We start from the raw sequence: 72,089 nt of genomic DNA, 5'->3' as shown, positions 1-72,089 counted from the left end.
GAAACGAAAGTAGCTAACAACCCTACCTCTTTAACAGCTTTGCCTTTGTGTCTTGCAAGAATTTCATAACAATAAAAAACGATAGCAAGAATAATCCACTAACTGGATTTAATATCTGGGATTAACGTCCTGTCACTTGTGTTCGCCGCTTGCTTACAGTTTGAGAAAGTTATTTGAACATAATATATTATTTGGGGTCTTGATTGATGAGCATACACAAGTCACAGCACAGGTTACACAAGTTGCTTGAATTTTGTTTAGCAGAGGAGGTTTTCAATATCAGTGAGTTTGAGTAACGCTTGGGCTATTACATGTTTATATGTACTATTAGATTGGAGAGTTATCTACTACTTTTTCTGTGAAACCTGACCTACAGAATTCCCATACAAAATTTCATACCTTTCACACGGCGAACTTTGGGATATGGCTTTTAGTAGTCTCCGTCTATGAGTTTAAATAATGAATGTAAATTATTAAATTGCGGATGCGGATTAAAAAACTTAATGATTGCAGGTGTTCTTGATATTTAGCTCTTGAAAATGCATGTGTTCCCTTTATTTTGGGTATATACGTTATTCGATGGAGGAAACTGTATAAATTGCTTTAAACTGGATATATAATTTTAACCATTATCTCAAACAGCATTTTAAAACAAAAGGCAATCTATTAATAAGATAAAGAATAATGTGCTGCGCTGATAACTGAAGTGAATGGCTTGGTTTGTAATATTTTTTTTCTTGATTTTGTCATCTTTTTTGCGGTTTACCGAAGTTTACTTTAAGGACCACCCAGAACAGAATTATGTAGGGGGAAATTCTGGAGGACTTTGTTTCTCAAATAGTGACATGATTGTTGAAGCTTTTGATGTTCTCTCCTTTGTTTTATCTTTTGTCATCCTTATCCTGAACTAAACTTTTATGGTGATGGTAGGTAGTGGAGGCACTGGAGTATTCTAGTTGCCCTGACTTGTTAGTTGTTACTGACTTTTGGCATTTTTGATGTTCTGTGTTGTGTATGAAGTGTGCTAGACAAGGCTTTGCGTTGAGGTTGACTGTTGTTCTTAAAACAATTCCTGATGAAGTTAATAACGGATATACTAGAAGTTAATTCATCAATGAAGGGACAGGTAATATGATGGCATGGGTTTCTGTCTTTGAACAATAATTTGATCAGGTTGATTTTGTCTGAGATGTGAGAAAGTTTTTTGAGATTTTTTATCTGCGGGTTTCTAGGAAGCAAAGGACTGTCTATTGGGTCGACTCTTTGCTTATGGTGCTATTGCAAGATCAGGACGTGTAGCTGAAGAATGGATCTCTAATAACGATACACCTTATGTTAAAGAATTTACTAGCTTGGTTATCGCTCTTGCTTCTAAGAAACGGTACTTGAGAGAACCAGCTGTCTCTCTGATTATGGATTTAGCTGAAAAGGTACACGTTTCTGTTTTCAGCATTTGTGCACGAAAATGGATTTCATCTGACTGCCTCTTCTTGTGTTCTATTTGTAACGTGTGAGAATTTCATACATCCAACTCTTTGTGTTCTATCCTGTAAAATAGATTATCAATGTTTTAGAGCCTCTATTTACTGATGAGAAAGCACTACTGTTGGATTGTCCATGATTCGTATTGATGTTCCCTTTTAACCTAGCTGACTGCATTTCTATCTGTTTATATGACTTAAAAACATATTTTACCATCAATTTTTCCCACCCGAGCGTACGAAACAAAGGCATAGCCTCTACAGTTTTATCACTTAAAAAAGTGAACAGCATTGAGTTGGAGATTAAGTCTCCCAGTAGAGTCAGCGGTTCTGCCTGGCCTACATCTTTGGCTGATGTTCTGTAAGCTCTTTGCTTAATGCTTATCCAAATTCCAGCATACTCAAACAGTATAACAATTGAGACTAGTTGAGCAATTTGAAAAACACTTGAGATATTGTTTGTGTTTGTTTGATGGGCTAGATTCCTGCTAATATTCCTGCTAATTTTACTCTTTTTTTCTTGTTACCTCTGGTAGCTTCTTAATAATATCTCTCTTTCAAAAAATAAAAATAAAAAAAATAAATGAGTTTCTTAAAGAATCCACGGTAGGTGGTACTTGGTAACAAAGTCCAAGTGAAAAAAGGAATTCTTGGATTCCATTTTATGTGGGAAACTAATCAAAACATCAGTTTCAATGACATTGTAATAACTGATCAAGTTTTACCTTGTAGCTTCAGAATGTGCAGTTCTTATTGTATTAGCATTAATCAATGACAGAAAAGATGTAGTCAGGTAAAGTAACTAGCTAGTATTAGCATGAAGCTAAAGCTCATTAATTTCCAATCTAAAAATGGATCACTAATTAATATGATCTCCCTCTATTATTTGTGAACTAACTCAACTTCTTTAAAGCTAAAGCTTTCTCTTTCGGGATTATTCTCTTGTCCTGCATTACTCCATTCTATAAATGAATTTCTTTTCTCTTTTTCTTCTTCTTTTTTTTATGATGATTTTAAGAGTTGTTTTCAACTAAGCACTACCACAGAGGGCTAATTTCCAATCTAAAAATGGATCACTAATTAATATGATTCCCCTCAATTATTTACGAACCAACTACTTCAAATCCATTAATGTACATTAGTTTTCCCTTTCGGGATTATTCTCTCGTCCTGCATTACTCCATTCTACAAATGATTGTTTTTTTTTTTGTTGTTGATGATTTTAAGAGTTGTTCTCCACCAAGACAGTGCCAAGGTTCCACTCTCTTTCTACAAAACTTATATTCCTCAGTGAAACCCATGTTTCTCTCTCTCTAAGATATTTGTTTCATTTTTGTTGGTGAGTTTCAAGAGCAAATTTCTGTTGTTCTCTCTATTTTCCTTGCTTACAAAGGTAAATAAATCGTTCATTCTTAACAGATCAATTCAAATTTCTGTAATTTTTGATGCTTATTTGGTGAGATATTGTTTCATTTTGATGAGTAGTAACACTTTTTTTTCTATTTTCTTCTCTGCGTTTTTCTTCTTCGTCAGAAAATGGTACAAATTGTAGAAATTGAAGATCACACCACCGTTACTGTTAATGATGAAGCTTGTCCTGCTCCTCCACTTGGGACTCCTACTCGAGCTCAACCACGTCACATAAACAAACCTAGAAGGTACCCTTTTAGCAAATATTATAACATATTAACATGTCATCTTTAAATCTGTTCAATTTTTTTTTATTTTTTAAGCAAAATCTGTTCATGTTGTATTCCTTTTATATATCTATATCTTCGTCTCAGTCTGTATTTTTCCATGACAGCATGCATATGAATAGCAATATCACTGAAGGCCGTAGCCGTTAGATCTCAAGTTTGATCATGAGAAAAAAAATGTCTTTGTAATTTGATTTCACGCTTTTTTTATATAGCTAACCGTTGAATATATAACAAGTGTTTAGAAGGATCTAAATTGAGAAATTATATAATAGAGTTTTCAAACAACAGACTCTTCTTTATTCTTCGTTCCAAATTAGGGCTATCGAAAATGGGTTTTACAAAAGTTCTTCATGAAATTTCGATTAATGTTGCGAAGTCTCTAATTCATCTCTCTAGGCATGTGCGTGAATTGCATTTTAGATCTCCCTGTAATCTGATTGATTTTTGGAGTTCCAAAATTGAAGGTAATATGATCCTTACTGATTTGTACATACGTTTTTGGTTTAATGTTTGATATATCATAATTGCCTTAGAATTTAGGGCTTTTAATACTAACAACAGTATCATTTGATTCAAGTAAATTTCTGCTTTCAATTCATCAAACAAGAACAAAATTTGACCATGTGGTGGTATTTACTTAACGAGTATAGGATGATATCAGGTAGATCCCATAAGAATGTCATGATATAATACCCATTATCTTTGATATTTGTTTGTGAGAATTCGTGTATACTTGGGCATCATCTTATTTTTTTCGCTATTTTTGTTGAATTATAGGATGTAGAAAACATGTTTTTGCTTTTTGTTTGGTAGAACGTAGCAGGCATGTAATTTCATTCATTGTTGCAGACGCCCAGCCTTATCATCTGTATTACTATATTACTATATGTTGGTTCAACTCCAATAGATGAAGAATCAGTATGGTCTGTTTTGATATCTTTGCTTGATAACAAGGAGATAAAAAACATTTGGATTTGGATATTTAATGAGTGGGTTCCAATTTTTTGGTTGATATGTGAAGTTTGATATGCTATTTGGTGGGTTCTCAATGCAAAGTATTCTTAATTAGTCATGGCTGCATAGATTTGTTGCATGTTGTGTCATACTTTTAGAGTATGGATCATCACATCAGTTTCACAGGTGAATAATACTGACTATTTCAGTCTATAAGGTAGCCGACTAGTTTGGAACACTTATCTAATCCTTATTCTGGAACACCCAGCATTTGTGGCATTCTCTTGTGTGATATAATACAGAGTAGTATTTGTGTTGTGAATATACTTGATCTATTTCCATTTTATCAACGCATTTTGAGTCTCCCTAGCTATATCTCTATTTCTCTCCTTTAGTTAATGTTACGGTAGTTTGATTTGCATGGGATACAGCAGCTGGTATCATTGGATATAATTCTAGAGTTGTTCACTTTAATTGTTCACTTTATTCGATAATTCTATGTCTGTTGGTACTTGTTTGTGAAGCTCCCAAGGTTATAAAGATTTGATGTAATTGATACATGATAAAAAAAAAAGTTGATAATCACTGTGGCAATGAAATTTGTGTTTTTCAGGATTGAACCAGCAAAACAAAAAGTGGATACTGAGGAACAAGTCAATATTTACAGTACCGAGGATTGGAAAGACTCTTTGGATGACATTGGCAAAGGTGGCCTGGGTTTAGGGACCGTGGCATTGATTGGATTGACTGTGACCAGTACTCTACAAAGGAGCATCGATACTAGAGATGAATGCAATACAGGCCCGGATGCAATGCTAGATATATTGAAAATGGGAGGTATGGGTTTCTGTTTCGTAACCATTTCACTTAGTGTTTCAATAGCAACAAAAATGATCGCAAGGAAATACAAGAGTAAGAACCAGGAGCTATTCAAGAGAAGAGTTTTTAGATCTGGGGTGATGATATCTGCTCTTGCCGTTGTGCTAGGATTATCATGTTTGGGTTTTTATTTCCGTGACTTTTTTGAGGTTCGCTTAGGACGTCGTGGTGCATTCATGACCAATATGTTCTTGGCATGGGGAGGTTTAGGGGGTCTTATGATTCTAGGGGCAGCTTCTTTTGCCTTCCTTACTTGTTAGGTTTCATGTAATCCATATCTTATACTTAAACCCTTGAATCACTATTATTCTGGCAGGACAGATTGTTACTTCACTATTATGTAATTGGAGATTTTCTTACTCTTGGTTGATTTTAGTACTGTTTTATGGTTGTTAATGCATATATATATTTTTAATAATGAGAAACTCTGGAATCCACACTCCATAGTTTCTCATATATATATTTTTAATAATGAGAAGCTCTTTGTTTTTTCATCAGTTCTGGGTTGAAGCTTTTTTTTATCTGTCTTGTCAGTCCAGTTAGTTTCCGTGGTCTTCTAATCTTGACAACAGAAACTTTATGATTTCTGAGTTATTGATGTATCATTGACTCATGGCTATAATTAAAGTAACTCTGATCGTAACAATCTGCCACGGAAATCCACACACCATAGAAATTCACTATTCACAGACAACTATACAAGTAAAAGCTTGACGTTTTTTACTCTTACCGGTACTCATTCTTGTACCTTCTTCTTCATCCACCCGATGTTGATTTTGTTCAGAAATTCTAGGGCTTTGACTGAGGCTGGAAACTTCACGGCCCCGGCCCATTAACACAATACTTGTATGCTTGTCTTGTGGCAACTTGAGAACGATTTTTTTTTCTCTGGGACCATGCCTTTTTAGAGGGGAGCATGATTTGATAGGCCACCTTCCCTATGATTATAAGGGATGACGTAAAAGGTGGAGATGACTAAGTTAATTAAATAAATTTTTTTAATTTTTTTTCTTTTATTTTTTAAATATCTTTATTTTTAAATTTTTTTTGTACTTTTTTGTGTGTGATTCGGTTAGGGGGAAAATGATAAATCCAGTCGAACTTGAAGTTCAGCTAAGAGAAAATATATAAAAGTTTTTTTAGAGAGGAGTTCGGTTAAGTAAAAAATTCTAAAACTTTTGCGAACGCAACGAACTTCCAGTTCGGTTTGCAAAGATTTTTATGAATATAACCGAATCTTGTTCAGTGTATTTTCAGATAGGAGTTCGGTTAAGTAAAAAATTCCTAAAAAAAATTGCAATCGGACCGAACTCAAAGTTTAGTTGGGTACAAAGTTTCTAAAACTTTTGCGAACGTACCGAACTATGAGTTCAGTTTGTAAGGAAATTTTTCGTTCTAACCGACGTGTTCTTGGTGTTCTATGTTTCAAGGAATTCAGTTAGAAAACTAAGGTTTTTTTAAACTACTCCTAACCGAACAATACTCTGTAACTAACATTTCAAACCTAAATTGATGATTTCTAACCGATTTTTTTCAATCAAAAACAAACTAAAAGCAATGGGTTTGTGGGAAAATACCTCCAAATTCGCATATCGCTAAAGGGTTTGCGAGAAAAATACTTGCGAATTTGTACTTCGAACCAAAGCTAATTAAAAAAAGTAAAAAAAATAATTTCTTTTTTATTTTTTTATAAAAAAATATTTTCAAAAAAAATTTGTTTTGAAAAAAATTTTAAATTAAAATAATATAAGGGTTTTTGGTCATTAACTAAAATATGTGGATAAGGGGTGGCTTCACTTTACTTCTAAATGTCCTCCTAAAATTGAAACCATGGTCCCCTCAAAAAAATCATGGTCCCCAAAAAATGGTTCCAACTTAAATCCGTGTGGGCTGGGATCATAACTTCATCCACATAAATTATGAAATTTGTTATAGGGGCTGTGAATTCCATTAGAGGGGCTGCTATAATAGGACAAAAAAGGTCATTAGCTAGTAATTTCAAAAACCCTATATCTAGATATTTTTTATAATGTTGAAACTGCCTTCATTTTGTTAGTATTGGTAATTTAATTAAAATTATCTAATGATGATCAATTAGTTTCTATTCTATATTTATGAAAAAATAAATCAAATTAATTAGTTTATGTTTTCTAAAAACGATTGGTTATTTTCTAAAAACGATTGTTCGTGAACTTAAACTTATATAAACTAAGGAATGCAAGTTTGCAAACCCTGGCTATAAAGTTCATGAATCGATTCGAGTGAATCAAATCGCTTTTGTTTCAATTGTGTCTATTATAAAGATCTAAGCAATTGAACAACTCTCTAACTAGTTCGTTTGAGTCATGTGAACTAGTTATGGTAAAGAAGAATATGGTTGATATGAAAGTGCTCATATGGCTAACCATTTGGTTAACTACTGTTGAACCAACTAAATGTACATGTTTGGGTACGGTTACACAAACCTAAAACGTGCATTTCATTTGTGTGTAACAAGCTAAGTTTCGATTTAACGGTCGAAAGATATTAGCTTGAATCTAATCAGGTTTCCTGTAGATGGTGGATTTTCGACAAAGGCTAAAATCGTAAACCCATAATTATACGAACTTCTGATCCAGCAATCAGACGCGAGTATCGAGACATGGGTCTCTCATCGAATCTCTGACTGAGAATACTGTCTCCCGGAGTACATTCAGATATGTAGTCTCTCGGCTAGGCAACGACATATCTCATGAATACTAAACACTTCAGTAATTACTTCTATAAAGAATCACGAGATTGGACGGCTCCTAGACAGCTTGCCTGCTAGTATAGAGTAATAACGTATTCAGGATACAAACAACAGTTTTCCCTGACGATATAAAGGATATGACGCTTCAACTAGCTCATGTCGCTCAGATTAATTAATGCTCCTAGACGATCGTACTAGTATATAGCCATCAATTAATTATCCCTAAATTCTTGGATTCATCCACGAATTTCTGAAAATATTCAAATATTTTCGTAATATTTCGTTACTTCAATCTGTGGTTCTTCCCAGCAGAATTCCATGGGTTAGTAATAAATATTCAACATACGGGCGTTTGAGTTACCTTCAAGTAAGCCCCGACTCAAAAGGTGCAAGTGTACTCGACGATGATGCACTAACCATCACCTGAAAGCACGAACGAGTATTTCAAAATACGACGAAACGATGAACCTATGCAAAATAGGAAAGAAAATAATAAATAACAAAATATTGACCAAGGTGCTGGGGGACTGGCCCACTGGCCGGCCGTGCCGTGGCCAGTCCCATGCCAGTTTTATATTTTATCATATTTTTGTTATTTTCGTTGATCTTATGAAAATCTTTTCATTTGAACAAATATCCTTCGTTTTGAGGAAACTCCTCAGTTTCATGGGGTTTCCTTCGCACCAAGGACATAATATAAAATTGGGAAAAATGTCACGGGGCCGTGTTTATTGGCCAACCGGCCATGCCTTGATCTCGGCCGGCCCCACACCTCATGGTTCCTTATTATTTTATTAATATTTCCCTAATCTCATGAAAACTCCTTAATCTCATGGTATTTTCATAAAACCATGAAAAATATAATATAAAATTAGGGAAACTCGTGGGACCGGGCCCCAGCCGGCCGGCCATGCCCTAGCCGGTCCCACTCGTCCCTTTATTTTATTATTATTCTTTTAGGTTTCCTTGATCCCATGAAATTCCTTGATTTCATGGTATTTCTCTCAAATTATGAAAATTCCTTCAAATCATGGAAATAATACACAAAAATTACATAAAATTAGGGAAACGCACGGGACCGGGCCCTAGCCGGCCGACCATGCTCAAAGCCGGTCCCACACACCCTTATTTTATTATTTTAATATTATTTGTTTCCTTGATCCCATGGAAACTCCTTCACTTCAAGGAAACTCCTTAATTTCAACAAACTCCTTGATTTCATGATATTTCCATAAAATCATAAAAAATAATATAAAATTAGAAAAAGGCACCATGGGACCGTGGTCACTGGCCGGCCGACCATACCTTGGCCTCAGCGGTCCCACGCCTCATCATTCCTTCATTTTATAATTATTTTCCTTCATTTCATGAAGTTTCCCCAGTTTCAGCAAAACCCTGATTTTGTCATATTTTCTCAAATGGTTGCTCAAATGCACGCCAGGAAATATCAAAATTCTCAGGACTGAGACACTAACGTTTTGACGATGTGAGCATGTTATCTTGAACGACCAAGGTTGGCTCTTTGGCTCACAAGGAGCCGGTCCCACGTATTTTCATGATTTGACCTAATTTGCGCAATTGCACGTATTAGGTCCAAAACTCCTTCAAATAATTTTGGAATTTTCATAGAGTGATCGTCATTCGATCCCCTGACCATTTAGGGCCAGTTTCATGACCCCTTGGTCGGTCCCTCACCTCTTCATAATTAATTAGGTTTTATCACCTAAGGCTCAGACGAGTATTATATGAGAAATGATTGAACCAGCATTTGATCATTATTTCACCAACTCTTCAAGAGATCTTGGTATTTGCTCACTCAAGCATATGGGCGCTACATGGTCGACCCATGATCCCATGTAGCCGGTCCCTTCTTCATTCCATGGTTGAATTTTTAATAAACTATCAATTGGTCATCAATTGATCAAATCAGGGTTTCTGAGTCCAAGGATCATAATTCCAGATTCGAACGCTAATAATTTTACGACGATCTCATGATCATCATTTTATTATACTCGGTTCAACTACCAGTATTCTGATTAATGTTTTATTTTGGTTACGCTACCAATAATTCATCAGACGAGCAACACTTGCTCAGATGAGCAATATTTGCTCAAACCAAGGAATATTGGTTCAATCCTCAATATTCAAAAATTCATCGAATGAGCAATACTTGCTCATCTCAACTACCAACGTGAAAATTATACCTCTGTCTCAACAGACACATTCAATTCATGAGTCTCAGAACGTTTTGCAAAATCATGTTCAACTCAGCAAATACATGGACTCATCGTCCCATAAAGTCATGAAGCCAACAACTGACTAAATTAATCACGAGACGTCAATCGTGTCACATGGGGGGATATCAACTAGGGTTTTGGTCTGGCGGTATACGACACATGTGTTCATACACACGATGAGAATGTGAGCAAGTCGTGCAATCAGTTAAAGGAGTTAACAAAGTTGTGGATGGAAAATCGACCAAGTCTCCGCACGATGAGCAACTGGTTTCAAACACGATTTCCATGTCCCCACTCTTTGATTTCATCAACTGTCACACTTCATGGGATCATGGTGTTTACAATTCCAGCAATATAAATAAGTCTCTAAATTATGATTGAAAAAGGAATGAGAATCTCACGTCAAACAGACAACAAGAGATTAAGAACTCATCACCTGAGCAATTACTCTCAACATAGATTCAATCATTCAGAACTTATCTTATTCGGAATACACAACACACCTACAATCTTTGATTACCATCGATTCCACACATTTCTCAGCTTCCCTCCTACAGATCGACCCATCCTCTCTTGTGACCGAATTTACTCTGGAACGACCATTGTCTTGGTTTAGGACGGGGTACTACAGATTGATCTCTCAAATTCAAAGCACTCCCTTCTTGCAGTGCATCTGTGTGAGGTTGAACGTTTCGCTCGGTTCAAGGAGTCTCCTCCGCACAGTCTTCTCCTCAATTCCGTAAAAACCAGCAAATCGTTTTGCCCCATCTACATTTCCATCTAACTGTGAATATTGAATGCTTTGTGACTAACCTAACATTGATTGGAAACCCTGATTTGAAAGACTATATGAGGGAGAACTCTAGCAACTGGGAAACCTAGTCCCCACACCTCCTGTGTGATACTAGTTGTATAAGCTAGAGTCGATTTTCCTTTAACCTTAGGTTTCTACCGAGACCATGTAGGTTCACGACTTGAAGACTTCATTGGGATTGTGAAGCCATACCGATGCTACTTTCTTGTAGTTGTGTGATATGATCTTGTTGTTTCTATCTTATTGAGTACAATCATAAAGATTTGCTTGAGATTGATATATCCGATAGGCAAGATATAAAAGTAGTTACAAACATATTCGTCTCGTCGTTTGTGATTCCAAGATATCTTCTTCCGCCGCTTCGATTAAGATTATGTGAGGTGATTGATAATACTAGGCCGTGCTTCGGGAATATATGTCCGGGTTATCAATTGGTTCCTGTTCACCTTGATTTATCAAAAGACGAAACAAAACTCGTAGGTATTCCTATGGGAGACAGATTTATCTATTACCGTAGTCTTTTCCGTGTGATACAAATTTGTTTATTAAATTCTTCGATTTTGGGTCGTAGCAACTCTTAGTTGTGCGTGAGATCAACTAAGGGAATCAAGTGCGTAGTATCCTTCTAGGATCAGAGACGTAAGGAGCGCAACTATACCTTGGATCAGTGTGAGATTGATTGGGGTTCAACTATAGTCTAGACCGAAGTTAGTTTGTAGTAGGCTAGTGTCTGTAGCGGCTTAAAACAGTGTGTGTTCAATCTGGACTAGGTCCCGGGGTTTTTCTGCATTTGCGGTTTCATCGTTAATAAAATTCTGGTGTCTGTGTTATTTCTTTTCCGCATTATATTTTGTTATATAATTGAATATCACAGGTTGTGTGTTAGATCAATCAATTAGAATATCCGACCTTTGGTTGTTGATTTACATTGATTGACACTTGAATATTGGTCTTTGGTACCATCCAAGTTATCTCTCTTATATTAGACTCGCAGATTTATATTTGCTTGAATAAGAATTAAATCGAGGGATCGAGATTTTATAACTCTTTGGTATACTTTTATTAAGACTGAGTCTAGTTGATTCTCTTAAAAGTGTATTGGAGTTATTCCATACAGATTGCTAATCGAAATATTGAGTGTGGTTGTTGTACCCCCCGCTTTTTCACATAGAGACATTTCATGACAAAAAAAAAGCACATATCAACTTTTTAGATGCAATCATATAGCCGAAGCTAAATGCTTTCATCAAGGAGTTTATAAAGATACAAGATAACCTCTATAATATTCCATAGCCGCACTCCCCACAAAGATTTGGCAATTAAGCACAAGTTCAATTAAGAACTCTCCCCCATAAAATGTCATTCCCGAAAAAATAACAAGAGAGACCTTACTTTCACAAGAAAAGAAGGATTTCTATGGACATAACAAATCACATACGAATATGAACTTGAATCCAAAAATACTCAATTAAATTAACCACAAGAAAATCTATGGTTAACTTAATCGAAAATGCTCAACATGAGAGAACTTACGGAGCCTCACAATATATACATAAAAATATGGATCATGGAAGATCAATACTGCGGAATAGACAAGGATTAATTATATTTTCCATCACTACTTGCACAATGACATACAATGGACATAATCCTCGTAAACAAAAGTTCATCCTATTTTCCATCAATATTTGCATAATGACATACAATAGGCTTAAAACTTTTGTAATGTCAAAAGTTCATTCATTCTTTTATCAATACATGCATATCGACATATGAAAGACTTAACTTTTGACAAGGTATGAGACAATCATAGTTCACAGACACAAACATACATATCCCATTATAAATTGCAATATATAAAACCATAAAGATTAATACTGCAAAAATCATCTTCCAAACAATTTTAGAATTTAAACAAATAAACCTAAAAAAAACATGAAGATGAAAACGTTGGACATAGCTATGTGTATTCACAATAATGACTATTCCAAACTCTAGTTATTCTTCTAAACAAAACAAGAAATAAAATTCTCATCAGAAGATTTACTAGACATAATAAAATCAACAAGATAAAAATTTACTTATCATCTTCATCATCGGAAACAATCCAAGATGCTCGAATCATGTTCAAGTCTTCCTTGATCCCGGGAAACTTAGTTGTAACCAACGACAATTGTTCTTGCACGCACTTCACCCTTGAATTGCCTTACACACACCCTTGTGAATTTTTTGAAGAAGACTCAAGGTGAACCGTCAAGGGAATCATCTCTTTCTCTTTTGCACACATTCTTCCTTATACATTTGAAAGTACAGGGACGAGCAGGTTTGGGAGCTCCAAGAGAATTGCCAATTGGATCAAAATCACGTTCACGGAAAATTTGACTAATCAAGCAAAGGAAACCTAACTTCTTGTTTGGTGAAGTCATCGAAGTCATTTGAAAAATGATGAAACCACAAATATCGAGACTCGGAACACCCAATTCAAGGAAATAGACCAGTTCCGCAAATTCGCGACTCCACCGAGAATTCTCAATTGTGGAGGGACAAAGATTAGAGATACCAAGTTTTCCGAAATCCATCAAGGCCACACTATTAGTAGGAAACTTCCCTTGATTCCAAGCAACCTTCTTACCACAAAGACCAAGAGAGATGTCTTCATACGATGGTCGTTCATCACTTTGCCTAGGTAGACGAATATTACCCAATGGGATTTTGGTAATCTTCGAAATCAACTCTCATTAACAAGAAACCTTTCTCTATTTATCATGGTTTTGGATTCCATTTTTCGAGATCAACATCATGAATGTTGGCATAGAAAATTCTTGTGAGAGTATCAAATCCTTGACCAAGACCATCAAAGATGTTTCCAAGATTGAATTTTTCAAGCAAACTAAATCCTCTTTATGTCCACTATATGCATCCAATTTCTTTTCTAAAATAAAACCCTTTAAAAAACATCAACACAAGAATCATTGACAAACCTAATCCTAAGAGAATTTTGGTCTAAAGGAAGATTCATGCTAGAAGAACCCAAGGTTTTTGAAATTCTTTTTGAAACCTTGAAATTCATCATGAGATCTAGAAATTGGAAAGAAACAAGAGGAAATCACTTACTTGGAATGAACCTTGAACACCCCTTTGTCTTATTTTCCTCCAAAGAATTTAATAGAGTAAATTCATGAACCCTAGAAAGTTCACGTACGCGAACTGATGGGATGAAGAAGAAGGTACGCGTACTTCTTCTTTATATGCCCCACTAATGGGCTTGGACCCATTTATGAACGACCCACAAAAGGAATGTGGGATTTTCTTTGATGTTTGCACATCAAGGTTGTTAGAGCATTGCTCGGTCGAACTCGCATGCGTTGCTGTCTCAAGCATGTTTTTCAATATTAGTGATCAAAACTATAAGTCTTGATTTCTAGTCTACCATAGCTAAGTCTCGGACTAGGATAGAAAGTATAGTTGAGCTCAAGAACTCCATGGCGATCATCATACATGATGAAGGACTACTCAAGGAACTGGTGGATCTTCATCGACTAAAAGGTATGTGGAGACTTGAACTTATCTATCACTCAAAAGTATATCTACTCTATCTCCTATTTTGAGACAAAAGTCGTTTTGCTATATAAACTTTGATTATACACATTTGCTATTTCGAGCCGAGTTTATCTCGCCTATCTATTTCTCGAAATATGTGTTGGTAAGATTTTGGTTTGGACAAGTTCATCTTTACCTAGTGACGAAAGTCATGAAACGTTTCAATCACTTTGAAAATTGCTTACTTTGACGAAATGTCCTCTAAGAATGTTTCAATGATTGAAATGAAAGTTTAGATCATATAACCAATGATGGATATAAGCATTGTGTGGCAAAATATATATGTATAAGTCCTTTTTCCTTGAACCGAAGTTTGCGAACTTTGTTGATCAAGAGAACCGGAACAAGAGCCGTGAACTCAGTCCGCGAACTCAGTCCGCGAACTCAGTCCGCGAATCCAGTCCGCGAACTGGCGAAAGTTCTCGACCGAGAAATTCTGCTGGAGTTTGAGAATTCCTTCCGGGAACTTAAGTTCGCGAACTAAGTCTGCGAACTTAAGCTGGTTATATCTAAAGACGATTGTTTGTGAACTTATTTATATTAATTAAGGAATACTAAATGCAAATCGTGGCTATATAGTTCATCAACCGATTCGAGTGAATCAAATCGTTATTGTTTCAATTGTGTCTTGTGTAGTTACATGAGATTTCCTTGCAATTGAACAACTCTTTAACTAGTTCATTTGAGTCATTTGAACTAGTTATGGTGAAGAAGAACATGGTTGATATGAAAGTGCTCATACGGCTAACCATTTGGTTAACTATTGTTGAACCAACAAATGTTCATGTTTGGGTACGGTTACATAAACCCAAAATAGTACATTTCATTTGTGTGTAACAAGCTAAGTTTTCGATCCAACGGCTGAAAGATATTAGCTTGAATCTAATCAGGTTTTCATCCAACGGTGAATATTGAATGCTTTGTTACCAAACTAACATTGATTGCAAACCCTGATTTGAAAGACTATATAAGGGAGAACTCTAGCAACTGGAAAACCTAATCCTCACACCTTACATGTGATACTAGTTGTATTAGATAGAGTCGATTCTCTTTTAACCTTAGGTTTCTTCTTGTAAACTAGGTTAACGACTATTGATGGTGGATTTTAGTTCAGGGCTAAAATTATAAAACCAAATTTATGCGCTGACATCCTGCAAAGGATAAAGCCGCTGATAAGTAATGAATACTTCTTCACTTTACTAATTCACCTAGAATGGAGAATGTGGCAACAATCCAAGTAAGTGATCTCGACCACTCAAATTAGGTATAGTCGCGCATTTTTCTATTGCAAACTGATCTCGACCACTCAAATTTACCGGAAAAATAAAGTGGCTTAGATCGCATATCCATGGGACAGTGAGTTACGGACGTGTACACCGGCATGCTGTCTACACGCATGACCAATCGGTCTTTCCAAAAACGCGTCCCATGCTTGGATTCGACCAAGCTAAAGGTTGGTGTTTGAACACCTCCTAAACCCTAATCCAACGGTCGCAGATGTGGGTCGCAAGTCAACTCGTCCGTCCAACTTCGCCAGCTTGGACGGACAGCCTAAGACAGTAGTTAGGCGACCAGTGAGGCATCACCACGATCACCGTCCACCACTCTTCCATATGGGGTGATCAGCCAAATCAGGGCTTGCCTGTATAGCCTCCAAACGATCACTTGAAGATGGATGTACGTGATGCTATTTTAAGACGCTTAAATTCGTGACTTACTCCGTTAAGCCTTAAAACAGCGATGCTTCATACATGTTGAATATATTCGATGCATTACCTGCATAAAATACACACGTATTTCATAAATATCGACTTCCTAAATAACTTAGTTATTTAATCTAGCATCACATGCTACTTTATGTGGGTCCCACATCCACACATTCGAGACATCAAGCATGTCACAAACTGGGGGATACATACTGGGGTATTGGTCTGGCGGTTTACAGCGTGCAGCGTGCAACGCGCCATCACAAGAACGTGTCAGGAAGACATGGACGGTTAGTGATGATAGGAGAAGTGGGAAAGACTGGTCGTGTAACACTAACACACAACTCCACTACTCCATCACTCCACTTCCTCCACTTCCCATGAGAGACGTGGGTTAGGCTCAATGACTTGTATAAATAGGTTCTCCTCCATATTTCCAAAGAACAAGACGAAATAGAAATCAAGTGCGGATACAACGTATTCCAACACCAGAACTGATAGCTTACATTCTGCAAGCCAGTTCAGCTTTCTGATACAAGTCATACATAGCCAACACCTTCACAATCTCAACACCTTGTTCGCTTCCCTCCCTAAGATCAACCCCATCTCCTTCACTTTGTGACCGAAGCAAGTCTGGAACGAAAATTTCTTGGTTTAGGCCAGAGTTGTATAGATTGATTTCTCGAATCACAAGCACTCCCGTGCAATGCATTTGTTTAGGGTTTAGATTCATTTCTCATCCACGCACCCCAAATTACCAAAACCGGCAGAATAGTTTTCACCCATAAACAATTGGCGACCACAGTGGGAGATTAATCTCTTGGTTGCAAAATCAATTTTCAATTTCATTTTAATTTGTTCATATTGCAAAATGGTGGATCTTAGGTCTGAATCAGCAACCAATCCCGACGGAGCCAGCGCCGACACCGCTCTCGGCGTTGATATCCCGATTGGTGGTGTTACCTGTCAATGCAATCAATGTATCTCGTGGAATTACGTCCTCTACCACCAGCACCAGCAGAGCAAGAGGAGATATTCTATTGGGTGTGACGCCTCCTATCACCAGAGCCAGAGCAGCTACAAATCCCAGCGTCTCATCGAGTATAACGCCTCCGTCCGTCACCAAGGCAACTACCACTCCTGCCTCAGGACGAGGAGCCGGAGGAGCCACAGGAGGAAAACCCCCTATTACTATGGTGGATTTGATGGAGAGACAAGAAGTCCTTGTTAAGGCACAGACGGACATGGATGCAACTCAGAAAGAGGTACTCACTTTTCTCAAGATATTAACTAATCGGCTGCCACAAGAGCCAAGACAACCCCTGGAGCCAACAAGAGACGCATTCAACACACCCGGAGCAGGTACTTCAGCGGCGCGGGTCTACATGGACCTGATCAAATAAGCGATAAACGACATCTCCTCATCAAGATGACATCAGATATGAGCGGTCCTGTCATGGAGACTCCAACAATGGGGACTGATCCTCACAACGATCCTCCTCAAGTCAATAGTTTCACTAAGAACCGGAGGCCTGTGGATCAGGAAGCGGCTTCTCTAGTAGAAAGTTTGTGTGAACTTTTACATCTCTCGAAGAATCAGCGGGCGGAGACGTTTGCTGCAATCAACCAGATAGCCCTGGACGTGCACCTAACTCCTCCACGTCCAGAAGTCTCAAACGTACCAGAAACATCTGTGAATAATGTTACATTTACAGAGGACGACATGATGCCGGAAGAAGGTCACAACCGGGACCTACATGTTACTGCACGCATCAAGGATTCAGAGTTCAAGAGATCCCTCATCGACACAGGAGCGTCTTCGAATGTGATTACCCTCAAGACTCACAGGATAACCAAGGTCCACCCATGCAAGATCGTACGGTAGCCTACCACAATGACAGACTTTGAAGGAAACTAGACTAGCACATACGGGTATGTCAATCCGAATTTATCAGTATGACCCGTTCAGTCAAAAGTGAAATTCGAAGTCATAGAGAAGGAGCCGGACTACCATATGATACTAGGGAGACCATGGCTTCATGAAAATAGGATCTTCCCTTTAACATATCACCAGTGCCTGAAGACTATGCTGAATGAAGAAGTCGTTCGTATTCCTGCATCATTGTCTCCATACGCACCAATATGCGGAGTGGAACTGTTCGAACCGAGGGAAGCTCCGCAGGAAGAATCAAACAAAGTCCATTGCATCCCACTCCCTACATGGACGTCAATCCAGGAGGAGGACCGACTCGCATCATTGAGGGCTAAGCCCCACGACGCATCTTTGCTGACGAAACATTCTTCTTCATCCGGTGAAGCCGAAACCCATGTTCACACCAAGAGAGAACGAACTTTTGTGGCGAGTCGTGACCAAAAAAGGAAAACGGTATATCGACGCTGCTATTATCAATTAGCAGGGGAGACTGTTACCCAGTCTCTCCATCCAATGGAATGCTACAAAAACCACAAGAAGAAGTGCTAGATGCTCCACAACAGCTGCAAGATGGCACCAACTCCACAACTGATGAGATTGAAATCGTTGAGGAATCTTCTAGGCATATCTTCATCAGATCAACCTTGTGTCGGATGAATGCACGAAGCTCGTGGAACTTCTCAAAGAGTACCAGGGCATATTCGCTTGGAGTCGCAGTTCAGACACGAGGAAAATGGACATATAAGGTGCTGCATGGACTTGAACAGATGCTACCCCAAAAACGATTCTCGTCTACCTAACATCGACATGTTAGTAGATGCAACCAGCGGACACGGCATGTTCTCCTCCATGGATTGATGTAGCGGCTACAACCAGATAAGGATGTACGAGCATGACGCAAGTAAGATAGATTTTCGAACTCCTCTCGGAATTTTTATTATACTGTACTGCTAATTGGTTTAAAGAATGCCGGTGCAAGTATCAACGCTCTATGACGGAAATCTTCCACTGGAGCCGATACCTCAAGCGAGCAGCTTCAAAAAGATAACGATTCCCATGCGTCATGTCGAGCAAGATCCGGGCGAGTCACTCTATCAAACGATGGTGCATGTCTATCGTGCTATGTTGGAGAATCTACGCTTTTGGTCATCCTCTGGAGCTGTTGAACGCTCATCTGCAACAACAATCTGCCTTGCTACCAGTTTCGCTGAAGCAGTAAGAGGAAAACCATCGAGATACAACATCATGCACGCCAACTCCAACTCCAGTACCGCATACACGACTGCCACAATGATGAAACAACGTCCAAGATGACGGCAGAAACATTAAGAGACGCTTTCAGAATTTCGTCTCCCGTAGAAGAAGTAGTTGCGTTACCAAAGGAGTGTGACTGGGGACTTCTTAACGCGTTGTCCATCTTAAAAATGGATGCAAGCACGCTATCATTATGATTCCAAGATGTTCAAATACGAGTATACACTCAAGAGAACAGACGTATTGTCAAAGATCAGTGATATTCCTGGATGTCTATGAAACGCAACGTAGTAAAGACGGCCTCATGAAACCAGCGTGACAACATCTATCAAGTCGATGGATCAGTGGATACTCGTGGGCAGGAGACTGTCTCCTTCTTTTTCATTCCAGAGGCAACATCAAGAAGTTATCGGTTCCATCATGCTTCTCGCTCTAATAACGAGACACCGCCAAGTTCGTGCCCGTAGCTGTCACACCTCTTCCTGTCAGTCTCTTCTGATCACAGACGCAGCTAAGAACCGTTGTTCGTTTGTTAATACCAGTGCCCGAGCTTCACCATGGCAACAACCACTACGAACAGAGATAAAACCATGTAAACCACACTTGGGGACTAAGGCTCAGCATGAAGTTCCTTCACCGTCAGTCTAGAACTTCTTCAACACGAGATAGATGGTCAATCAAGAAGCATGGAATTCGCAAGGGTAAATTAAACTGAAGAGGAAGCCACTTCAACGCTCCCTCCAGCAAAAGCTGCTTCAATGGTCTATTCAAGAGCCGCCTCAACGCTATCTCCGGGACCCACGTTCGTTTCAGAATCCTGCTTCAATGCTCTCTCCAGGAGCCACCTCCACATTCGCTTTAGAAGCTGCTTCAACGCTCTCCAGGACCTGCTCGCTCCAGAAGCTGTTTCAACGTTCTCTGCAGGACCCACATTCATATTTGAGCACACATGGTTCATTTTTGAGCAAAGCAAGCACGCGGTGGGTCCCACGTTCGATCCACCTCCACATTCTCTTCAGAAGCTGCTTCAAGGCTCTCCAGAACTTGCTCGCTCCAGAAGTTGCTTCAACGTTCTCTGCAGGACCCACATTCACATTTGAGCACACATGGTTCATTTTTGAGCAAAGCAAGCACGCGGTGGGTCCCACGTTCGAGCAGGCAGCAAGGCCGGTGTTTGGTCAAGCTAGTTGGGTCGGTGTTTAGTCGAAGTAGCAAGGATGACACTCGAGCAAGCACATCAACCGTAAGGGCAAAGCAGACACATGATATGGTTGACGTTTGACATGTACACGGTGGACCCGTGTTTGATCGAAGCATGCACATCTGCCCATGTTCGAAGCAAGCATGCTTACATCGGGTCCCACGTTCGACCAAAGAAGGCACGCAGTGGACCCATGTTTAACCGAAGAAGGCATAAAAAGCCCACTTTCGATCAAGCAGGCACATGATGAGTCCCACGATATAACAAAGAAGGCGCAACAGTCCGTCGAGCAGGCACATCAGCCCCACGTTCGAGCAGAGCAATCAAGGAGCAGGCTCTCGACCGAAGCAGGCATAGCAAGGTCGATCGAAGCAGGAAAGACCGACATCATGCTAGGGGAACGCTCGCCTGGACGCCTCTTGAACGTGACATGCTCCAAGGACATGACGAACCGTCTCTCCTGGTAACATCTAACTTTGTCTCATAAGTTTCATTTGTATATGTCACCATCTCATGCCTACCCCACAATGATGCAAGCATTATGTGCTAGGCAGGGGACTTAATGTTGATGTTGGATTTTAGTTCAGCGCTAAAATTGTAAAACCAAATTTATGCGCTGACATCCTGCATAAAGGATAAAGCCACTGATAAGTAATGAATACTTCTTCACTTTACTAATTTACCTAGAATGGAGCATGTGGCAAAAATCCCAGTATTCTATGAATTAAATACACAAAAGTCATCCAGGTTGGAACATGTAGCAACAATCCCATATACCCTGTGAATTTACAACGTTATTAATTAATGCATGACTAGCCTTGTATTTCATGTGTTGTTCCCGCAGAACTCTCATTATTAGTGCGGCATGACGACTGAGTGTTGCTCTCAGCAGAGTAACACGAATCTCCAAGTGTTAATAGTGAGGCGTGCACGAAATACCTATACAAGCCACATCTCTCGGTGTGTTATACTAGCCCGATCGAGCATCTGGACTGTCCATCTCGGTCTCAGAAATAATCACGACCACGCAAGTTGGCCGCATTATTTAACCAACCTAGACGATCCTCAGCAGGAGCAGGCTACCACCTTAATGACCACCAGTGGGCCCGCTTATGCCCTGGTTGGTCGAATACCTACCATGCCTCCCAAACTACCACCGAACACCAGACTGAAGTTGGATGTCCAGACTGGTATGGAGAGGCTTGGAGGAGCCGTACGAACAAAGGCCGCCTACGGCAGTCTCAAATTCATCACGTCCGTCCAACTTCACCGGCATAGTTGGACGGCGTAGATCATCCCATGGACGGTGGGACAAGCGTTGTCCTGCACACCGGCGGGCCCTCCTTCACGCCTGCATAATCGATCCTCCCATGACCTAGCCACATAATCACGTACAGTTTTCCTAAGTTCGGCCGGCGTGAGGTTCAAAGGGTCGCAGGAAATTCCACTAAAGGTCTTAAATTGATCACGACCATCCAACTTCACCAACATGATTGGATGGCTTAGATCAGACCTATAACCGCCATACGGGTATTGGCGTGTTCACCACTGACCCAATGTGGGTCCCACATGACCGACCTCTCTAGATGAGGAGTGTAGGGTGCAATTTCGGTCGGCCAAACTAGCATGCACACAACCAGCCGGAAACCCTAATTAGGGTTTGCGACATGCATATGTCGCAAATTGATCGCGAGCGTCCTTTTTCGCCATCTTGGATGAAGGGTCCGGGAATAGACTAAGCAGGTCCGGAGAGTATCAACATGATCAATGTGGACCCATTTGTCTCCATGTCCGACCGACCAAGACAAACCATGGCTAGGTGTATCGATTCGTGCGCCCAAACTAGGCATAGTCGCGCATTTTTCTATTGCAAACTGATCTCGACCACTCAATTTTACCGTACAAATTGAGTGGCTTATATCGCATATCCATGGGACAGCGAGGTACGGACGTGTACGACGGCATGCCGTCTACACGCATGACCAATCGGTCTTTCCAAAAACGCGTCCCATGCTTGGATTTGACCAAGCTAAAGGTTGGTGATTGAGCACCTCCTAAACCCTAATCCAACGGTCGCAGATGTGGTTCGCAAGTCATCTCGTCCGTCCAACTTCGCCAGCTTGGACGGACAGCCTAAGACAGGAGTTAGGCGACCAGTGAGGCATCACCATGATCACCGTCCACCACTCTTCCACATGGGGTGATCGGCCAAATCAGGGCTTGCTTGTATAGCCTCCAAACGATCACTCGAAGATGGTTGGACGTGATGTTATTTTAAGACGCTTAAATTCGTGACTTACTCCGTTAAGCCTTAAAACAGCGATGCTTCATACATGCTGAATATATTCGATGCATTACCTGCATACAATACACACGATATTTCATAAATATCGACTTCCTAAATAACTTAGTTATTTAATCTAGCATCACATGCTACTTTCTGTGGGTCCCACATCCACACATTCGAGACATCAAGCATGTCACAAACTGGGGGATACATACTGGGTATTGGTCTGGCGGTTTACAACGTGCAGCGTGCAACGCACCATCACAAGAACGTGTCAGGAAGAGATGGACGGTTAGTGATGATGGGAGAAGTGGGCAAGACTGGTTGTGTGACACTAACACACAACTCCACTACTCCATCATTCCACTTCCTCCACTTCCCATGAGAGACGTGGGTTAGGCTCAATGACTTGTATAAATAGGTTCTCCTCCCTATTTCCAAAGAACAAGACGAAACAGAAATCAAGTGTGGATACAACGTATTCCAACACCAGAACTGATAGTTTACATTCTGCAAGCCAGTTCAGCTTTCTGATTCAAGTCATACATAGCCAACAACTTCACAATCTCAACACCTTCTTCGCTTCCCTCCCTAAGATCAACCCCATCTCCTTCACTTTGTGACCGAAGCAAGTCTGGAACGGCCATTTCTTGGTTTAGGACAGAGTTGTACAGATTGATTTCTCGAATCACAAGCACTCCCGTGCAGTGCATTTGTTTAGGTTTTAGATTCATTTCTCATCCAGACAACCCAAATTACCAAAATCGGCAGAAATAGTTTTCACCTATAAAGAACGACTTAAAGACTTCATTGGGATTGTGAAGCCATACCGATACTACTTTCTCGTAGTTGTGTGATCTGATCTTGTTGATTCTATCGTTTTGAGTACAATCGTAATGATTGTATTGAGATTTAGATCTCCGATAGGAAAGATAGAAAAGTAGTCACAAACATCTTTGTCTCATCGTTTGTGATTCCACAATATCTTCTTTCGCCGCGTCGATTAAGATTATTGTGAGGTGATTGATAATACTAGGTTGTTCTTTGGGAATATAAGTACGGGTTATCAATTGGTTCCTGTTCACCTTGATTTATCAAAAGACGAAACAAAACTTGTAGGTATTTCTGTGGGAGACAGATTTATCTATTCTGTTGACTTTTCTGTGTGATACAGATTTGTTTATTAAAGTCTTCGACTTTGGGTCGTAGCAACTCTTAGTTGTGGGTGAGATCATCTAAGGGAATCAAGTGTGTAGTATCCTGCTGGGATCAGAGACGTAAGGAGCGCAACTGTACCTTGAATCAGTGTGAGATTGATTGGGGTTCAACTGCAGTCCAGATCGAAGTTATTTTGTAGTAGGCTAGTGTCTGTAGCGGCTTAATACAGTGTGGTGTTCAATCTGGACTAGGTCCCGGGGTTTTTATGCATTTGCGGTTTCCTCGTTAAAAAAATTCTGGTGTCTGTGTTATTTCTATTCCGCATTATATTTTGTTATATATTTGAAATATCACAGGTTGTGCGTTTGAATCAATCAATTGGAAACCCGACCTTTGGTTGTTGATTGAAATTGATTGATCCTTGAACATTGGTCTTTGGTACCATTCAAGTGGTTTCTCTTGTATTCAATTAAACTCGCAGATTTCTATTTGCTTGAGAAAGAATTGAATCGAGAAAGAGAGATAAAAATATTTGATATACTTTATTAAGATTGAGTCTAGTTGATTCTCTTGAAAGTATATTGGAGTTTGTCCATACAAATTGCTTAGCGAAATATTGGGTATGGTTGTTGTACCCCCGCTTTTTCAATTGGTATCACAGCAGGAAAACATGTTTAAAGACCTTATAAGTCTGTGTTTGTAGCGATCTGACTCTATGGACAGTAAAGTCTCTAGAAACGCTTCACCAGGAATAAATCACAATCTCATGGAGTGTTCTAAAACCCCTGTTATTCTCCAAAGGAATGTTGATAAAACTCTTAGCGATCCCTTATGGGTAAATGCGATGCATGAAGAGTTAACTCAATTCCAAAGACAAGATGTATGGAAGCTTGTACCTTGTCCTCCAAATGAAAAGCTTAACACCATAAAAGAATTGAATGGTTCTGATAAAAGTTTTGTACCTGTCAATTCATGTTCTAATGATGTACAAACTTTTTGCAACTACCAACTCTCTTGAAGTTGACAAAAAGATTTCCTGTAAGGTTGGTAAAGGAACCTGTTATCAGAAAAAGTCATCTCTGTGTCATAAGAGACCAACGAATTCTGAGTTTTATCACTATGATTTTACTCCTAATTCTAGCCACAAATATCAACCAAAGAACTTGCATGAGAAATTCTCTGCACCTCACACCACCTAACCTCAGGAATGGCATCACCTCATTTGTATATAACTTGAAATGGGGCAAGTAACCGGTTGATTTTGTTTATGAATTCTTTTTCATATTTTTCTTGTGACAAAATTTTTCCAAAAAGCTTGTGTAGGTATTCCTTCTTCATACTGGTATCCCAACACATGTACCTCAAAAATCCTACATTTTATGTGGGTCTCCGTTCGAGAACGGGTCCAAGCCCAATTGTGAATATAAATGTAGTACGGCTTGTTGGAGAACAACTTAAAGGGATTTCTCAAGATAAAATGCAATGCATCTTGGAAACTCCTTTCAGGTACTGTGTACTCTACCTTAATATAGTCTTGTTTCTTGGGGTTCTGTGGACTTTTCTTCTATAAGTTCATGGTTGTTTTGGGGTAACCAATCTGGTAAACCCTAAGCCCTTCTGAAATCGTTTATATGCCCTTCCTATTGAGTTGAGATATCTCACTCTAGTCCTCTTACTATCAATGGCTTAGTCTTCATGTTCTTGGGATTTACCTAAAGACTTCATTGATAATGCGGTGTATTTCAAGTTCGATAAAGAGAAGGGAACCTTTGTTGAAGTGAAAAGGTCTTTTCCTCAATCTCCTGACTTCTACTCAGATATTGGGGACAAGATTCCAACGGATGTGATTCTTAATGTTCAGCAACTTGTTGATGCAAAAAAGTGTCTTAATATGATAAGATCTGAGTTGAAAAAGGTGAATCATGACCTCTGTCTCATGAAAAATCATGCAAAAGATCTTCCCAACAAGGATCTCCTCTCTGAAGTTTCAGAGGATACTACTGATCACAAGCTCAAGGATCACAAGACTCATAAGGATCCCAATTTGCCTAATTGATGATAGTTCACGCTCGGTTGACACAGTTTCCGCATTGTTTTGCTTTTTTAGACAACTGTTTTATTGTCTAGTAAATCTTCTATTTTTTGTTTTGTTTAGAAAAATAACTAGAGTTTGGAATAACCATGATGTGATTATAGATAGTGGTAAAAAGAGTTTCGATTCTCGAAGTTGTGAAGGATTTTTTGAGACTTAAATTCAAAACTAAAATAGAAACTCACTAATAACTATAGCAAACACTGACAAAATTGATATCAATATTAAAAGAAAACTGAGGCTAAGATTCCACTATTTTCCAAGTTCAAAGTGATTTAATCCCAATATTTATATTCATGCAATTTTCTCGTTCAATTTGATTCTAACTATTGCAACAAGTAGATTCTCAAAATAACAAGTGTAAATCCGAAGCATAGAACATCAAAAACCTAGGTCCAAGTATGCTCTATCAAAAGAAATAACAATTGCTTAACAAAAATCATTCAAACAATTTTCGATCAAGGCGAATAATCATATAATAATTGCAAATAAAAAGATAAAATAGAATATACCACTTTTTGTTGGAAAAATAGCTTCCTCTATCGCCTCAGCAATGGGGTTTATCTCCTCATATTAACCACTTGCTCAAAATACATGTTTGTTGCTCAAAAGTTGATTAAAAAGAAGAGAAGGTATAAAAACAGCGTGTTTGTAACAGATATAATTGTTACAGAACCACTGTTACAAAGAACCCTAACACAGAACTATTGCGAACTGGAATTAATTGTTATAGAAATTGTGACAAATACTATTGAGTTTGAAAGAAAAGGCCACGGTTCTGCGACTTTCCTTAAGTGATGTTCTATGTTCTTTTTCCTCCTCTCGCCTATGTCTTCTACAACTCGACTGTGTCTCTTTGCAAGCTTCTAAAATCTCCCCAAACTGTACGTAAGCTTCTTTGAACCTCCCGAAAGCTCTTATATACTTCACAGGTCACAAAATCATCGAGTTTTCTTCCCCCACAATCCACGGGATTTTTTTCTTCTTTTCCACGGAAAATATTCCTTCAGGAATTCGTTCTTTCCCTTCTTATTCTTCCCATATCTTCTTTATGCAATAAACTCAAATATAACGGGAAAGAAATCCGTAAATTCCATAAACAAATCCAAACATACCCGAGATTTCCTTCGTTTCCTATTCTTCCCTGTTTAACCGAGATGTAAAGATATCTTCCTTTTTTATGATTCGAAAACACCTATCAATCCTGTTTGAGTATAACAGGGTAGTCCCAATCAAACTCCACGTCAAATTCCGACAGAATCCCGTCCAAATCTAGCCCTGAAAATTTCGCAGCAAACCAGCTTGTTTTCCCGCCATTTTCTGCTTTAAACGTGAAGAAGAAGAAGAGGTCGCCCCTATCCATAGGTGGCGATAACAGCTGCCTTGGGGGTGCCCCTTAGTAATTTGGGGTACCCCTTATCCATAGTGAGAGTCCGAATAGCAAGTGTCCTCCGGGCGCTTTTACCAACTTTTCGAGCCGATTTTTTCCAAAAAAATGTTTATTGGCCAAAAATACCTACACACACATAAAACACCATAATAAGTACAAAAATGAGCACTATCAATATATAGAATCGAGACAAATTAGACAAAAAAATATGTCTATCGAATACCCCCAAACTTATTATTTGCTAGTCCTCGAGCAAAAATAAAATAAAATCCTAACTCACTGTCGCAGTCATCGTCGATTGCATTTAGTGTATGAATAAACCTTTAAACCCCTGGGTGGCTCTAGTGGCCGAGTTATAGTCTCGGGAGGGTTTACAAGAGGCGTACCCACAAAACCTTTACTCCAGACCCTAGCTATCTACGCAGAACCTTGGAAGGCACTAAAGAATGTCCTTGGTTGGAATACTTATTGACTACAGGAGGAAGTACCCTGATGCGAAATTCCCATTGATGTACACGAGTTTACACTCAAGCATACTAAAATTCATATATAAATGACAGAGCTCTACTCAGATAGTTTCTGGACATCATAACCGGAGTCAACCAATCACATGGATAGATTAAGAAGATGGATGTAGAGAAAAACGTAGATGGTTTTGATGTTGACTAAGGTGAACGGTGTTTCCCATATCTGTCTGAAGGCCACTTCCAAAACGAACCTATCCTAATGGACTGAGATACTGATCTGGACTAATATGAACACACTGGCATATACAAGGGAACCAGTGGTCGATAATCCTAACTCCATGTCAACTCAGCTGGCATATACAAGGGTACCAGTGGTCGACTTTATTGAATTTATTCCGGTTGGTCTAATGGTCTGGTCTCAATTTTTTTTTTTGGGGTATCTCAATCACTCTATTTCACCCTAGCAGTGGTAACAACTTGAATCGTGAGCCCTGCCTAATCACTTAGAGAAACATATTTTAAAAAGAAACAAAATTGAAGTGAAAAGGATTCAACGAGATATGGCGAAACTACCATGTTTTTTTTCTTCTAACACCTGAGCTCTGTGCTTTTATGAATAGACTCTTTAGATGTTTCCATCTAATCAGATTGGTTCCTCAACTCCTACAACCAATATGCTTCCATCCACTTAGATTGGTTAGTGTCATCCTTAATAAGCATAAATTTCTAGGCTCTGGAGTTTATTTATTGCAACTAAAAAGTTTCTCCGGTACCCCAAACTTAAATCTAACATTGTCCTCAATGTTCTAAAGATAAAATTAAAAGCATGAACAAGGAGAAACTGTTACCGTTTAAAGAAAAATAGATAAGGAAAGATATTACCTTGTCGCATGAATATTGGGTTACATCCCAAGACGTGCTAAGTTTAAACTCTTCAGCCAGACATCATGTACCAAAAATTAGCTAATTACCTTTCAAATCAATGTCGGCCAAATAGCTAAGACCTTAAATTCAAAACTATAAGTCTTGATTTCTAGTCTACTATAGCTAAGTCTCGTACTAGGATAGAAAGTGTAGTTGAGCTCAATAACTCCATGACGATCATCATACAAGACGAAGGACTACTCAAGAAACTGGTGGATCTTCATCGACTAAAAGGTATGTGGAGACTTGAACTTATCTATCACTCAAAAGTCTATCTACTCTATCTCCTATTTTGAGAAAAAAGTCGTTTTGCTATATAAACTATGATTATACACATTTTCTATTTCGAGCCGAGTTTATCTCGCCTATCTATTTCTCGAAATATGTGTTGGTAAGCTTTCGGTTTGGCCAAGTTCATCTTTACCTAGTGACGAAAGTCATGACACGTTTCAATCACTTTGAAAATTGCTTACTTTGACGAAATATCCTCTAAGAATGTTTCAATGATTGAAATGAGAGTTTAGATCATATAACCAACGATGGATATAAGCATTGTGTGGCAACACATATATGCATAAGTCTTTTCTTACTTGAACCAAAGTTTGTGAACTTTGTTGATCAAGAGAACAGGAACAAGAGCCGTGAACTCAGTTCGCAAACCCAGTCCGCGAACTGGCGGAAGTTCTCGACCCCAGAAATTCTGCTGGAGTTTGAGAACTCCTTCTGGGAACTTAAGTACGCGAACTAAGTCTACGAACTTAAGCTGGTTATATCTAAAAACGATTGTTTGTGAACTTATTTATATTAACTAAGGAATGCTAAATGATAACCGTGGCCATATAGTTCATGAATGGATTCGAGTGAATCAAACCGTTTTTGCTTCAATTGTGTCTTGTGTAGTTACATAAGATTTCCTTTCAATTGAACAACTTTTAACTAGTTCATTTGAGTCATTTGAACTAGTTATGGTGAAGAAGAACATGGTTGATATGAAAGTGCTCATATGGCTAACCATTTGGTTAACTATTGTTGAACCAACAAATGTTCATGTTTGGGTACGGTTACATAAACCCAAAATAGTACATTTCATTTGTGTGTAACAAGCTAAGTTTTCGATCCAACGGTTGAAAGATATTAGCTTGAATCTAATCAGGTTTTCATCTAACGGTGAATATTGAATGCTTTGTTACCAAGATAACATTGATTGCAAACCCTATATAAGGGATAACTCTAGCAACTGGGAAACATAATCCCCACACCTTACGTGTGATACTAGTTGTATTATCTAGAGTCGATTCTCCTTTAGTCTTAGGTTTCTTCTTGTAAACCGGGTTAACGACTTAAAGACTTTGTAGTTGTGTGATTTGATCTTGCTGATTCTATCATTTTGAGTACAATCGTAACGATTGGATTGAGATTTATATCTCCGATATGAAAGATAGAAAAGTAGTCACAAACATCTTCGTCTCATCTTTTGTGATTCTGGAATATCTTCTTTCACCGCTTCGATTAAGATTATTGTGAGGTGATTGATAATACTAGGTTGTTCTTCGGGAATATAAGTCCGGGTTATCAATTGGTTCCTATTCACCTTGATTTATCAAAATACGGAACAAAACTTGTAGGTATTTCTGTGGGAAACAAATTTATCTATTCTGTAGACTTTTCTGTGTGACACAATTTTTTTTTATTAAAGTCTTCGACTTTGGGTCGTAGCAACTCTTAGTTGTGGTTTAATTCAGCTAAGGGAATCAAGTGCGTAGTATCCTGCTGGGATCAGAGACGTAATGAGCGCAACTGTACCTTGAATCAGTGTGAGATTGATTGGGGTTCAACTACAGTCCAGACCGAAGTTAGTTTGTAGTAGTCTAGTGTCTGTAGAAGATTAATACAGTGTGGTGTTCAATCTGGACTAGGTCCCGGGGTTTTTCTGCATTTGCGGTTTCCTCGTTAACAAAATTCTGGTGTCTGTGTTATTTCTATTCCGCATTATATTTTGTTATATAATTTAAATATCACGGGTTGTGTGTTTGAATCAATCAATTGGAAATCCGACCTTTGGTTGTTGATTGAAATCGATTGATCCCTGAACATTGGTCTTTGGTACCGTTCAAGTGATTTTTCTTGTATTCAAGTAGACTCGCAGATTTCTATTTGCTTGAGAAAGAATTGAATCGAGAAAGAGAGATATAACTCTTTGATATACTTTATTAATATTGAGTTTAGTTGATTCTCTTGAAAGTATATTGGAGTTTTTCCATACAGATTGCTAAGCGAAATATTGGGTGTGGTTTTTGTACCCCCGCTTTTTCAAAGCTTGTGCATCCCGTGACAACACAATTTGTGAGAGGAGACGGATGCAGTAGAAAGCTTATTCGAAAATCCAAGAAGGATAGAATAACATTTTAACCCAACTGTACACAAATCAAGCCATTTCTTGCCCCATCCCAACATATATATACACATGGGGTAGAGCCAGACTTGTTACCAAGGGGAACTATGTGTAGAGAGACTTTTATGCACTATTCCTGGTTGATATTTGTTAGCAGTGCCAGTGATATAATCATAGTAAAGATGATAATCAAGGTTACTAAAGATTTCTATCTTCCTTTTTCTTTGACCAGAAAGAAGGTTTTTCCGATAACATGAAAATGTGTCAATACCATGAGAACCCGTTTTATTGAATTTTCTTGTGTTGACAACAAGTTTAGTTCGTATACCTTAAAGTGACGAACTTTTATCGGAACGACTCTTAAACTTAACGGAGTTAAGTTTTTCCAAGAATCTAAAAACGCTTTCAAAATCTCCAGATAGATCTTTGTTAATTGATCCATCACGATAGTAATCCTCAAAAAGATTAAGAGTTAATCTAGTGAGATTCCATATCTTTGAGCGTAAAGAACGTTTTCTCAATCTTCCTTTCCTTTTAATTTTTCCTTTATATTATTTCTCATCATCTAAGTTTTCCAAAGTTTTAGATGAATAGAGATTATCATGAGACACCAGAGGATCTATCTGCAATAATCTTCGAACAATCTTTAAGGAATTATGACGTGCGTTACAGATGCCAAGAGCAAGTTTTCCAAAGAAATTTCCCATATGACAAATTTTTAAGGATCAATCAAACACAAACTTATTAGGTTTATAGTGTTTGCCTGCTATGATACCAATTGAAAAAGCGGGGGTCTAACAACCACACCCAATATTTCGCTTAGCAATCTGTATGAACAGACTCCAATATACTTTTAAGAGAATCAACTAGACAGTCAGACTCAATCTTAATAAAAAAGTATATTAAAGAGTTATATCTCTCTTTCTCGATTCAATACTTACTCAAGCAAATAGAAATATGCGAGTCTAATTGAATACAAGAAAAATCACTTGAACGGTACCAAAGATAAATGTTCAAGGATCAATCAACAACCAAAGGTTGGATTTCCCAATTGATCGATTCAACGCACAACCTGTGATATTTCAATTATGTAACAAAATATAATGCGGAAAATAAATAACACCGACACCAGAAGTTTTGTTAACGAGGAAACCGCAAATGCAGAAAAACCCCGAGACCTAGTCCATATTGAACACACATTGTATTAAGCCGCTACAGACACTAGCCTACTACAAACTAACTTCGGTCTGGACTGTAGTTGAACCCCAATCAATCTCACAATGATCCAAGGTACAGTTGGGCTCCTTACTTCTCTGATCCCAGCAGGATACTACACACTTGATTCCCTTAGCTGATCTCACCCACAACTAAGCTACGACCCAAAGTCGAAGACTTTAATAAACAAATCTGTATCACACAGAAAAGTCTACGGTAGTAGATAAATCTGTCTCCCACAGAAATACCTACGAGTTTTTGTTCCGTCTTTTGATAAATCAAGGTGAACAGGAACCAATTGATAACCCGGACTTATATTCCCGAAGAACAGCCCAGAATTATCAATCACCTCACAATAATCTTAATAGACTAGCGAAAGAAGTTATTGCGGAATCACAAACGATGAGACGAAGATGTTTGTGACTTCTTTTATATCTTACCTATCGGAGAAATCAATCTCAAGCCAATCTTACGATTGTACTTAGTACGATAGAAACAAGAAGATCAGATCACGCAACTACAAAGAAAATAGTTGGGTCTGGATCCACAATCCCAATGAAGTCTTCAAGTCATTAACCTACAGGGTCTCGATAGAAACCTAAGTTTAAAGGAGAATCGACTCTAGATTATACAACTAGTATCACACAGGAGGTGTGGGGATTAAGTTTCCCAGTTGCTAGAGTCTCCTTTATATATTCTTTCAAATCAGGGTTCGCAATCTAAGTTACCTTGGTAACAAAGCATTCAATATTCACCGTTAGATGAAAACCTGATTAGATTCAAGCTAATATCTTTCAACCGTTAGATCGAAACTTAGATTGTTACACACAAATGAAATGCATGTTTATTTAGGTTTGTGTAACCGTACCCAAACATGTACACTTAGTTGGTTCAACAGTAGTAAACCAAATGGTTAGCCATATGAGCACTTTCATATCAACCATATTCTTCTTTACCACAACTAGTTAAAATGACTCAAATGAACTAGTTAGAGAGTTGTTCAATTTCTTAGATCTTATAGAAGTATACAAGACACAATCGAAGCAAAAACGATTTGATTCACTTGAATCGATTCATGAACTTTATAGCCACGGTTTGCAAATATGCATTCCTTAGTTTATATAAGTTTAAGTTGACGAATAATAATTTTTTGAAAATAACCAAATTAAGTATGCATACTGCTAAGCGGACTTAAGTACCCAGAATAAGTTTGTTTTCAGTTCACAAACTCCACCAGAAATTCATGGGATGTGAAGTTCCGACAGTACGCATACTGGTACGCGGAATTTATTTCCGATTTTCCTGAACAACAAAGTACGCATACTTTGGTTCAAGGAATAAGGACTTACACACGTATGAGTTATCAAACAATGTTTATATCCAACCATGGTTATATATTCTAAACTCTCATTTCAATCTTTGAAACATTCTTATAGGACGTTATATAGTTATTGTTTACAAACCATTTTTCGTCAAAGCAATTTTCAAGTAATTGAAACTTAATATGACTTTCGTCACTAGTAAAGATGAACTTGGCCAAAACGAAAGCTTGCCAACACATATTTCGAGAAATAGATAAGCGAGATAAACTCGTCTCGAAATAGCAAATGTGCATAATCAAAGTCTATACAGCAATACGATTTTTGTCTCAAGATAGGAGATAGAGTAGATAGACTTTTGAGTGATAGATAAGTTCAAGTCTCCACATACCTTTTAGTCGATGAAGTTCCATCAGTTCCTTGAGTAGTTATTCGTCTTTGTATGATGATCGACATGGATTCTAGATCTCAACTACACTTTATATCCTAGTCCGAGACTCAGCTATAAGTAGACTAGAAATCAAGACTTATAGTTTTGGAAACTAAACTTGACAACAAGCTTGAGATAGCAACGCTTGTGAGTTCGACCGAGCAGTGCTCTAACAGTTATGACTCTCAAAAACATCTCTAAAACATCGTTGATCACTAAAACACATGTGTATATGTATCATGATTAAAGTCTTAAGTGTTTAAATGAACATCAAATTGCTTATTAGTTCATAAGGCATATTTTCCAGAACTATCATTATACACGGTTCTGTAACCGGACCATAGTGTTTATTCTTCTATGTGACTTCAAGAAGAACTTCTCACATGCTTACTTGAAACCCTAATAAGGGTTTTGTATAAACAAAGAATATTTTTCTTAAAGCTCAAGTTATCTTAGCTTGAATTCTAAATAACAACCCTCAGTCTTGAACATCCATAAATAGAGATGCTCTTTCAACTGCGAAATTCAATCCTTAACACTTCTGTCCCCTAGTTGATACCTATAGTCGTACTTCATTGACCTTTTAGGTCTGTGGATAAAAGACTTTACTTAGGAATTCATGAAGCCAGGTCCGAATATCTTTTACCTTGATAGTTCATGTATCGTGCTCTTGCTTTTCTATCGTCCTGATTCTCGTAATCTCTTTCAGGAAAGATAGATAGTAATCACAAAGTTCTTTTCGTCCTATACTTTGTGATTCCTCAAGGTAGATGATAGACGCATTTATGTGTCTAATTTGTCCCAATTGTTTATATTGTTAGTACTCTATTTTGTACTTATTTTATGTCTTTGTAGGTGTTTTTGGAGAAATAAGCTTTTGCGGCGAAATTGGCTAAAAAGTGGTTTTTGCGCTCGTGGGAGAAAATTACTATACGGACTCTCACTTTGGATAAGGGGTAACCTAATTACTAAGGGGCACCCCATTTCAGGACATGTACTAAAGGGACACCGGAACTGGATAGGGGGAGGTCATCTTCAAAGTTTCAAAACTGGATTTTGGCGGGAAAAAAGGCAGCAGCGTCAACAGTTTTGGATCAATGATTTGAGAGACCTAGGAGGCGATTAAATGGGCAAATTTGGTACCCACGGACTCTACAAGACATAGGGGACCTGTTAGAAGCGATTAGACCCATCTAATTGGGCTGGATAAGTCAGAAAATCCACACAAAGTCAAGACAGTGCACACGGCTTCTGTTTAGGGTTTGAGATTAGTTTGAGAGATTTATGGGATATCTTGCGTGGGATATACATCAAAACAGTTGGGTAAAAGTCCTAGAAGATATTTGAGACGAGAGAATAGCTAGAAACAGCCTGTAACGCACAAGAAGAAGATTATTCTTCAAACAACCCGTAAAGAATAATGGAGATTTCCAAGGGGTTTGATCGAGTTTCAAGGGGATTTAAAGCCTATAAATAGTTGGTTTTATGTCATAGAAGGGGGATGAAGTGTTTGGGGGTCGAGCCAGAGCCAGGAGGAGCGAAGAAGAAGGAAAAACAGCAATGTTCACCTGCTGCTGCTGCTGCCATTAAAAAGCTTCAAGAACACGAAGAACAGACTCTCCAGGGCAGACTTATTTTCAGCAGCGTCAACAGCATCAGCGAAGTGTCGCAGTTAGCTGCAGTTATATTCTATCGTTTCTGTTGGACGTGTTTTGTGAGTCTCAGAACCACTATTTTATAACTTTTGACTCTTTTAATCACACTTTGAACTTTGAATTAATATTTTGAGTGTGTGATTGATATGAATAGCTAAACCCCAATACTGGGATGATGGAGGAAGCCATATTTTACACATATAAAAATTATATTTAATTCTTTTATGACTTCTTGCATTTTTATTAAATGTTTTATGATTTTTTTCTTAATTGATTGTCATTTCTTTTGATGGTTTATGCTTGGTCTTAGTACTTTTGATATGCCATGCTTTCGATTTACAGTTAATCTTCTAAAAATCTACCTTGGCAAGAATTAGAGTCCCTATTTTTATGTGAGCTATAATTGTTTTGGAAATAAATATATTAATTATATGAATGATTATGGTGGAATCCTGAGTCCTAGTGTCTCTTGATCCTGTGACAATTTTGTATATATTTTTGCTTTAAAAATCTTTTCAAGTCCGAGCATCGAATCCTTATTTACCGCAATCGAATTACTACAACAAAATGGCGCCGCCGACGCGGACTTGTATATAGATTTGTTTTTAGGTTTATTATTTTATTTTATTTTTTTACTATTATTTGTTCCTTTTTACGTTTCTTTTTGTGTCTTTGATTTACAGGTTCGAAGTGGAATACTAAGGACTTGGGAACAAAAAGCTTAAAGCTAAAAGTTAAAAGCTAAAAGAGAAGAAGAAAAAGACATAATTTTTTTTTTTAGGATTTAATTTTTATTATTATTATTTTTTTTGTATATAGCTTTTATTTATTTATTTTTAGAATTTGTAAATAGGCTTTATTTTTCATAATTTTTGTAATTTTGGACTTTTTATTTGGACTTTATTCTGGACTTTGGACATTATTTTTAAAACCCTACGGAAGGGTTATAAATTAAAAAAAAATTAAATACAAACTGTTTGCAGGGAAGGACGACGATTACTATATCGTCTCGGCCCCTCGGGTTCGCACACGTCATAGGAGTCGTGGCCCGAGTCGACGACAACGGTTCATCGCCCGTCTGGTCTGGTACGAGGTAAGTCCAATCGAAACACCCGAATCTCCTGCAAGCGGGTTACTGTCTGCCTTAAGGTGATAATTGTTTGAGGACGAACCGACTGTCTTTATTTTCCTAGTAAAGGGCAAGGCCTGGCCTAAACAAGATAAGGACTCGGATTTCATCACCGTTTCCTTCTTGCCCGCCTTAGGAAAACGAAACCAAACGCGAACCTAAGCCTAAAATTTTGAATAGAACGAGACCAATAGGGTAACGAGCTTAATAGGAAACTCGTTCGAAAAATATTGGTTGCTCTTTAAGCACATTTCAAAGTTCATGATGGTTTCTGTGAGTTGAATGCGTGACTGCGCCGCCTTGTGATAGCGGTGAGGCCTTGGGTATCAAAGCTCCACTGAGCTTCCCTCGCCTCGATTCAACTTACATTAGCTCGGATTGATTCCAGAGGGGTGTGCTCAAATTGTAACGAATTCCTTTTCGAAGGAATAGAAGCTGGTCTAGAAAACAATCTAAGTGGAGCCATCATGCTTTTTGTTTGCTAGATTCTATAGGTTTGATTTGGTCGAGTCGGACTTGTTTGTGATTGCGTAGAATTCCCCTGCAATTAAGAATGTCGAACTGGTATGATAGAAGCCAATACAATGAATATCGACCTGAATTTGAATATGGACATCATCAGTATTATGACCATAGTGAGAATAGTGACTGGGGACGCCAACCTTTTCAAGGTTATGGTTCATACCATGGTGAGCCCAATTACTATCCGCACGCGCATCAGTCATACGAGCAAGAAGATTATAATACTAGTTCTTCGTCTTTAGAGGATACAATCAAACTTTTGAAAAGTAGTCCTTATTATGATCCTTCAGTTCCTATTCCTTCTCTAGAAGAGACTCTCAGGAATTTAGCTAAGTCATCACGTCAGTTAGCTGAATCGACGTATAAATTAGATGAGGTGAATAATGTAGTTATGGACGAAAGAACTGCAACAACAACTGAATCTGTAGAAGATATCCTCAATAGATTAACTCAAAACTTAGATCCTACACTAAGGGAACTTTCTTTGGAAGAGACCCTTGAGAGGATAGCTGAGTCGACACGTAGACTTGAGTTAGAGACGAATGAAAGTATTGCTCGAAATAACTTGAATTGCCAATATAGTGTATCCAATAATACCCTTGAGAATGAAGATACTTTTTCACATAATCAAGATAACGAGGTTATAATTGGTAACACTACTTATTTAGATAAGGTTCAATCATCTTCGTACTATTATGATGATGAGGATAGTAGTGATGAAGAATCTGAAACATGTAGGCATAGTAATCAGGAATCTAGTAATCCAATTGAGCTTTATAGTGATTATATTATTTCTACTTCAAATCCAAATAATTTTTATGATTATTCACCTATTCAAAAGGACGAGGATTTGATTAGGGATACCACCGTTTTAGACGATGTAGTTTTTCCTTTTGATTACGAAGCCGATAGTGGTTTAGAGGAACGGGTTCATTTCGAAAATACTGTTTTAGAGTCTAGCGACTTAGAAACAATAGTCTTGGAAGAAGAAGATAGACCCGTAGAGATGAGTAAAGATGCACTACCTGATAATAACTTAGAAGAATCTCTTGAATATTTTAAGGACTCTGAAGATACGGAAATTCAAGAAAAAATTAGAGGTCTATCTAGAGAAACTGAAAACTCTAAGTTTGGGGGTGATTATCACTTCCCTAGTGCCTTACCTTTAACTCTCAGAAAGTCCCCACACTTAGGACTTGACATCAATGCCTCAACCATTTTACAAGATTACTTTCATACTCGTTTTCCTGAACCTAGTGATGTCCATAAGGAAGTTCAGTTGTTAGAAACCCATCCTCTGGTTGATGAGGTTAGACCAGGCTATGATACTAAGATCGACTTTGTTTTCCCACCAAATATTTTTCAAACAATTGTGGGAACGTATAAATTTCAAATGTGTCAATTATTAAGTTCTGAGACTAAACCTAATTACTTTAGGATATTAGAATCGACACATTTTCTTAAGAATGACCACTACTCTCACTGTGGTCAATTATGTAAGTCAAACCTGATTGACTTAGAGGATCCTCAATTATTTAGGTTATTATTTTGTGCTTCTAAGTTCTTATTTAAGTACTTACAGACTCTAGGACCTAATAATTCGGATCTCAATTTTGAGGAGTTGCAGCCTAAAGAAATATATTTAGACCCTTTTATAGAACCTGAACCTGAACCACAATTAGATATAGATATCTTAATCAGGAAACTAGGTAAGGGCATGCTAGTCTTGTACATTTTCTTGGTTCACTGCAGTTTCCTTTTGTCAGCTCTTTTTGGTGTTAAAGACCCACAGTTATTCCGGCTACTGTTATACGGTTCGAGTTGACTAATACTTTTCTTAGTCTGGCTGAAGACTTTAAACTTAGCACTTCTTGGGAGGTAACCCAATCTCATGCCAGGTAATATCCTTCCGTAACTCTTTCATTTCAAATGGTAACAGTTTCTCCTTGTTCATGCTTTTAATTTCATCTTTAGAACATTGAGGACAATGTTAGTTTAAGTTTGGGGGTATGGGAGAAACTTTTTAGTATGAATAAATAAACTCCAGAGCTTAGAAATTTATGCCTATTGAGGATTGCACTAACTAATCTAAGTGGATGGAAGCATTTTGATTGTAGGAGTTTGAGGAACCAATCTGATTAGATGGAAACATCTAAAGAGTCTATTCATAAAAGCACAGAGCTCAGGTGTTAGAAATAACATGATAGTTTCACCATATCTCGTTGAGTCCTTTTCACTTCTATTTTTATTTTATTTTTTTAAACTATGTTTCTCTAAGTGATAGGTGGGGCCCACGATTCAAGATGTTACCAATGCTAGGGTGAATTAGAGTGATTGAGATACCATGAAAAAAAAAAAAAAGTTGAAAAAGAAAAGAGATGAAAAAAAAAAAAGATGAAAAAAAAATGGTAGTTACCAAAAAGTAAAAAAAAAAAAAAATTGAGACCAGACCATTTGACCAAAAGGAATAAATTCAATAAAGTCGATCACTGGTACCCTTGTATATGTCAGTGTGTTGATATTAGTCAGACTAGTATCTCAATCCATTAGGATAGGTTCATTTTTGCGGAGGCCTTCAGACAGATATGGGAAACGTCGTTCACTTAGTAAACATCAAAACCATCTATGTTTTCTATATCCATCTTCTTGATCTATCCATGTGATTAGTTTAGACTCCGAATATGATGTCCATAGTGCAACTATCTGAGTAGAGCTCTGTCACTTTATATGAATTTTAGTATGCTTGAGTGCAAACTCGTGTACATCAATTGGAATTTCGCATCAGGGTACTTCTTCCTGTAGTCAATAAGTATGCCAACCAAGGAGATTCTTTAGTGCCTTCCAAGGTTCTGCGTAGATAGCTAAGCTCTGGAGTATTAAGGTTTTGTGGGTACACCTCTGGTAAACCCCCCGGAGACAACACTCCGCCACTAGGGCCACCTAGTGGTTTAACGGCTTACTGCACGTGCTAAGTGTAGTCATTTTATTTTAGATTAGATTTGCTCGAGGACTAGCAAATAATAATTTTGGGGGTATTTGATAGACGCATTTATGTGTCTAATTTGTCCCAATTGTTTATATTGTTAGTACTCTATTTTGTACTTATTTGGTTATTTTATGTCTTTGTAGGTGTTTTTGGAGAAATAAGCTTTTGCGGCGAAATTGGCTAAAAAGTGGTTTTTGCGCTCGTGGGAGAAAATTACTATACGGACTCTCACTTTGGATAAGGGGTAACCTAATTACTAAGGGGCACCCCATTTCAGGACATGTACTAAAGGGACACCGGAACTGGATAGGGGGAGGTCATCTTCAAAGTTTCAAAACTGGATTTTGGCGGGAAAAAAGGCAGCAGCGTCAACAGTTTTGGATCAATGATTTGAGAGACCTAGGAGGCGATTAAATGGGCAAATTTGGTACCCACGGACTCTACAAGACATAGGGGACCTGTTAGAAGCGATTAGACCCATCTAATTGGGCTGGATAAGTCAGAAAATCCACACAAAGTCAAGACAGTGCACACGGCTTCTGTTTAGGGTTTGAGATTAGTTTGAGAGATTTATGGGATATCTTGCGTGGGATATACATCAAAACAGTTGGGTAAAAGTCCTAGAAGATATTTGAGACGAGATAATAGCTAGAAACAGCCTGTAACGCACAAGAAGAAGATTATTCTTCAAACAACCCGTAAAGAATAATGGAGATTTCCAAGGGGTTTGATCGAGTTTCAAGGGGATTTAAAGCCTATAAATAGTTGGTTTTATGTCATAGAAGGGGGATGAAGTGTTTGGGGGTCGAGCCAGAGCCAGGAGGAGCGAAGAAGAAGGAAAAACAGCAATGTTCACCTGCTGCTGCTGCTGCCATTAAAAAGCTTCAAGAACACGAAGAACAGACTCTCCAGGGCAGACTTATTTTCAGCAGCGTCAACAGCATCAGAGAAGTGTCGCAGTTAGCTGCAGTGATATTCTATCGTTTCTGTTGGACGTGTTTTGTGAGTCTCAGAACCACTATTTTATAACTTTTGACTCTTTTAATCACACTTTGAACTTTGAATTAATATTTTGAGTGTGTGATTGATATGAATAGCTAAACCCCAATACTGGGATGATGGAGGAAGCCATATTTTACACATATAAAAATTATATTTAATTCTTTTATGACTTCTTGCATTTTTATTAAATGTTTTATGATTTTTTTCTTAATTGATTGTCATTTCTTTTGATGGTTTATGCTTGGTCTTAGTACTTTTGATATGCCATGCTTTCGATTTACAGTTAATCTTCTAAAAATCTACCTTGGCAAGAATTAGAGTCCCTATTTTTATGTGAGCTATAATTGTTTTGGAAATAAATATATTAATTATATGAATGATTATGGTGGAATCCTGAGTCCTAGTGTCTCTTGATCCTGTGACAATTTTGTATATATTTTTGCTTTAAAAATCTTTTCAAGTCCGAGCATCGAATCCTTATTTACCGCAATCGAATTACTACAACAGTAGATATCTAAAAAAATTTCTTAATTGATAAGATGAGGATTATTCTTGAGAGGTGGTAAAGAATCCAGGCTTCTCAGCTAACTGAGTGTAAGTTTTTTGGATTTTTGCGGTTTGCTATCTTTGTCTATTGCAAACATATTTCCAAGCCTTGATCTTTGATCTAAAGGAAAATCAAATAGGTTGAATTGTTAGAGGCGGATTGGTATCAAAAGTCTTCACTTAATTAGGTCGAAGCAACTCTTAGGTTGTAAAGGACGTCATCTAAGGGAAGTAGTTATGTAAAGCTTTGCGAGGTTCAAGAGATGTAAGGAGTGCGACGTAACAGAATCACTTAGAGGGTGGGTTCGATCTCAACTACATTCCAGTTTGAAGTCTCATAATAGGATAGTGTCTGTAGCGTCTTAATACAATTTGTGTTCAAATGTGGATGAGGTTCCGGGATTTTTCTGCTATTGCGGTTTCTTCGTGAAAAAACTTTTAGTGTCTTGTATTTTCCATATTTTTGTGATTGATTGCCATATTTGTTTCTTGTAGAATTTGTATCTTGAAAGATAGATAACAAGTTTATTACTTTCCATGATTCTGATTGGATTATTTGGATATATACAACTAGATTGATCTTGGATATTGATTTTTGAGATCGTCCAAGTACTCTCCTTAACAATCAGGTTCACGAGTTCTATTGCTAGAATTTCTGATTCAGAATAGATAGAGATATAACTATATATAATTGTTAAGGATCATTAAGTCGGTCTACTTGCAATTATATTAGGTTTTGTCTATACAGGTTGTCGAACGAAAAATTTGTTAGTGTACTTGGTACCCTCTCCTTTTCATAATCTTTTATGTGTTTTAAGAAATTCGGTACCAAGCTAAGAATCCGGATTAATTAGTAAATGATACCAGCTTCATAGGTCTCTTAAGGAGTCCTTAAAAACACTAAACTCCGCGCTTTAGAAGTGTATATATAAGTCTATCGATGGGTTTTGTCCAGATTTTGTCCTTTTTCCTTCATCCAGATTTTGTCCAACTGGGTTTTGCTAGCAATGTTTTAGTAAGGCAATTTAATTCAACATAGTGGTCATCCAGGGGAATTGTGCGATTTCGGTTATTTTGTGGATGTCCATATTTGATTAGACCAAATGTTTCACGGATATTCCAAGAAAGATGACGTTACCGTGTCGGACATAAAACCGACACAACACGGTTATGACACTTCCTGACACGCGATGGACACGCCACAACACATGTCGCGTAAAAATTGACATTGAAAACTTTGCGGATTCTAATTGAACCCTCTCAGACACGCCATAAATTATTCACTTTGGTTTGGAAAATCAAAATAAACTAAATGTGATGCTGATTTATTCTCCTTTTAGTCAAAACTGCATTATTCATGAAAAGCTTTGTTATTATTACACTATTATTAATTTTATTTAATTAGTAATCAAGTATTTTAAAAATAAGAACAATTATTTTGTTAATCAAGTATTTTAAAAATAAGAATAATTATTTTGTTGAGTAGATTGTTGTAAAATTTCATTTTTAGTGGTGTGAGTAATACATATAATGTGTCCCTGTAACCCGCTTTTTTGAGATTTGACGTGTCCCTGTAACTGTGGCATGTCATAATTGTGTCCCGTGTCCATGTTTGTACAACATATAATCATCTCTTAGAAGTTTGGATATGTCCTTATAAAACACATAAGGTTTAATCACAAATACGATTTTTTTTCACGTATTGTAATGTATCCGTGTCTTGGAACTTTGTTGAAGAAACTACATTAAATACTTTTGCGAAACATCTTCGAGAAGCTAGCAATCCATGACACAAGTCCTCAAAGTGTTAAAGAAGAACTTAAACTCAATAAGAGTATTAAAGGAAGACAACCTTAATCAAGTAGAAAATTTCTTCAGAAAAGTACAACAATCTTCTACATTTAAGAAATTCATTCACCGAAATTGAAATATCTCAACTCAAAGATTTGCAAGACAAGATTTAACTGAAGTACTCATCAGTGGAAGCATTATCAGACAAAATGCATTCTACTGGACATATCACGTTGTACTCTTTTTTTTTCTTTGTCAAGGTTTTGACCAATTGAGTTTTCTTTATTAAGGTTTTAACGAGGAAACATATGTTTGTCCAACAATGTCTGAGTCTTTACAGGCTTATGAAATTTCAGGTTTTTCTCTTTTGATTTTTCCTGATATATTTGTAATGACTTAGCCACAATGGTCATCAGGGGGAGTGTTCTAAACCAAATTTATTTACTAACATGCCCTTCGTGTCTAAGATTAGGGTCTACTTATCTTGGACATCAATTCTTCTGTCTATATAAATAGGGGCTTAAACTCTGTATTATCACACAACTGTAGAATTCTGACTCTTTTTCTTCTCCTGTACTCCGTGTCTTCTTCTCTATTTCTAAAACCAATATAATGTAACATTGTTCTAAGATATTGGCTATTGTGGATGTTAATGTGGTACAATGGTACAGTGATATCTTCTTAGTATAAAGGACGTTTAAACTTTTATATAAGTTTTGTATAAAAGAACCCACAATTTGGGAATACTCTCATAAATTGGGGGATATTTTAGGTTAAATAATACTTAATACGTTGATAAGGGGTGTCCAAAAAGATTAAAGAGACTAATTATTTTTTCCAATATCGTCATAGACTTCATAAATAAATACAATGCTGACTCTTTCTATTTTATCAGATGAGGTTTCAATTAAAACATCTAAAATTTTTGCTTTGAAAAACACACAACTATTTTGTTTGAATTGAAGTGTATAGTTATCGATTGACCATAGATCGATTAACCTTTGTACTGGATTAACATCAAGAGCATAGGTACTTGTCGAATATCAAGAGCATTCACCAACTTTGACATCCAAGTTAAATAAGTCTAAAATTGAAGCAAGAGTTACATAGTAGTAGCAATATATGACTGTTTAAATAGAGGCAGTAGGATTGAACGAGTGGAATGAATCCACCATATGCAACAAATTATTGAACTATCAAAATGGGAAGCTTATGTCGGCATACAGTAGAACTTCGATAAATTAATTACTTCGTTAAAGTAATAAAATTATCCGGTTTCAACTGGGTTTGGATAAACTAAATTTAACTCGATAAATTAACAACTTCATTAAATTAATAATTTTTTTTGGTCCCTACACTATTAATTTATCGAAATTTTATTGCATTCATGAAGGCAGTGTCGACTGTCTTTTATTTCCTTAAAAATTTTCTTCTTTGTTTGCGACCATGCCATCGTTCATCATCGATTCATCGGCGTGGCTGTATGACTTGTCTTCTTCACTTTTTTAATCTAAAAATAATTACAATCTAAAATCAATAACATTTAAATATAAACGATTAAAATCTAATTAAATAAGAATTATTTAACCATCACCAAAAACATATAGATAAGGGGTTCTCCATTTTACTTCATGAGTAAGGATCCCTTGAAAGGCTCCTATTTCACAAGATTTAACAGGGCCTTATTGACCGTTAGATGAAGAAATAAAGACGGTCAAGATCTTCCATCTAAATCCGGGTTACCCAATACCCATGATGAAATCAGAAACAGTTTTAACTCCTCAGCATTTTTGTTTTCTGATTTTGAATCTTCTCTCTCCCACGAATCTCTGTCGTTCTTCTTTGTTCTTCCTTTCTGCACATGGAAAATGTGCATTCAGTTGCTTTTGATTATGACTCGTTCAGGTATCTTAATCAAGAGAAAGATGAATCAATATTTTGAGTTTTTTTCGTCATATTTCGAAGAATCTAGGTTTTACAGATTTTTTTTCCTTTTTCTAATCTATTTTTCTTTCGTCAAGTTAGTAGTGACAAGAACAAAAATAAATAAAAAAATATCAGGGCCAAGACTCAAGGTTAACTTATGCTAAGATTTACCTTCCAAAGAAATTCTAATCAATCTATTTCTGGTCGGCATACCCCTCTTCATATATAATACCTAAATTTCGTTGATGATCGCTACTCAAAAATTTGAATGAATCACTCTCAAACCTTATTTATCAATTGCTGCTAATTGATTATTCAATTTGGGGGATAATTTCAAAGAGGATTTGATGATGGATGTTGGGATCCTAGTCCCACATTGGTTAGATGGGGCTTAATTGATAGTTTATAAATCAATTGGTTCTCTCTTCTAGTCAACCGGTTTTCGAGTTGAGTTCTATCCATGGGCTTATGACGAGTTTAGGGTCGGTACCCTAACAATTGATCACAATTTTAGTTTAAATCAAGAATGTATTCGATATAATTAATCAAGATCCTAACCCTCTCTGCCGAATATACAGAATTTTAATGGGTTAGAAGAAAGAGAGAGAAGAAACTTCATAAAAATTCATTTATTTCATCGCGGGTATTGAGCAACCCGGACTTAGATGAATTTTTTTTGACCGTTAAGATTTCTTTATCCAATGGTTAATAAGGCCCTGTTAAATCCTGTAATACCTTTTTTCAATGACATTTCTTTTTGACCGATCAAAAAGAAAAAAAAACACAAATTCAATAACTTGATCCACTCTATTCCTTCCATTTATTTTAATAACTTGCACAAATTCAATAGCTAACACAACATCTAGCTAGATTTATATATAAGTCGTAGATCATTACTTAAAATTAAGAATATCAACTTATTACTTAAGAATATCAATAAAAATAATAAAATTTGTCCGACAGAAAAAATTACAGTAGTTGTAATCTTAGCGTGGTCTGTTGAGACTTTTTGTGATCTTAGTCACAATTTCCTCCAGGTCCTCCAAAGAATATGTTATACCTATAAGTTTCATCAAAGTCGTTGCGGGTTATGGTGTAGCAATTATCATTGTCTTGTCGTCTTCCGAAATCACTCCATATAACCGGCACTGCACTTGCATAGTTTCCATCCAGGTAATGCATGTCATACATTACTGCAACCGTTTTTGGGTTGCCATCCGGAAAATGTCCATTTCCCATGGGTGGGCTTGTTTCATGTGGGTGGTTGTAAACTAACCCTCCCCATACCATTAAATCAGCACCGGCACCAAGATGAGGAACCACCTCTCTGGGCCAATATCCAATGTCTGCGTTCATTTTGCCTCCGTAAATAGTGAACCACCAGTCCCCAGTTCCAGCATCCTAAATAATAACCACACCCATTTTTTCAAACATGTTAAGACCTTTAAAAATGAGGATAAAGCTGGATATTAATAATAAAAAAAAAAACTTAATCCATATTATTCTTTACCTGGTGGATGTAAGCTCCCATAGCGTACTGCGCCCCATCGTATTGTGACGTGTGTTCTATAACTTGCCCGACATAATAGTCTCTGTGTTTTTGCACAAAGCCCGTGCATTGGATATTGTAACATCCACTTGTTGATGAAACCTTTTTTTTTTTTTTTTTGCACAAAATCGATTAAAGGATCAAAATTTATTGACGAAAAAGATATGTAAAATTTGATATTGTTCAAATGGACGGGAATGTAAAGATAGCTAGGATATAAACAGTTCCATCCTATCCATTTTCAAATATTTTTTCATATTCTTAATTTACATCAGAATGCATCCAATTTCATCCTCACTCTTTCTTAAGTTTACCAGGATGAATCCAGTTCATTCTTGCTATCTTTTGGTGTCCATTTGACCCATACTAATTTTTATTCGTTCATTAGAATCATGTTTTAAAAATATTTAGACAAACGACTCATTTTCGGGTTTTTTTTTCCAAAGATTTTCATTAGACAAATATTTGATAAGTCGCTAATTCAACATAAAATAATTGTAGTTCAGATTATATACTATTTTAGTTGTATAAAGTTCCGAATATTTTTTGAAATTTCTTTCTTTAATAAATTTGTGGCGATCATTTCTGATTTCCTTCCATAAAACTTGTAATCTCTTTCTTTAATGTTCCATGGTAAAAAAAACTTTTTTGAAGCATTCTTCTATGGTAAATGAGAATAACATAAATTTATAAATATTTCTTGAATACTTACCCATAATACGGAAATATGTGTCTTATTATCTCCGAATACTTGTGGTGACACCTAATAAAATCCGACGAATATAAGTTAATATAGTACCAATCTAAAATCATGATTTATAAGGGTTGATACCAACATTATTGGGGCCGATACCATTTAACCGATCCAACAGCCAGGATCACTTAAGATCTTGAGATGGTATCATTCCCTAACAATGCTAGTATCAGCCCTTATAAATCGTGCTAATAATAAGTTAAGTTTGTTTCTGATTAGAAAGAAGAAGAAGCCAATTCAATCGTGTATACCATCCATCCGGCTTGAAGCGCATTACGACTATCGTTGGGTCCAGATTCAAGCCACACCAAAGATACGCTACGTTGAGTAGGTCCGACAGACGGATTCTCTACCGTCATCATGGCCTGGATTCCATGAAATTCTAGATGTTGATCTGGCTCAGTTGCCGGAAGGGAGTGGTATGCTGCTATCTATATAAAATAATCAATTATTAGCCATATACGCCATGCAAAATATGTATGTACTCGAGAGAAATAAAATCTGGAAAATAGTTGTGAAAAGTTAGTTATTACGTGTCGTCCCGGGGGCTCTTTTACTTCATAATCATCATTCGGATGAACAATAGGGCTTACTAGCTCAGATGATTCCATGAAAGCTTTAATTCTAATTAAATCCTCCTTGCTGGTTCTTCGGATGGGAACTGTTCCTTCTGGGCATTTCACACGTCTCAAATTAACCATCTTTGGAGATTGAGTAGCCGATGAAGATGACGAGAATGTTCCATTGCTTGCACGTAATGGAGAAGAGGTAGGTCTCGACTGAGGGTATAACCAAAATTGATAGTTAATAAAGCCCAAGCAGAAAATCCAAGAACATAATATTTAAAATACTCCCTTCGTTCTTTTTTAATAGGCCAGTTTCTATAAATAAAAGTTTCAAAAAAATATGTCAGTTTCCTAATTGGGAAAGTCAAATGTTATTTTAATTTTTTGAGACCACTTTTCTCTTAACTTCTTTTGATGACAAGTGTCATGTGGACCACTTCACTTTACTTCTTTTGCGAACAAGTGTCATGGGGACCATTTCACTTCACTTCTTTTATTGACAAGTGTCATGGGGACCACTTTCAATGATTAGTTCTCTTAATTTCCTTAAATTTCGCTAAAAACAAAACTGGCCTATTAAAAAAGAACGGAGGAAGTAAATAAATATATAAATAAATATATCAGTAGCGCGAATTACGGAATTAAAATGATAGGGAATCAATATATAACACAACCATTGATGTTTAGGACATGTTAAATGACCCAGGTACCCAGCTTTGGATAATGTGAACGCACGGGTCATTCCCTAGTATGTATATATAGCAGTTCTCTAGATGGACTAGTTCCCCATCCTTTCTGTATGTAGCTGTACAATCCACATGATTCAGTCTACGTGATACAATCATTTTCCTACTTCTACTATGTGTGCTTATTAAAATACGAGAGATAGTATTAACGTTATAATATTTCATATTATAAGTGGGAATAAGAACGTACCCGAATTTTATGATTTTTAAGTAAAGGATGGTCGAAGGCCGGTTGTTTATTCTCATCAACGCAGTCGAAGACTTCACCGTCACCCATCTATATATAAAACCAAAACCTCCGTTATATTGGAAAAACTATACTATATTAATAAACAAATAGATTACCTTAATCGATTTGATAGGTGGTTTATTCAAGATTTCGAGTTGTGCAAGTATCCCAGTATCTTCTCCTTCTTCTTGAGAAATTCTTTTTCCATGTGCGTGCACTGTACAAATAATAATGTTCAAAATTATGAACAATTTTAAGAGCTTAGAAAAAGAACCCATTGTTAAGTAGTCACATGAAAATTTTAGGGGTTTCGTTCTCTATATAAATATATATAATGTGGATAAATGTGAGGAATGTTAATGCAAACTTGATCTCTAATAACTCATGCAATATTTTAACAGATCCCATGCAATATTTTTGGAAGTTAATGAGTCTCGGATATATATGGAACGTGTATGTTAATCTTTTAACAAAGAATCACTAATATTAACATCTTCGTGCGATATGTAAACGATGAATATCTTCGATCATATCTCTTAAAATTACAATCTTAAGATCCGGATTTTTTTTAATTTTTTTTTTTTTTTTTTTGCTTTTTCTGATCCCCAGACATAATCTGTTTCTTGTTTACAATTAAACAACATTTTTCTTCGAATTTTATTTCTATGTACTTCCTTTTATAATTTATTCCGTCGAGAAGATATCTTCTTATCCCTTAAAGGTCTTGGCAAATGAAACTTTTACGTTGAACAGTAATTAAATCCTCATTTCCTATTAACCGAAATAGGTCTTTTCATATACAGAAGCTATGAAAGAGACACTTGGCAATTCTAAGTAGTCAAAATATTATGTGGTTACCGAAACCCACTTTCGTATTGGTTATTTATTAAAAAATTATTACACTTCGTTTACACCCAGTACTTGATTGTACCTGGTCAGCGTACCCCACGGGGTGGCTATAATAATTAGCCAACCATAATTACAATTCCTACTAGATCAAAAATATGTATTTAAAATTTGGACCAATAATTGCATATATCCATACACTTTGCTAAGATGTTGGGTTGAAGTTTCGCCATGATTTATTGCGTGGTACTTTGGCTAGTGCCTGTTTCAAAGATGGTGTACCTGTTGTAGATGGGGCAAAACGAGTTGATGGTTTTTACGGGATTGAGGAGACGACCGTGCGGAGGAAACTCCTTGAACCGAGCAAACTGTCAAACCTCACACAGATGCACTGCAAAAAGGGAGTGCTTTGAATTCGAGAGATCAATCTGTAGGACTCCGGCCTAAACCAAGACAATGGTCGTTCCAGAGTCAATTCGGTCACAAGAGAGGATGGGTCGATCTGTAGGAGGGAAGCTGAGAAATGTGTGAGATCAATGGTGATCGAAGATTGTAGGTGTGTTGTGTATTCTGCGTGAAGAAATAAGATAAGTTCTGAATGATTGAATTTGCTCTGTTGAGAGTAATTTCTCAGACGTTGAGTCCTTAATCTCTTGTTGTCTGTTTGACGAGAGATTGTCTTGTTTTCAATCATGATTCAGAGACTTATTTATATTGCTAGAATTGTAAACACCTTGATCCCATGAAGTGTGACAGTTTCTGGAGTCAAAAAGTGGGGAAGTGGAAATCGTGTTAAAACCAGTTGCTCATCGTGCGGAGACTTGGTTGATTTTCCATCCACTACTTTGATAACTCCTTCAATTGATTACACGACTTTCTCACATTCTCGTCGTGTGTATGAACACACGTGTCGTAGACCGCCAGACCAAAACCCTAGTTAATATCCCCTATGTGACACGATTGATGTCTCGTGATTGTGGAGTCTGCAAGGCAGACGTGTATTTAGTTAGTCAGTTGCTGACTTCATGGGACGATGAGTCCTTGTATTGCTTAGTCGAACGTGATTTGCAAATTTTCTGACACTCATGAATTGAATGTGTCTGTTGAGACAAAGGTATGATTCTCAAGTAAATGTTGATAGTTAAGGTGAGCAAATATTGCTCATTCGATGAATTGTTGAATATTGATAGTTGAATCAATATTCCTTAGTCTGAGCGAATATTGCTTATCTGAGCAAATGTTGCTCATTTAATGAATTATTGGTAGCATGACCAAATGAAATATTAAATTAAAATACTGGCAACTGAACCGAGTATAGTTAATAAAATGTTGATCATGAGATCAACGTAAAATTATTAGCGTTTGAATCTGGAATTATGAACCTTGGACTCGAAAACCTAATTTGATCAATTGATGATTTATTGAAAATCAACCACGAAGTGAAGGAGGGACCGACTACATGGGATGATGGATCGACCATGTAGCGCCCAGATGCTCGAGTGAGCAAATTCCAAAGTCTCTTAAAGACCGGTTGGTAAGAAGATAATTAAATGCTGGTTTAATCATTGATGTGATTTTCAACTGAGTTGTAGTAAGATGATTCGTTCACTCAGATTTGTTGAGAATTTGTTTTAATACTTAATAAAGAAAATAAGGAAAAATATGTATACAAAATTTGTCACAAGATGAAGAGACGCCGAGACACGGGATTCCACTACTTTTCATATTGTTATGGTTCAGTCATTAACTCTAAACAATATATCTCAAACAAAAGAAGTTGTGACTCTAGTTCTTTGCCAAAAATAGATTTCGTAAAATATTATTTGTAAGTTAAAAGCATGACACATCTAAAGTATTTAGAACTAAGCATGCGGCATCTAACAAAATAACAAATAATTAACAGAAATCATAAAGCAATTAAATCTATGGAAAAAGTCAATAAAAGAATTAATCATTTACCACAATCATGAAAAGTTGCTTCCTCCGTTGTCCCAGTGATGGGGTCTAGCTCATCATGTTGTTGGAAACACGCTCAAAAATCATTATTATTGCTCAAAGGGTGTTTACAAATGATGAAAAGGGAGAAATAATTCATAACCGGGTTTGTAACAATTATATTTGTTACAAAGCAGAGAACTGTAGGTCGTTACCACTGTAGCATATAAGACTGTCTGGCGACTGTCGTATTCACTATAGCATAAACGACTGCTTGTGTGGGTCAATGTTCTTCGTCTTCTAGGGTTTCTGCAGCAGCAGGACCAACTCTGCAACTCGATCAAACTCCTCTCTTTTCTTCCCCTCACTCTCCATCTTCTTTTTCTGAGTTCCCAGCACCCTATATATACTCAACAGGACCAAAATATCTCTCCATTACTCCCCAAATATCCTCCATTACCCGGTAATCAATAAAAAATATTTTCATGCAAGATACGGGAATTTCTTCCCTGTTTTAACTTCTCACGCAGCTAGTTGTTGTTTACACACTCCAAACTGATTGATACACGTTCCAGAATGAGATGACAACGCTGTATACTAGCTCCAACTTTCCAAAACGAATCCAACAGAATCCCGTGAGTCTCTCAATCATGTTTCACGTCATTCCCACGCACACAACCCAAATTTGCCGAGATAAAACAGATTACTACCTCTGTTTAATCGAAACAGGGTTGTAACAATCAAAACTGAGCATTGAGTCTCAATTAATCGCCTCAAAATCTTCCGCCAGAAATTTGCCGTAACAAAATATTTGAACTGAAGAATTCCTGCCAATTTTATGTCTCCCGTGAAGAAGAAGTGCCCCTTATCCGGCTGTGGAGTGTAAATAGAAGCTTTCCAGTTAGGGTGCCCCTTATAAACTGAGGTGCCCCTTAACCAACGGTGAGAGTCTGAATAACACGTGTCCTCCAAGGGTGCCCCGGGCAACTTTTCGAGCCGAATTTTCCAAAAATGTTTATTTCCCAAAAATGCCTACAAACACACAAAACACCATAATAAGTACGAAATCGAGTTCTAACAATACGAAACATTGAGGACAAATTAGACACATAAATGCGTCTATCAAATACCCCCAAACTTATTATTTGCTAGTCCTCGAACAAAAGAAAATAAAAAATAAAACCGAGTTAATCTCGGGAGGGTTTACCAGAGGTGTACCCACAAAACCATGACTTCTACTTGGTCACAAGTATCCAAAAAGCTATGAGGACATACATATTCTCAACATATCTCCAAGTAACTAGAATGCTATAGAAATTAAAGGTGTCAACTCTAAAGCTGACTAAAGAAAAGGGGAGACACATCCGCAACACTGCTAGATAAAGAGATATCCGCTACATATCTAGATAAACATTGTAAGATGCTTCCGCTGATTTACAACTGGATAAGATTAGGAGAGAGATAAAGATGAGAGGGACATCTGCTACACATCTGAACTAATTACGTGTGATGAGTTAAACCAGTGCTAGAAAGATCTTGTGCCAGATTGAAAGCGGACTAACAAAGCAACCAAATGTATCTTTCTTCGACTCTCTCATAGTGCTCAGTAGAAACAACGTCTTCTTCGGTCTTCAACTGTTGATGATAAACTATCGAACCTCATAAAACCTTGACAAATAACTCATCTCTTCGATTTCTTGCTTGATTTATAAATTTCTATTTCCCTTTGGCCTTATTGAACAAAACGTAACGATGGTTTTTTTTATTTTTTATTTCTAGATAAAGAGATATCCCAGCATCCACACCATTTTTTTTTCAACACAAAAATAACAAGACAAAAATTTAAATGGCCATGATAGAAGGACTTTAGAACTTGGATCTTCGCAACTTGTGATGTCTTGGTATCATGAACTTCAACAACTTATATCATTTGCTCTTATAATATTTTTTTTTTGAATTATTCTTTTCTATTGTTTCTTCTAAACCTTAAACGTCTTCAACTTTCTTCATAAATTTTGATGTCGCTCTGCTTGTTGATGATGATAAGTTTCTACTGAGAGAGAGTCGTAATCCAGTAACTAAGACTACATTGTGAGGTTGCTTTGTCTTTCTGGCATTTCCTAACCTACTTTCCTTTCCATCATGGATGGTTAGGTCCATCACGGTTACCCTCTAAAAGGAATAAGTTCTCTCCTGAATTTCAAGGATCTCAATGTCTTTTTCTCTAATGTCTCAATAGATTGTCATCTCTAGCATTCCAATTTATATCTTTTCGGTGAGAAACAGTATGTAAACTTAGCTAACCGGATACCATGTGACGCTAGAAGTTTCAAAAATGCAACTAAAATACCCCCAAACTTAAATCTAACATTGTCCTCAATGTTCTAAATATAAAATTAAAAGCATGCACAAGGAGAAACTGTTACCACTTGAAGCAAAAGAGATAAGGAAACATATTACCGTGTCGCAAGAATATTGGGTTACCTCCCAAGAAGTGCTAAGTTTAAAGTCTTCAGCCATACATTGGAAGAATTAATCACCTCATAGAATCATATAGAAGTAGCCGGAATAACTGTGGGTCATCTGGATCAAAAAGTATTACCCACAAGAACAGGAAACTGCAACAAACCAAAAAGATACCGAACATACCCTTGTTTAAGACAACTACATCTAGTTGTGGCTCAGGTTCAGGTTCTATAACTGGGTCTAGATAACAGGTTTTCATCGGTTGGATTTCCTCAAAGCTAAGATCCGGTTCAGGTATTAGAGTCTGGAAAAACTCAACTAAGAACTTAGAAGCACATAACAACAACCTGAATAATTGGGGATCCTCTAAGTCAATTAGATTTGACTCACACAGCTGACCACAATGAAAGAGGTGGTTTTCCTTAAGAAAATGTGTCGACCTTAATATCCTAAAGTGATTAGGTTTAGTCTCAAAACTTAATAACCGACACATCTTAAAATCAAAAGTTCCCACAATTGGAAGAAAAGTTTTTGGTTGGAAAACAAAGTCAATCTTGGTATCATAACCTGGGTTAACCACATCAACCAGAGGATGGGTTTCTAACAACTGGGCTTCTTTCTGGACATCATTAGGTTCGGTAAAACGTGTATGAAGATAATCTTGTAAGATGGTTGAGGCACAAATGTCAAGTTCTACAGGAGGGTACTTTCTAAGAGTTAAAGCACATGGAGAATGATAATCACCCCCAAACTTAGAGTTTTCTGTGTCTCTAGAAAGACTAGTCACAACTTCCCTAATTTCTAGGTCATCAGATTCCTGGAAATGGTCAATAGATTCTTCTAAGTTGGGTTCATCCTCACTCATTTCTACGAGTTTATCATCTTCTAAGACTAGTGTTTCTAAATCGCTAGATTCTAAAACAGTATTCTCAGGGTAAACTCTTTCCTCTAAACCATCATCACAATCATATAAAGGATTATCAGAGAAAGTTTTATATAAAGGCTCAGCAACTAAGGTTTTAATCATAGTTACCTCCTCCGATTCACTGATAGGCACATCAAATAATGGATTATCCAACATACTGCAGGCTAAAGGATCATGAACTACATCGTCTAAAACGGTGGTATCCCTAGTCAAATCCACATCCTTTTGAATAGGTGAATAATTATTAAAATTATTTGGATTTGTACTAGAAACAACACTATCATTATAAAGCTCAATCGGAGTAACAAATTCCTGATCACTATGCCTACATATTTCATATTCTTCATCAATATTATCCTCATCATAATCATCACTATAATAACATGAAAATGATCGAACCTTACCAAAACAAGTAGTGTTACCAATTCTAACCTCGTCATCTTGATTATGTGAATAAAAACTATCCTTATTTTCGAGGGTGGTATTGGGAAAACTACACTGGAAATTAAGACTATCCTGAGCAAGTTTTTCCACAATCCTATTTGTATTCTCAGTAAATTGCTTGAGGGTCTCTTCTAGAGATATCTTAGTTGACCGCTCTACGGACTCTTCTGGGAGAAGAATATTATAAGTATCTTTCATAAATAACTTCCGTGCTGACTCAATGAAACTCTTGAGAGACTCTTCTAGAGAAATAGAAGGATTGTTTTGCTCGTATGACCTGTGGGTATGTGGATAGTAATTGGGCTAAAAATGGTATGGACCATAACCTTCAAAGGTTTCGCGTTCCCAATCACTATTCACACTATGGTCATAAAAAGGATAATGTCTAAGCTGCTCAGTAGGATACTCATTGTGTTGGCTATTATAATACCAGTTCGACATCCTAACTGCAAGGGAATTCTAAACAAACACAAAGAAGGCTGACTCGACCACAACAAGCCTATTTTATCTAGCAAACAAAAAGCACGATGGCTCCACTTAGATTGTTTCTAGACTAGCTTTTAATCCTTCGAAAGGGAATTCGTTACAATTTGAGCAAACCCCTCTGGAATCAATCCGAGTCAAAGTAAGTTAAATAGAGGCGAGGGAAGATGCGTGGAGGTTACGTGTTCCTATTGGTCTCGTTCTAGTCCAAATTTTAAGGCTTAGGTTCATGTAGGTTACGTGTTCCTAAGGAGGGCAAGAAGAAAACGGTGATGAAATCCGAGTCCTTATCTTGATTTGGCCAGGCCTTGCCCTTTACTAGAAAATTAAATCCGATTTCAGGTCCTCAACATATATGCATACAAAATCATCCAGTAAACCCGCTGACAGGGGATTCGCGGGTGTTTAGAATTATTACCTACCGTTCCAGACGGGGGATGAACCGTTGAAGTCGACTCGGGCCACCGACTCCAATGTCAGTGTACGAACCCGAGGGGCCGAGACGATATCGTAATCGTTGTCCTTCTCTGCAAACAGTTTATTTAAAAGTACCCTTCCGTAGGGTTTTAAAATAAAAAAAAATAAAAAAAAATGTCCAATGTCCAAAAATAAAACTTTACAAAAGTAAAAAACTTAATTACAGTTTCTAAAAAAATAAAATAAAAATTATTTACAAAATCTTCTTCTTCACTCCTTTTGGATTTCTCTTTTCTTTCCTTTTTGGGCTTCGCCTTTCTTTTCAGCACTTATCTTTTTCTTTGGCTTAGCTCCAAATATGAAAGCAAATAAAAGTACCAAAACGCGTAAAAAAGAACATATAAAATAAAACCTAAAAACAAATCTATAAACAAATCCGCGTCGGCGGCCAAAAATTGATGTGATTTTCAATTGAGTTGTAGTAAGATGATTCGTTCACTCAGATTTGTTGAGAATTTGTTTTAAGACTTAATTAAGAAAATAAGAAAAAATATATATACAAAATTTGTCACAATATGAAGAGACGCCGAGATGCGGGATTCCACTACTTTTCATATTGTTATGGTTCAATCATTAACTCTAAACAATATAGCTCAAACAAAAGAAGTTGTGACTCTAGTTCTTTGCCAAAAATAGATTTCGTAAAATATTATTTGTAAGTTAAAAGCATGACGCATCTAATGTATTTAGAACTAAGCATGCGGCATCTAACAAAATAACAAATAATTAACAGAAATCGTAAAGCAATTAAATCTATGCAAAAAGTCAATAAAAGAATTAATTCATTTATCACAATCATGAAAAGTTGCTTCCTCCGTTGTCCCAGTGATGGGGTCTAGCTCATCATGTTGTTGGAAACACGCTCAAAAATCATTATTATTGCTCAAAGGGTGTTTACAAATGATGAAAAGGGAGAAATAATTCAAAACCGGGGTTGTAACAATTATATTTGTTACAAACCAGAGAACTGTGGGTCGTTACCACTGTAGCATATAAGACTGTCTGGCGACTGTCGTATTCACTGTAGCATAAACGACTGCTTGTGTGGGTCAATGTTCTTCATCTTCTAGGGTTTCTGCAGCAGCAGGACCAACTCTGCAACTCGATCAAACTCCTCTCTTTTCTTCCCCTCACTCTCCATCTTCTTTCTCTGAGTTCCCAGCACCCTGTATATACTCAACAGGACCAAAATATCTCTCCATTACTCCCCAAATATCCTCCATTACCCGGTAATCAATAAAAATTATTTTCATGCAAGATACGGGAATTTCTTCCCTGTTTTAACTTCTCACGCAGCTAGCTGTTGTTTACACACTCCAAACTGATTGATACACGTTCCAGAATGAGATGACAACGCTGTATACTAGCTCCAACTTTCCAAAACGAATCCAACAGAATCCCGTGAGTCTCTCAATCATGTTTCACGTCATTCCCACGCACACAACCCAAATTTGCCGAGATAAAACAGATTACCACCCCTGTTTAATCAAAACAGGGTTGTAACAATCAAAACCGAGCATTGAGTCTCAATTAATCGCCTCAAAATCTTCCGCCAGAAATTTGCCGTAACAAAATATTTGAACTGAAGAATTCCCGCCAATTTTCTGTCTCCCGTGAAGAAGAAGGGCCCCTTGTCCGGCTGTGGAGTGTAAATAGCAGCTGTCCAGTTAGGGTGCCCCTTATAAACTGCGGTGCCCCTTAACCAACGGTGAGAGTCCGAATAACACGTGTCCTCCAAGGGTGCCCCGGGCAACTTTTCGAGCTGAATTTTCCAAAAATGTTTATTTCCCAAAAATGCCTATAAACACACAAAACACCATAATAAGTACGAAATCGAGTTCTAACAATACGAAACATTGAGGACAAATTAGACACATAAATGCGTCTATCAAATTATTAAAATAATGCTCGTCTGAGCGTCAGGTGATAAAACCTAATTATGAAGAGATGAGGGACCGACCAAGGGGTCATGAAACCGTCCCTGGTTGGTCACGGGATCGAATAATGATTGTTTCATGAAATTCCAAATTGTTTGGAAGAGTTTGAACCTAATGTGAACAAATTAGGTTAATTGATGAAAGTATGTGGGACTGGCTTCTTGCAAGCTAAAGAGCCAACCTTGGTCGGTCAAGGTAATATGCTCGCGTTGCCAAAATGCTCGCGTCTCAGTCCTGAGAATTTTGATATTTTCTGGCCTGCATTTGAGCAATCATTTGAGAAAATATGAAGAAATCAAGGTTTTTGCTCAAACTGAGGAAACTTCATAAGATGAAGGAAATAATAATAATAAAATGAAGGAATCATGAAGTATAGGACCGGTTATGGCCAAGGCATGGCCGGCCGGCCAATAGGCCCGTCTCATGGCACTTTTTCCTGATTTTATACTTTTTCATGATTTTATGGAAATATCATGAAATCAAGGAGTTTGTTGAAATAAAGGAGTTCTCCTTAAAGTGAAGGATTTTCAATAAGATGAACGAAACAAAATAATAATAATAAAAAAATAAGGGCGTGTAGGACCGGACGACCAGGGCATGGCCTGCTAGGGCCCGACCTCGTGAGCTTTCCCTAGTTTTATGTATTAGTTTCACGATTTGAAGGAAATATCATGAAACCAAGGAATTTCATGGGATGAAGGAAATAATAATAAAATAATAAGGAATGCAAGGTGTGGGACTGGCCACAACTAGGGAATGACCAGTCGGCTAGTAGGCATGTCCCACGACACCTTTCCTAATTATTTATTATTTCCTTGATGTGAAGGAAACACCATGAAACTGAGGAGTTTCCTTAAAACGAAGGAATTTTGTTCAAATGAGGGAATTTTCATGAGATCAAGTAAAAATATGATAAAATAAAGAATTGGGCGTGGGACTGGCCACAACACGACCGGCTGGCCGGCGAGCCCAGTCCCCCAGCGTCCTGGTTAATATTTTATTATTTATTATTTTTCTCCTTATTTTGCATAGGTTCATCGTTCCTTCGTATTTTGGAATGCTCGTTCGTGCATTCAGGTGCTCGTTAGTGCATTATTGCTGAACACACTTGCACCATTTTGGTCGGGGCTTACTCGATAGTAGCTCAGATGCCCGTACGTTGAATAATTATTACTAACCTATGAAATTCTGCTGGGAAGAACCACAAATTGATGTAATGAAATATTATGAAGAACGTAGAGTATTCCCAAATATTCAGTTAATGAATTTAAGGATTAGAAATAATTAATTGATGGCCCTATACTAGCAAACATGCTGTATAGGAGCTTCGATTATTTAAGAATTGAGTAATATGAGCTTGTTGAAGCGTCATATTTCTTTTATATAGTCAGGGAAAACATTGTTACATCCTGAAGACGTTATTACTCTATAATAGCAGGCAAGCTGTCTAGGAGTCGTCCAATATTTCAATTCTATATAGAAGTAATTACTGAAATTGCTCAGTATTCATGAGATATGTCGTTGCCTCAGCTGAGAGACTACACATCTACATATACTCTGAGAGACAGTATTCTCAGTCAGGGATTCTTGTGGCATGAGCTTTCATGATTTGATGAGAGACATGAGCCTCAATACTCATCTGATTGCTGGATCAGGAGCATGTACAATTATGGTTTTACGATTTTAGCGTTTGTTGAAAATCCACCATCTACATTAAGTCCCCTGCTTACTGAGGGACAGTCATGTTCCTCAGTCAGCACTAGATGGTGATTTTCTAGTTATAAACGAAATAAGTAACTGAACTTAGTTGTAAGATAAGATGTTACCGGATTTTTGATTGCACGAGCGAGCCATGGATTTACAGAAGATCCCAATGGTATGATAGAGCATCGTTTGACGAATGGTGTAGCACCGCTTTTTTTTTTAATTTCTTTTCCAGAAGTTGATAACGTGTTCATGAGTTGTTCATGTTAAAATAATGCATGTATAGAGGTGAGTTTTGTAAATTAAAACCCTTGTTTTAGGAACGGACGTTTGTTCGATCGTCAGATTTAGAAACTAGCAATAATCCCTAATGTAGGAGAGATTTTTTAAATATGTGAGATTTTAATAAAGTCTCGTTTCAAAGGTGGATGCTTTTACGACAGAATTTTTTTTTTTTGAACAGACGTGCGTCTGTTAGTAAAAAATTTGTCTACGAGCTTTCATGAAATTTTTTATTTTCGATATGTAAGCTTTCACAAAGTTTTGAAAATATACTCTCGAGGGAGCAAAAATATATATAGACGTGAGTTTCACGTTAAAACATATTTTTTGTAAAATCAATGTTTTGATTTTGAACAACTGTTGAAAGTAGACAATTATACATGGTGAAATAATGTTGTATGTGAGTTTTCACAATTGTAGAATGGACGACTGCCCAATTTTTGAAAAACCAGTGGATGTTAAAATTCACGTGGGTTGTTCACGGTTTTATGAAAATCAAGTTATGATTATGAATAATGAATTTTTCTCGTCTTTGCAGGTTTGAAGGAACGAGCAAGTTTTCGAAATTCTGACGTTATAATCACTACAGCTAGTGAAATTGTAAACAAGTAAGAGTTGGAGTGTTACCATTTTAGCGCGTATTGTTACTGATATGTTTGACTCCACAGTTTTCATAACAGATAATGGTGACTTCCAGATACAACCACCTTTCTGGCTCTTCCGGGGAACGCTCCAGAAATATTAAGTCAAAGATGAAGACTTCTGCATATGTTCATGCCAAGGTGAATCAACCACTCAGAGATGTTGGAAAACTGATGCATGGTAAGTCTCTTGATCGTCTGAAAGTGATTCGTGTTATGATATATGCCCATATCTCAGCAGCAGAAGCACCGCCGACTTCAGCAAGTGAGACTATCGGATGAAGATGAAGTTCGGCCTTGCGTTTATGGTGTAGCTCCTGATTCAGATGTGGATGAATGAAGAATTTCGTCATAATTCGTCATCAGAAATTTCAGAAGTTAGGTTTTCATTGAAAATGCTGTAGAATCTTCATACGATGTCCGTTTTTGATGATCTACCCATGTTTTCTCATGCCCAGAAAATTTCCAAGCTTTAGTAACGAAGCTTTTTGAGTTTTGAGCATGTTTAGGGGTCGAAATAGGCGAAACAATAAACTTTCAGGAGACCTTCAAAAAATTTTCAGCTGGCGTGTAGTACAATGTTTCAGCCACATCTCTTTGCTCGTTTATCCAATTGTTGTGAAGTTTGGATATGTTATAGTGGACATCCATACGAAGAGAATGGTATATGACCCATCCCTTGATTCTTCACCAAATTTCTCCCAGCATGCTGATTTGTGATGGACAGTGTAAAATCATCCCAGGCGAGCTTGTTGTAAAACACTCATGTTGTGTCTTTAGACCATTCGCTCGTGTCTTGAACTGTTGGTGAAGGATTTTAATGTCATTGATTCATTTGAGATCAGGACCCCTTGATTGATACATGAGCATGGTGCTTTGCAGTGCCATCTTGGTTCTGTCAGTCGTAGAATCATCACTTCTGAAACCCTGGTCACGGGACCATAACTGAGGTTGCTCTCAATAGGGGATGATGTAATGACCATGGTTTCACGTCCGGTTGGTATCATTCCTTTTACGATGAATGATTAGCACTGGAGATCCCGACGCCACGAGTCTTGGACTTGATGAAGGACTTAGTGGAAAGACCTGGTGGACACCGATCGACTGTGGAAGTTATGAATCCAGTCTAGAAATTTCTGTTTGCATGTCATCCGCTCTGGAAATTGTTGAGACTTCATACGATGTCGAAATTTGATGCTTGACCCCAACTTTCGAAGCTAAGAGACGGAGGAATCATATGCAAAAAAGAATCCTTCAAATTGGAGATGTCTAGGGAAATAAATAAAGCATGCACTTTCATAACTTGTAATCCCGTGCAAATTTTCAGATTCCATAGACCTGACGATAAAGGACGTATCTTTCAGCTCGTATGTCCGATTGATGCTCCCTTTTGGTATGTTGTATAAGATACATAGACGAACATATTTTGTTGAGGAAGTATTGTCTCATTCCTCACCCATTCGTACGTTTTTGTAAACCCATGGCCTGAAGTGTGTTGTATCTCATTTGTAGAGGCGATGAGAACATCTTGTAGAAGACTTTGGCTTGTGCCCGTATGTCGTGCATGACTTAGGAAGACGTTAATGTTAACATATTTACACATATTGATATGAATCATTATGGCTTGAAGAAGTACGATCCATCGAGTAATGCTTCCAGACTTAGGATGTAGGGATGAAGCAGGATGTTGCTCATAAGACCGTGTTGTAGATGCTGAGATCACGACTGGTTACGCTCTAGAGATCCTTGTTGATGTTGAGATCATGGATGGTGTTCCTTTAGAGATCATTGTTGATGCTGATACTATGGTTGAAGTTGCCCAAAAGTATAGAACCATGATTATTGACATAATTTTTGCTCCTCCATCCAGTGAGCCTTTTCATTCACGAACTAGTTGGTGGGTTGAGCATTCCAAAGATGAAGGTGTACTGATCAAACAGAATTCTCTTGAACAATATGACTTCACTGTGAACTTACTCTGTCAGTGAATTGACGTTGTTGTGGAAGATGGTGGCTCCGGTCTTCATTCTGGTGAAGAGAGGAAGTTCCTCAGCCGTGCAGGGGTTTGTGATGTAGAGATGTCCCGTTGATGAAGTTTCATGGAATCACATAAAGTTGTAATAACTTGTTATGTGGATAATATTTATTGAAATATATTTGAATCGATTTCTCCAATAAGATCAAGTCCCAGTGTATGTTGAGTTTTTGTCGCCCACGGATGAATGATGTTGCATCTGCTTCAGAAGTTTTATCATGGGATAATGAAGATTTATCAATTGTAGTTTAGTTACATTTTGATCGTGTTGGTGTTGAATCAGTATATCGTCGAGATATTTGTGCTGAAGCCAGATGCGCCATTATTGAAGGTGTACTCTTTGATTGAGAGTAAAATTTGATGGCTTCTTAGATGCTTGAGCGTTGAAGCGTATATTCCTTAAGCATCGAATGTCTTAGGTTTGATCGTCTCGGCCCTGAGTATCTTCTGCTGATTCAGCATTCCTGTCGTTGCGGTAGTGGGATTCAACACTTGTGTAGACATCAGAGCTTTCTGTTTTTTTGGACACATGGACATTCATGCAAGGATATAGAGAAACTCCCAAAGTGTTCTTTGCCATGCTTGAATGTCTCAATGCTCGATTCGGAGAAATGTCAGATTCAACCACTTGGTAAAATACTAACGCGATGAAGCTACCATTCATAATGTCTTGCAGAGTTGTTAGCGGAATTGAGTCCCCTTGCTAGGATATAAATAAACGACATATACATGGAAGGATGAGACTCTCCTGAGTATGGAACCTCTTGATGAATGTATATGCATCTTTTGCAGGTTCTTGCTTCAATCTCGTCAAAGTTCGAAATTTCCCCAAGTGCTTTGATGATGGAATGTCCAACAGATCTTCTGGATCGGAACTTTCTTCGTTGGAGAGATGTGCAACCAAAGGCGCTTTGTCAGTAGCCATATTTTCAGCACGGATCCACGCATATCATATCCAGATCTTCCTGATTATGTGAAACTTGATTTCTGTCCAGGTTGAACTTATGTTCACTTTGAGAGTGATGTAGCCATAAGTATTTCTGAGCGTTCCTGTATGATTGTGATGGGATCACGAGTAGATTCTTGTCGAGCGTGATGCCTACGGCTCTGAAGGTTTTCAGCGGAATGATGTTGATGGTGGTATCAGCATCGATCAACATTCTTCCGAATTCATTTCTTCTGAGAGGGACTGTGGTAAGCATTCTCCAATCGTGCATCTTTTTGTATGTGGATGAAGGTTCAAGGAGTATTTTCGGGATGGACAGACGTCTGACACAATGTAATTCGATGTTGTGAACATGTCTTTCCTTCGTGCCTTAAACAAATAGAGTAATTCACTGATATGCTCGATCAATGATTGAACTGCTTCTTTGACTGGTTGTTCAGAGAAAGTGAAGGTTCTGACTGGGAGAGGATCTATGTGCACTCCTTCAGTCCCCAAGTTAAGTTCTCCTGATTCGACCTTTTATTGGAATATGCGCTTCAAGATTTTGAATCCCTTTGTGGGATGATTGACGAATCTATGAACGTGACAGTAACGAGGATTTTCCATGTCTTCTTCAGTTGGTTCTTTCTTGACATATGGTAACTTGATTGCACCATCTTGAACCCAGACATCTAATAATTCAACCACCTCTTCGATAGGAAAAGGGAAATTAAGTGCTTCTTGACCAACTCCTGCATGTTGGGGAGCTTGTGCATCTCGAGTTTGATTATCCTTCCGTTGTTCTTTCGAAGGGGTCGGAGAAGTATGCTTGCACTGCGGTTCGGCTTTTCGTTTTCTCTCTTCTGCAACAACATTTTTGGAAAGTTATAGGTTGTACTGTTTGTTGATTAAACGTCTGCTACCTCGAGTTTCTCATGGTTCTTCAACTTTTGTAGTTTTAGCCCTCTTCAATAAAGCAGGTGCAGTAGTTGCAGATCTCTTAGTCGCTTCATGAAGTTACGAGAAAATATGGAACCTGAGATTCTCCAATAAATCCCTGTAGACTGGAATCATCCCATTGATGCACAAGTCCACGAGTTGTTGTTTTGTGACATTTGGATCATGGCAGTCCAAAGCTTGAATTCTGAATGTTTTCACATAATCATTACGATGTTCATTGCTCCTTCGAAACATCATTCCAAGATCAGAGAGGGTGATTGGCTCTGAAACAAAAAAAATATTTTTTTGTAGAAAGCGTTAACCATTTCTCCCCAACTTTTGATACTTCCTAGTGCGATGTTGTTGTACCAGGTATATGCCCTGCCTTTCAGAGACTTTGAAAATTCCCTCAGACGGACAACATGGTTTTCCTCATGTTCACCCAATGCTTCCAGAAATCAAGAAACATGTTCTCGAGCATTGCATGTTCCATCATAAATGGTGAATGTTGGAGAGGTGTAACCTTTTGGCAGAGGAATCCTTTGCGTAGCAGCATGGTATGGAGGTTGATGACGGTGAACAGAGGGCGTCTTGTCCTTTCCACGATCCTCCAAAAGGCGTTCCAAGTCTTCACAAGTGATGAAACTGGATGGTTCTTTCGCTGGTGGATTGTCTGCATCCTTAGGAACTTCCTCATCATCTACTACATGGATCGGAGTGACTTCGGGATCAGCGTCTGAAGATGTTTCTTTAGCTTTTCCATTTCTCCTGAGTTTTCTATGACATCTTGTCTGTAAGAGTCTTGAGATAATTGCATAGTTCTTTCTAGGTGGCAGCCATGTCAGTCTGATTCTTGGCAAGAGTCTCTTGCACCTTCATGAGATCACCTATGGTAGGAGGGTTTTCTCTGATTTCTTCAGGAGACCGACCGAAGAGTGGATTGTTGATGGCGCTAGTGCCGTCACTTGCAGAGGTGATCACTGGAGCACCAGTACTTGGAGGAGTAGTATTGACAGGTGGCGCCGGAGGAGTGGTATTAGTAGTACCACTAGAGCTTGCGATGTTAGGGTCGGGTGTTAAACCCGGATTGGTAACTGAACCAGACCTAAGACCGACCATCTTTGTGAGAATTGAGATTGCAACCGAGAGAATGATCTCCCACTATGGTCGCCAATCTGTAGATGGGGCAAAAAGAGTTGCTGCTTTTTACGGAATTGAGGAGACGACCGTGCAGAGGAAACTCTTTGAACCGATCAAACTGTCAAACCTCACACAGATGCACTGCAAAAAGGGAGTGCTTTGAATTCGAGAGATCAATCTGTAGGACTCTGGCCTAAACCAAGACAATGGCCGTTCCAGAGTCAATTCAGTCACAAGAGAGGATGGGTCGATCTGTATGAGGGAAGCTGAGAAATGTGTGAGATCAATGGTGATCGAAGATTGTAGGTGTGTTGTGTATTCTGCGTGAAGAAATAAGATAAGTTCTGATTGATTGAATTTGCTCTGTTGAGAGTAATTTCTCAGACGTTGAGTCCTTAATCTCTTGTTGTCTATTTGACGAGAGATTGTCTTCTTTTTAATCATGATTCAGAGACTTATTTATATTACTATAATTGTAAACACCTTGATCCCACGAAGTGTGACAGTTGCTGGAGTCAAAGAGTGGGGAAGTGGAAATCGTGTTAAACCCAGTTGCTCATCGTGCGGAGACTTGGTTGATTTTCCATCCACTACTTTGCTAACTCCTTCAATTGATTGCACGACTTTCTCACATTCTCGTCGTGTGTATGAACACACGTGTCATAGACCGCCAAACCAAAACCCTAGTTAATATCTCCCATGTGACACGATTGATGTCTCGTGATTGTGGAGTCTGCAAGGCAGAAGTGTATTTAGTTAGTCAGTTGCTGACTTCATGGGACGATGAGTCCTTGTATTGCTGAGTTGAACGTGATCTGCAAATGTTCTGAGACTCATGAATTGAATTTGTCTGTTGAGACAGAGGTATGATTCTCAAGTAAATGTTGATAGTTAAGGTGAGAAAATATTGCTCATTCGATGAATTGTTGAATATTGATAGTTGAACCAATATTCCTTAGTCTGAGTGAATATTGCTCATCTGTGCAAATGTTGCTCATTTGATGAATTATTGGTAGCATGACCAAATGAAATATTAAATTAAAATACTGGCAATTTTACCGAGTATAGTTAATAAAATGTTGATCATGGGATCAACGTAAAATTATTAGCATTTGGATCTGGAATTATGAACCTTGGACTCGAAACCCTAATTTGATCAATTGATGATTTATTGAAAATCAACCACGGAGTGAAGGAGGGACCGGCTACATGGGATGATGGATCGACCATGTAGCGCCCAGATGCTCGAGTGAGCAAATTCCAAAGTCTCTTGAAGACCAGTTGGTGAGAAGATGATTAAATGCTGGTTTAATCATTTATTAAAATAATGCTCGTCTGAGCGTCAGGTGATAAAACCTAATTATGAAGAGATGAGGGACTGACAAAGGGGTCATGAAACCGACCCTGGTTGGTCACGGGATCGAATGACGATCGTTTCATGAAATTCCAAATTGTTTGGAAGAGTTCGAACCTAATGTGAACAAATTAGGTTAAATGATGAAAGTTTGTGGGACTGGCTTCTTCCAATCCAAAGAGCCAACCTTGGTTGGTCAAGCTAATATGCTCGCATTGCCAAAATGCTCGCGTCTCAGTCCTGAGAATTTTGATATTTTCTGGCATGCATTTGAGCAATCATTTGAGAAAATATGAAGAAATCAAGGTTTTTGCTCAAACTGAGGAAACTTCGTAAGATGAAGGAAATAATAATAATAAAATGAAGGAATCATGAAGTGTGGGACCGTCTATGGCCAAGGCATGGACGGCCGGCCAATAGGCCCGTCCCATGGCACATTTTCCTAATTTTATATTATTTTCATGATTTTAGGGAAATATCATGAAATCAAGGAGTTTGTTGAAATAAAGGAGTTTTCCTTAAAGTGAAGGACTTTCCATGAGATGAACGAAATAAAATAATAATAATAAAAATAAGGGCGTGTGGGCCGGCCGGCTAGGGCCCGACCCCGTGAGCTTTCCCTAATTTTATGTATTAGTTTCACGATTTGAAGGAAATTTCATGAAACCAAGGAATTTCATGGGATGAAGGAAATAATAATAAAATAATAAGGAATGCAAGGTGTGGGACTGGCCACAACTAGGGCATGACCGTCCAGCTAGTAGGCATGGTCCCGCAACACCTTTCCTAATTATTTATTATTTCCTTGATGTGAAGGAAACACCATGAAACTGAGGAGTTTCCTTGAAACGAAGGAATTTTGTTCAAATGAGGGAATTTTCATGAGATCAAGGAAAAATAGTAAAAACATGATAAAAATATATAATTGGGCGTGGGATTGGCTACGACACGACCGGCCGGCCGGTGGGCCCAGTCCCCCAGCTTCCTGGTTAATATTTTATTATTTATTATTTTTCTCCTTATTTTGCATAGGTTCATCATTCCTTCGTATTTTGGATTGCTCGTTCGTGCATTCAGGTGCTCGTTAGTGCGTTATTGCTGAACACACTTGCACCATTTTTGTCGGGGCTTACTCGATAGTAGCTCAGAAGCCCGTACGTTGAATAATTATTACTAACCTATGGAATTCTGCTGGCAAGAACCACAAATTGAAGTAATGAAATATTATGAAGAACGTAGAGTACCCCAAATATTCAGTTAATGAATTTAAGGATTAAAAATAATTAATTGATGGCTCTATACTAGTAGACATGCTGTATAGGAGCTTCGATTATTTAAGAATTGAGTAATATGAGCTTGTTGAAGCGTCATATTTCTTTTATATAGTCAGGGAAAACATTGTTACATCCTGAAGACGTTATTACTCTATACTAGCAGGCAAGCTGTATAGGAGTCGTCCAATATTTCAATTATATATAGAAGTAATTACTGAAACTGCTCAGTATTCATGAGATATGTCGTTGCCTCAGCTGAGAGACTACACATCTACATACTCTGAGAGACAGTATTCTCAGTCAGGGATTCTTGCGGCATGAGCTTTCATGCTTTGATGAGAGACATGAGCCTCAATACTCATCTGATTGCTGGATCAGGAGCATGTACAATTATGGTTTTATGATTTTATCCTTTGTCGAAAATTCACCATATACACCTGCCATGAAGGAGGTTGCTTTGTGGATTCTAGATGATGATGGTCTGCATTAAGACCTGTTGATCTCATGGTTTACAACTAGGATAATGGACAAGACATATGCTTTGATGTTACAGGGGTTTCTCTTTTTGTTGTTGGTGGTGTATATAAATTATACCTGGTTGTACTATATATCTCTGATGTTGTTTCTCGTAAGCATAAAAAATATCTGGATAAATGCAGCCCTTAGGGTTATGGTTTGAGGGTTTTGGCCTTTACTGCGCTCGGGGAACTTGGGGGAGATATGATTGTGTTCTTGAAAAGATTACGGTACTTCATAGCTAGCCATGACTTCAATGAGAAAGTAAGTAATTTCATTTTTTTATAGGATTGGGGTTGTTATTCAGAAAGGGATTGAGGCTCAGCTTGTTGCTCGGCTACCATCCAATTCTCTTATAACCGAAGATGATTAGTTTTTTAAACTTTTAAGGTGTTTTTTATAAATAATTAATCAAAAAAGAGTATGGTTGTAAATAACCAAAAATATTTCATTAAAAAACAATAATAAAATATCAAGGAATAATTTGCAGATTAATGAAAATAACGCTTTAAGTTACAAATAACATCATTGAGAAAACTAAAAGGAAACCAAGCGACAAGCTGGGCTCCTACTACTTTCTGAATAACAATCCCTAATCTGTGGAAAAGGAAATTACATTTCTTAGTATTGACATTGAACATAGACCAATAGTTATGCAGCCACTTTAATAAATCTACAAGTTCATCTCCCAAATCACCGAGTGTCGTAAAAGCCAAGGCACCAAAACCATATCCCTGGGCTAAGCATTTATCAAAGTATTTCTTGTTTTTAAGAGTGAAAGCATTGATCAAAGCCAAACCCGGGTTGAAAATCACGCACCCCACTAAAAGTGAATGGGGAGACCCCAGTGACATCTAAACATACATCACGGTCTTTATCCCAATTGAAAACAAGAGTGTCAGTCGGTCGCAAACCACTCTCTTCATTATACATGAACTCCAAATCCACTTCCTTCCTGGTAGGGACTCCAACACGAAAGCACATATCTGCAATGGTGTCACGAACAAGATCATGTCGATATTTAAGCCCCATCTCCTTCGCAAAATGCAAAGCATGATGTCCAAAACAATCCATATCTCTATTACATGAAGCGCACTATTTTCGGAGAATAAAGGGATACCTAAACAATAACTCAAAACTGCATTAAATTGTCTCGCACCAACCCTCTGATTGAGCCCTTCAATAGTTAAATCCTTAAGGAGATCTTGAGCATGACTAGTCTTGTTGCATTGCGAAAGGGCATTGTCCCGCATAAACATGGAGATTTTGGATGGCATATGCTTCGTAACAACGTCGAAATATTTAACTGCCAAGGTATTTATAGGATGGGGGAAGTTAGATCGACGTTGGCTTCAGGGCCACAAACCTTCTAGAAAAACTCAAGAGCTTGCTGTAAAACTATATCCGGACCTAGAAAAGAGGTATTACGAAGGATGACGGACTGGAGAGGTTGTGTTTGAATACGTGATGCTAAATAACAATAATGCATAACGTCATCCATGAAGTAAAGGCCAAACCCACCGTATCTGAGATGCAAAGAAGCAATATGAAGTTGCAGCAAACCTAACCCTGGCCCATCATTCGTGGCAATGTGTCGCAAGTGCTGGGACTGATGCATATCAAAAGAGTCTTGAGAGTCAGCTAAATACTTCGGCATAGTGGTCCTCATAGAAAAATGCAATTTAGACACCCCTGCACAACTTCTCAACAGGTGCAATTCATACTGCAGGTCCTCCAATTTCAACACTGCATCCATCAAGGCTTTAGTTTTGTCTACTCTATGTCGAACCTGTCGGGAAACCGTGGTTACGTTAATCTCGAACCGACATGTTTCCATAAAAGTAAATTCCATGAAACATCCTACTTTATATAACTTAGCTCGAATCCGTTACTTACATCTTTAGATTAGCATGACGGATAATACTAGCACGAATATATGATCAATAAGATAATAGACAATCACACACGACACAAAGATTACGTGGTTCACCTACCTTTTGTAGTCTACATCCACGGCCAAAACCACCCCGAGAATCTTCATTATCATAACAAGTTATTACATCTGAAAAGGCAAGGGTACCCAAATATACCTCAAGCTAAAACTTTTCCTACCTATAAGTCCTTTCTCTGAAAGTGATTGTCTATGGACTGAGTCGAGACAATGCAACTAATCGGTTCACACTTCGTGTGATCATCTATGG

General features: G+C 37.7%; 2 protein-coding genes across 2 annotated transcripts in view; one reads left to right on the top strand and one right to left on the bottom strand.

Annotated features, from left to right (window-relative positions):
* The window catches only part of LOC113282613, a 6,738-nt gene extending 1,354 nt beyond the window's left edge, over positions 1-5,384 (top strand). The window contains exons 2-5 of the mRNA XM_026531656.1: positions 1,021-1,126; positions 1,233-2,874; positions 3,015-3,139; positions 4,749-5,384. Of these exons, the coding sequence (XP_026387441.1) occupies positions 3,018-3,139; positions 4,749-5,274 (648 nt within the window). The 5' untranslated portion in view covers positions 1,021-1,126; positions 1,233-2,874; positions 3,015-3,017 and the 3' untranslated portion in view covers positions 5,275-5,384. The remainder of the gene's footprint in view (positions 1-1,020; positions 1,127-1,232; positions 2,875-3,014; positions 3,140-4,748) is intronic.
* A 41,165-nt stretch (positions 5,385-46,549) lies between these two features.
* Positions 46,550-49,830, bottom strand: LOC113277772. The gene is made up of 7 exons (XM_026526769.1): positions 49,682-49,830; positions 49,527-49,613; positions 48,558-48,803; positions 48,276-48,455; positions 47,983-48,033; positions 47,232-47,372; positions 46,550-47,122 (listed from the first exon to the last, which is right to left on the bottom strand). The coding sequence occupies exons 2-7, from the start codon at positions 49,611-49,613 to the stop codon at positions 46,739-46,741; spliced, it is 1,089 nt and encodes a 362-aa protein (XP_026382554.1). The 5' UTR covers positions 49,682-49,830; the 3' UTR covers positions 46,550-46,738.
* Positions 49,831-72,089: the final 22,259 nt, after the last annotated feature.

The sequence above is a fragment of the Papaver somniferum genome, chromosome 5 (genome assembly GCF_003573695.1).
Source record: "Papaver somniferum cultivar HN1 chromosome 5, ASM357369v1, whole genome shotgun sequence".
NCBI lineage: Eukaryota > Viridiplantae > Streptophyta > Magnoliopsida > Ranunculales > Papaveraceae > Papaver > Papaver somniferum.
This window is presented reverse-complemented; position numbering and strand designations above follow the sequence as displayed.

Excerpts from the sequence above, each read along its gene's own strand:
- LOC113277772 (XM_026526769.1), bottom strand. The coding sequence starts at position 49,613 with ATGGGTGACGGTGAAGTCTTCGACTGCGTTGATGAGAATAAACAACCG. Across the intron at positions 48,804-49,526 it reads TTAAAAATCATAAAATTCGG|TCGAGACCTACCTCTTCTCC; the intron begins GTACGTTCTTAT and ends TTATACCCTCAG. Across the intron at positions 47,123-47,231 it reads TGGGAGCTTACATCCACCAG|GATGCTGGAACTGGGGACTG; the intron begins GTAAAGAATAAT and ends GTTATTATTTAG.